Source organism: Schistosoma mansoni, chromosome 1, assembly GCF_000237925.1.
Source record: "Schistosoma mansoni strain Puerto Rico chromosome 1, complete genome".
NCBI lineage: Eukaryota > Metazoa > Platyhelminthes > Trematoda > Strigeidida > Schistosomatidae > Schistosoma > Schistosoma mansoni.
The window spans coordinates 56,701,829-56,773,917 of NC_031495.1; the positions used below are offsets into that span (position 1 = coordinate 56,701,829).

General features: G+C 33.8%; 4 protein-coding genes across 4 annotated transcripts; 1 reads left to right on the forward strand and 3 right to left on the reverse strand.

Annotated features, from left to right (window-relative positions):
* Positions 1–669: 669 nt before the first annotated feature.
* On the reverse strand, positions 670–22,368 carry Smp_181190 (hypothetical protein; the record flags this gene model as incomplete). Its single annotated transcript, XM_018794950.1, has 9 exons — positions 670–903; positions 2,237–2,296; positions 8,816–8,956; positions 11,061–11,263; positions 12,420–12,492; positions 13,629–13,706; positions 15,661–15,892; positions 17,472–17,661; positions 22,254–22,368. The coding sequence occupies 9 exons, from the start codon at positions 22,366–22,368 to the stop codon at positions 670–672; spliced, it is 1,326 nt and encodes a 441-aa protein (XP_018649311.1).
* On the reverse strand, positions 5,151–5,330 carry Smp_188170 (hypothetical protein; the record flags this gene model as incomplete). The annotated part of the gene is made up of 1 exon (XM_018794951.1): positions 5,151–5,330. The coding sequence occupies one exon, from the start codon at positions 5,328–5,330 to the stop codon at positions 5,151–5,153; it is 180 nt and encodes a 59-aa protein (XP_018649312.1).
* Positions 22,369–23,754: 1,386 nt separating the features above from the next.
* Smp_181180 (hypothetical protein) lies at positions 23,755–32,792 on the reverse strand (the record flags this gene model as incomplete). The annotated part of the gene is made up of 5 exons (XM_018794952.1): positions 23,755–24,084; positions 25,179–25,410; positions 27,044–27,174; positions 28,745–28,911; positions 32,789–32,792. The coding sequence occupies 5 exons, from the start codon at positions 32,790–32,792 to the stop codon at positions 23,755–23,757; spliced, it is 864 nt and encodes a 287-aa protein (XP_018649313.1).
* A 5,606-nt stretch (positions 32,793–38,398) lies between these two features.
* Smp_181170 (putative nuclear lim interactor-interacting factor (nli-interacting factor) (nli-if)) lies at positions 38,399–54,520 on the forward strand (the record flags this gene model as incomplete). The annotated part of the gene is made up of 4 exons (XM_018794953.1): positions 38,399–39,110; positions 44,451–44,600; positions 47,457–47,642; positions 53,531–54,520. The coding sequence occupies exons 1-4, from the start codon at positions 38,424–38,426 to the stop codon at positions 54,518–54,520; spliced, it is 2,013 nt and encodes a 670-aa protein (XP_018649314.1). The 5' UTR covers positions 38,399–38,423.
* Between the last annotated feature and the right edge of the window lie 17,569 nt (positions 54,521–72,089).

Below are 72,089 nucleotides of genomic sequence, written 5' to 3' on the forward strand. Positions count from 1 at the left end.
TCCATAGATTTCTGGAATAAATGGTTCATATAATGTAAGCTGAGATTGTGTTCTGGACTCAAACGGGTAGAGCTAGGCAGAAAGGACCAATAAAGAATCAAAGTTGACTCTAGACTGATCACGTTGGTTGACTTGTCATTGGTCGTATAAGTCGGTATTCTAACTGGCAATCTTATCACGTGATAATTGACAGTGCAAAAAGACATCACAATTCTGAAAACAGTCTTTGTAGTGTTGTGCAGATGTGGTCTACCAAGGATAGCTAGATTTACTGAATCCTTAGTCGTACGGAAATTTCAGGTTCCTGTGTTTCAGCAAAAATAGTCTGTACTTTCATTAAGCTTACCTTGGTAATGTTGATTCAGTTTTTAACATCAAGGACAGTGTGGTTGATATTTCATTTTGGTAACCTACTCAATTCACAGTTATATAGATTTTCTAATGACTGTTAAAGGAATTTAAGGTTTATATCTCTTACTTTAATCTTAGATGACAATGTTAAATTAATGCAAGCATTTTGAACATTGGAGACTTATTTAACAATATAAATTGTACTGTAATAATTTTACAAACGGTAGATCAGAACAAAAATTTTTTTTAAATATCAGTAAGAAGGATTGAAAACTAAAGTTCACAGAGGAAGTAAGTAGATATCACTTAATTTTCTAATTAAATATCATTCCAGCAAGTAAATAAGTCATCTAGAAGTTGAGACAATGTCGCATGTACAATTGAACAAGCTTTATTCTTCCATAATCTTGAATTCGGTGAAATAGTTTTGATAAATTCAGCTAATTCATTTGATTCTTGAGTATCTTCTGGTAAGATTTGTTGATCTATTAGTGAGAATTTATCGTCACTTTCTATTTGAACTTCATCCAATGGTTTGGTTTGTGTAAGATTCTGTAGAAAAAATATAGGATTTAAGAAGATAAATGGATATTTTAATTGAAGAGCATTGAAACAAACAAGTATCTATCAATAAAAAAATATTTGAAAATGACTGGAAATATTTAACATACGTTTTAAATACTTCGTGTTGTTTAAATGAGGGTTAAAAGTATCGGTGCATGATATCTTTTGAAAATACTTAGATTTGCAAAATAGATTGATAAGATAGTGAAGAATTAGCCTTGAGAGTTAGGTCTTAATGGATGACAAAGTCCTATCATTTAATCGTCTATTGGATAAATGACATTTTATCGTGCCTTTAAATACACCTAACACTTCATATGGACGTATCTCACTTTACTAGAGAAAAGAATTTTTTTTTTAATATCTAATTATTTAGAGGCTTACCAGGATAATTAGGTTTTGTGAACATTTATTGGTCGACCAGATTGTATCGTTACAAATCACTTATTGATTAGCAATCTATTCGATATTTTAAAAATATAAGCATGGGCATAATCATAACGCATCCACTACTATCCAGCAATCAGTCAGTCCGTCAGTCAAAATTAACATAGAATCTGTGACAATTGTGTATCATTCCAAACTGGCCCTACCACATGAGCATGACAGGATTAAATTAACAAGATGACGAGAGAGTTAAAATAACAGTATCATCAATGATTGTAAAAAAGACTACTGTTTGAGGATACCATTCGACAGGAAGGAGTGAATTAAAGAAATAAAATGTCAAAAATAATGTTCAGGTTTCAGATCTAGGAGAATATAGGGAGTGAATGGATCTAAAAATAGAATCTCCAACAACCTATTGTGGTTATTAGATTGACTCTGACTAGATAGTCTGCAATAACCAACACAGGACAGCTTAACAGTCTATGACTCCATGTACTGATGATAGGTCTTGGTTTAAATCCTCTGATTTTCTTCCAGACTTCTACTACTCCAGGCAACATTATAAAGTGACCTTTAAGAAAATCATTATTACTTGAGTCTTTCATTCGACTTCAAATAATATATACTAGAAGTTCAGCCCCTAAACTGCAGGTTCGATCAATGGCTAATCAAAGAGTACATTTACCACTTCTGTGTCACTAGGTTAACTAAGAAAAATATTTTTCAAAGAAAAATCTGTGTTAAAAATGAAGAAATTCTTTAAACCATTTCAATGTCATAATTAGTTGTCATTAGTTGATTTCGGACAGCCATTGGCAAAGAGTACCAACCAGTAAAAAATCTAGGTTTAAGGCTTCGTGTTGATTGCTCTCAATCAGTTAAAATGATAACGATAAACATTTCTTGTACTCGTAACTAAATAACCACTTACTCTTGTTACCGCAGATACAGCTGTTCTATCATTTGTTTGATTTACAATTTTACCACCTCTCTGTGCTAAATAGAAACAAAGAATAATTAAAAGGTGCATTAAATCATTTTGTTGTGCTTAAGAGAGTGGTTTAAAGTACTATTGTAAAAGAAATGAATTTGACTAACGTCATACGTAACTATCACAGATTTCATATCAGCTAATGAATGTAATGTAAAACACCTTTATCAAACATGAAACACAAATTCAAATTTATGTTACTGGATTAGGTAGTTTAAAAGAAAACATTCAATGTACTTGGGGGTCATTTTTGATTTTGACTAAACTCGTTATCAACTAATTTTTTCTGATTTTTTCTTTAATCTGTTTTGATTAATGACTGTTAATTTATGGTGTGAAAATTCTGCTTAGTGAGAAAACATTTTCAATTTGTAGTGGCTTTTCTTCGTTAATCAATTACCTTTGTAACCGTTATCATATAAATCTCAACGGTGTTTGAAATCAGAATGCAATAAGACGCGGCAACTACAGTGTATAAGCAAATAGCCCACGTTGCAAAGCTATAAGCAAATTGAAATCAGAGAGGCGAATGTGTGTGCGCGAGCAAATATAGATGCGAATTTATAATCAGATCGAATCAACGTAATATTTCATACCTATTTAAATACAATAATAGATGTTTGAAAGATAAATGTTTTCGAAGCATCTATCATTGTATAAATAATATTTTTCTACGAATTACTTAGTATTTTACCAGTATGAGTTCCTAAATATTTATTGCCCAGGTTTGACTTGGCAATTCCAAGGAAGTTGAACATTGGTTGGATTGTTATTAGTAAAAATAATATATTTGTAGTATTATATAGTTGAAATCATGAGTTAATTGAAGCTAGACCACCATGGAAAACCTGAAAGCACTAGACGGCCAACTCGTCCTATTATGGGACTAACTCCTCAGCAGTGTGCACCCACGATTCCGCCTCGCTAGATTAGAACCCAGGACCTATCAGTTTCGCATGCGAGCGCCTAAACACTAGACTACTGAGCCTGTATCCAACGATGTTAATTTCTAACTTCAACCAATCCACGAAATTGAACAACCATTCACCAATGTCTTCAGTGAGTTGATATCTCTCAACAGACATGGTTGAACTCCACTGGTCATTGCTTCTCAGTGGTTAAGCGCTCGCGCGAGAGACTGATAGGTCCGGGGTTGGAATCTCGTGAGGTGGGATCGTGGATGCGCACTGCTGAGGAGTCATACAATAAGACGAGTTGGCCGTCCAGTGCTTTCAGGTTTTCCATGGTGGTCTAGCTTCAATTGACTGATGAGTTCAACTATATAAAATTATTAAAATCTTCACAAAACCCCCTTCTGATATTTGTAATATATCAATGAATAGAAAACTAAATTTTTGATTATTATACCAGTTTGTTTATAATTTATTCAGTTATTCAGAAATAAATTAGTTAAATTTCATATAGTTATTATGACTTACATTTTATTGGACTATTAGTAAGTTCTGGAAGTCCATGGAGCCACCGGAGATTTGAACACAAATCAAAGAGCTTTGCAAAAGTTTGAGACAAAAGTGTGTAGCTAGAAATAGAGAAGTCAGATAATATAATGACTAGACAACGTTTACCCGAACTAAGTGGCATATTAGCTCAATGCATGTAAGAAAATTCTGGTCATATATTAACCTGTTATGATGTATATAGTGTTACGAGGTAAATAAGTATTTTGTTATTCTACACTAAAAAAACTGTATTTTAATTCCAAGCTCGGTAGAACCCTGTCAAAGCGGAGTGGAAAAATTAATCTATATGACTGCTTCTATGAAAAGCTGAATACGTATTCATAACGTCCTGTAGATGACTTACTTTTTAATAATCTGAAACCAAATATTATGTACAGCTCTTATTATGTTGATTATATTAATTACTAAAATGAATATTTCTTTTAACAAATCTCGGAAACATTGTAAGCTTAACAGAATCTATCGTTTGAGTACAGTGTAAGCTACCATTTTGTGAGAAATTAAAATACCTTGTTCGTTGAGAATCACAAGTGAAGAATATCTTCAACATTGAAAAACTCCCTGATTTCTAGGAGACTTGTTATTCAAAATAAATTGTTACAATTAACTTGATCATTAATAATGATTCATTGAAGACATTCTAAACTGCTGTTAATGGATAATTTGTAAGCGGTAGTAGGAATATTCAAGCTGTCCACAACAGTGAAGTTATTAATAGTTTTTAAGATTTACGGTTACGTCATTATTATTTCGATCAGAGCTGGTTTGTCGAAATTATAATCTATTCAGCTAATAGACCCAAATGTCTTATAAATACCTTAGCGACGAAATTGACGCTTGAATTCAGCTTTAATGTATTGAAAATACATCTATGTCCATTAAATTACGAATAAAATACTTCAATTGAAAAATAACACATCTATGAAAACCACTAGAAATTACGCTGACGTTACGGGATAAAAGTAAAACTTAATATCCTTTATCACCTGGTGTACACAGTGTACCAGTCAAAATTCGATGAAACTAATTGAGATGAGTTCGAACATGTAAAAGCTGAAAATTATGTTTGGCCTTCATCCATCTCATGTATAAAACCATTCAGTATATTCTTTTATTATTATTCATTTGGTGCACATAGATAAATATATGCTTATTAAGTGAAACAAATCAATATAAGTTCCTGAACGTACTGAGGATGAAATTCACTTCCTACCAATCACTTTTAAGAGAATTAACCTTCCTTCTGGAGTTGACAAATAATAATGACGTTAAATTCAGCCAAAATCCATGGTCAGAAAGTCATTTAAAAGCTTAACTAAAGATCACCATTTTAAGAGAGATTCATTTAAAAATATTCTAACAACTATTGTTTCTCAAAAATATAAAATTTTTGTAACGTACCCAATTCTATAACGTTCCACAGATGTATTTGTAAAACTTGTTTTTGAAGGAAATACCAGCTGATCAACGGATTGAAAAAATTTGTTAAATTCTTCTTCCCTTTTAGCTGCAGCATTTGCTTTGGTCATATCAGGTGCGTATTTGTAAATCATCTATAATCAAAATGTATATAGGATTTTAGAATAAATAAACATAGATACTGGAGAAGATTTGTAGCTCAGGTGGGTGATCTTGAAGGAGTTTTGTTCTCTGAGCTGGATGGTTCGGTCCTGGAGCTTTCATCGTCCTTCTGAACGACACCATCCACGACCAAACCATCCAGCTCAGAGAACAAAATTCCATCAAAAAACATAGATAATAGAAAATTTCATATTCGAAAAAAACTTAAATGTAAGTTTTATCGGATATTACATTGAAGTTGTACCAACTATAAGCTTACGCTTCAGTGAATGTTGGTTGATGTGTGAAGATATGAAAGAATATGGTTCTCATTCAATGAAAATCGATTAACTTCTGTTGTCGTACATCCTCAGTCTCATATGTGTTTAAAGTAGTGTGGAATAAGTCGATGGTGTAGAAGTGAAACCATAGTTTTAATAGCCTCAAGGTATTAAAATATTTGTTCATTATCATGTTTTGTTATTTCACTACATTTTATGTTTTTTAAGTTATCTTTCTTCGAATGTTTAAAGGGTACACTTCACTTGATAGACGATTTACTAACTTCCACATTAGAATAATGCGTCGATAGCAAACGGCATCAAAATTTTGTTATAATACTTTAATAATTTCGGACATTTCTGCATTAACTTTATTTTGTTAGTCTTTTGAAATTAGTTGACTTCAGGTATAACCTAACATATTAAAGTGTTGGTTTTTGTAAAGTTTGGTGGATAACTATGAAAGCAAATGGTTTATATATTAAGTTTAAAATTTCATTCCGTACCACAAGGAATCAACTAGAGTTCTGGAAAATGGCATATTTATTACTAATAAAACATCTCGTTGAACGTACTTTTATAATATAAATAGTTCTTGTCAAAGTACATTGGTTTCCGTTAAGATACACGAATCAAAGGTAGTTCAATATGAGAATGGGAAATCAACAGTAGATTTCAAGACGGTGGTACACATAGGAACCCAGAATCTCGACTATACAAATAGTACACAGGGCCATACTAAGCATTCTTTGAGGACAACAAGGCTAGCTTTTCAACCAGAATACTATTTATAATATGGAAGTTGCTGTGAATGCAAGTTAATTGTGGAATATACTGATGTTTCCTCAAATTCAGCTCGTTTTAGTAATTAAGCCTTTAGATTTATTTATTTATACTCTACATCTACGTTTATTTTCACTTTTTATCATTATTTTCAATTTATTTATCAACTCCCCATGGCTAATAGTTTCCTGTCTGTCGGTGGTATTTTTGGCAGTAACTAAGTTTCATAGGAATTTTATTTTGTAATAACTGAAATTGTACCAAAAAAACACAACAGGTTTCAGGTTAACATCAGAAAAATATACGGCGGATTTTTCAAATGTTCATTCGAATTCAGACTCACTTTTCTTAGTTCAGTTATTGAATATTTCCAATTATCAGTGTTGGATAGAATTGTTTCATAATCATTTCCAAGAAATTTAACTTCTCTCTCTTTTATCTCTTTATAAAATTGTTTCAATTTTTGAACCACATGATGTTTATAGTAAAACTGCACAAAATAAACAAATGTTGAACATGGATTATTCTATTTGGACATAACAATGAAATAGTGTTGTACTTGCTGCAAAACTTTTAGATCTGGTGTTCAACCCCTTTAGTGAACTCACGAGTGAGTAGTGTTTTAGTTCTCTAAAAACCAAAAATATTTGACTATCTAATACTACCTAATTTCATGTGGTTTTTTCACTAATATCGGCTAATCATGAAATATATCTTCAGAGATCGGTATTTTTATAAGGGTATAGGATGGAGCTGAAGAAGAAATTAGGAAAAGACAATGGAAGTGGATAGGACATACATTACAGAAATCACTAAACTGAATCACGAGGTAAGCGCTAACATGGAGTCTTTAAGGAAAATGTAAAAGAAGAAGACCAGGTAACATTGTGTCGGGAAGTGGAAGCAGACATCAAAAAGATCAATAGCAACGGGAAACAACTGGAATGAATTGCCCAGGACAGAGTTCGATCGAGAATGTTGGTGGTCGGTCCACGCTACTCCACGACGGGTAACAAACGTAAGTAAGTACATAGAAGAAAACTGAGCGTTTGATTGGTTTAACACTATCTTCTTTTATTCTATGATGACCGAAACCAGTTTTTGGTTTTTCATTTTAATGTTCTGAGCACTATACAAAGATATCTCTACTGGTGATATCTTAATTTAGCGAAAAACCACAAAATTCCCATTTTGGATTCTGATTAGGTCATTTCTACGCTGCACTTTTACCATTTATCCTGAGTTTAAATTCTGAGTAAGTCAACAAAGTAAGGCAGAGACTATACAATTTTAGATCATTATTTATTGAAGTATAAACATATGTTACAAATCAAACTGTCGATAGCTGACAAGCTGATATTCCGTACTGATCAATATCTGCATGTCAAAGTACTATGTTTGAAGCGATCACGAGTTCACCTAGTCTGCGAACGGAACAAAGACTTGTGACCAAAGACCAATAAGCCAGCTATTCTGATGAGTTCCAGCCCCGCTAACTAGAATGAGAAGACGAAGTCCGAACGGGAAATAAATATATTCCGCAAGTAGCCAGAAGCACAAATTAAACGTATATATACAACATAAAACTGTCCTTGAGAAGCGTTACAAAATAGCATACTAAAAGATACAACGGACCAATAGCGTTTAAGATTTTCCCAAGTAGGAAATACGACATGAAGGTAAAAAGAACGATTTTGGAGCGAAAACAAAGAAATTCAAATTTTCAAAATAAAATTACAAGTGAGTTCTGGGGATCTAACATTCCCAACATAAAGAATCTACTGTATCGCGTTGTACTGGTAACGCAAGTTTTCCTCCTATTCAGGCGTAAGTAATAGGATGGATCCAGTTATATTGTCAAATAACTCAATGAGAAGTAAGAGCTAGTTTATTTTGGTAAATTGACTTTGAATTTACTTCTCATGCTTCACTGTAACTACCTATAGAAGCTAGGTAGTGATTCTCTCCACGTCTCTGAACACGATGTATTTTAGTTCCGTAAAGACCAAGATAACTAACAACATCCTCACTAAATATCAAACTACTTAACTCAAGTTTTCCACCATATATATGTGAGTGAATTTAAAACGAACAACTTATATAGAAAGCAGCTTTATTAAGTGAAATGATGTGCCTAAAACCTCGTACCATTTCAAGCGAATCTAATGAAGATCAGTCAAGCACTGATTATATAAGAAAGTGTTTACGGTTTGATTTTATACTAAAATGAATAAAAAGTTGCGTTTTTAAAGCTGTCTCATCAGTTTTAATTTATAATAGAGTACATGATACAGGGCTAATATGGCCTTAGAGGAACAGAACATGGAAATTCTCAGAAAGTCAAAGCGAATGTAATAGTATTGTTTCTTGGTTTAACAAATATATGGATATTTGTCGAAATAAAGCAAGCTTACATTCGGATTAGTTAACGTGAATATTGCCTCTTCTGTATTCGGTTCAAGGATGGGACTTGGTGGACGTTCTTCAGGTTGAATATTCATGATTAAATTTTGTAGCATTTGATATACCATTCGATAGTTAGCTTCCTGCTCTAACTAAAGAAATAGAATTATTCAGTTATTTCTTCAATTTTGTTTAATTATTTCAAGAATAGAATTTTGTTGTTGAAGGCTACGATAATAACCTAGGCGATAACTTTAGTGCAGCTCTCAAATAAAATATTAATATTGATGTGGCATTCAATAATACTAACCGCTCATAATATGTACGCTTAAAAATCCTTCCTCCGTACTTTTATATTTATTTTTGGGAAATAAATAAATTACCAAGCTAGACCACCACTGAAAACATGGAAGCAATGCGGAATCGTGTGTGTGTACTGGTCATAGAGTCCAATTCATGTCGGATGTGAGACAGTTATCCACCTCAGGATGAAGGGTCGTGCAAAATCATGGATCGATTGAAATTAGACATTAACACTGTTGGATGCCGGTTCAGTAGTCAAGAGTTTGAGCGTTCGCGTTCGAAACCGAAGCTCCTGGGTTCTAGTCCAGCGTGTTGGATCATGGGTATGCGCTGCTAAGGAGTCCCATGCTAGGACAAAAATGCCATCCAGTGCTTTCAGGTTTTTAATGGTGGTCTAGCTTAGATAGACTCGTGATATCAGATGTGAAAATGCTGCAATCTCCCCAATTCCCCATACCGATAATAATAAATTAGTTCTAATGATTCGAGACTAAAATGATGAATCAAGCACACTTTAAGTGAACAAAGACTACAGGTAAAATAATTTTTTGAAATAGGGATTCATTTAAAATCATACTAACACTTGAAAAAAATGTAGGAGCATAAGTGGAGTAAGTCCCATTGTGTGGTGATTAATTTAACCTAACATAGTCAGGTAAAATGATAGCTTTATTATGAAAATTTTTTGAAGAGATCATCATGGCTCTATATCAATACGTATAAGTATAATTTACAACAACGAAATAATACTCATCGAGTAGTTCCGTTACGTAATAATTATAAGATGACCCAATAGGGGAAATTAGAAAATTGTTTAAATATTTTGAGGGTAGGGTTTAATCGAAATTCAACTAAAAGCTCACTCCTATACCGATGGCCAAGGTAGCGAGAGTGGCTATATAAACTTCTTTTGGGTACAAAGATTTGGATTTTAATAGCTTCAGCAATGTGCAAAAGACGAACTCGTGAACCATGCGGTAAATTTGATGGAATATGGTGTATAATCTTAAAAACTTTACTCAAGTCAATTTGATGACCTGTGTCTAACAAGTGAACAAGAATATAATTCATAATAACTCTTGCCTATCCTTTGTTCGATCAAGACGGATGGTGATCTGATAAGCAATAAAATCTAGTTTCAGGTAGCGGAATATTAGTGAATAAAGACGATACATCTTATGATATCATGAAGTTATTTTTGACCCATAGATTTTCTATATTACCAACAAATTCAAAGGAATCCGTGACATTATGCTTAACGATTTCCTTGTTCAATAGTTTGAAAATTTTCACTAACCATAATGCTATCGTATGACAGGCTGAATTATTTATATCTAAAACGGGTAAAAGGGGCAAGCCACTTTTATGTACTTTTTGGCTTTGGTCTCATTGTTCCTGTAAGTCTCAACATTTCGAACACGTCCGAATTAAAAACTCGCTGTTTAATCTGTTTCAATGAGTCTATTAGTTGCTTTACAATCCTCTTTCTTCCAATTACTCAACACTGTTTTGTAATCATCGTGTCAATTTATAATTATTAAGTAACGGAACTACTCGATGAGTATTATTTCGTTGTTGTAAATTATACTTAAATATATTAGTATAGAGCCGTGATGAATAACTAATTTGATGGAAATTTCTTTTCTCAATTAGTTCTCTTTACCAAATGTCAAAATGGGAATTTTTACTTCAATTTGGTTTGTAATTTTTCTTCTATCTACATATACGTGTATATTGATTAACGAACCGAAAATGTTATATGCTGGTAGTGGTTTATATCTGGTTTTATCAAATGTTTTCAATGGTATTCTCACCAGTGCTGGTTTAAAACAGTACTTTCGTATCTATAAGTTTGTAAGTCTATGATTAGTTTCATTTCAACATATCTTGTCTCATTTTCACCACAAACCATGAAGTATGTAATGATGAACAAATGAAATCAGTAGCTCTTACTTGAATAAAGATATCTTTTGCCAGAAAAGAACAAAATTGATGATATTCTGGCCATACAGAAATAGCATGGAAATGTACGCAGATTGGCAACATTCCTTGAAAGACTGGAGTTGTATCAAAACGCCAAACCTCTTTATAAATTCCTTCATGATGAGATTTTAGAGTGATTGGCAAGTGAACAATGTCACCTGGTTGTATTATTCCTATGAATTTAGTAAATAAAAAAACTTAAGGTGAAAATTGAAATTTTAGATACGCATGGATTAGAAAAACCACTTAGCTGAAGTGGAAACATATAACTACTGATGAATAATATTTCATTAGGTTGTAATTCTGATAATGACGAAAGATAAGATGACTAACAATTAGAATAAAGCTTGTACAGTGAATGGGAACGTAAGTGTTCTGTTATGGTAAGGGGGTTGAAACTCATTTTTGAATGCTTGAAATCCAGATATCTCTTTTTATTCAACTTCTTAAAACAGAAGAAGCTCTTACCAACCACGAAATGTAACCCGATCTGGGTGTACAAAAGAAGCACTTCTAATCCTTATTTCTACCATGGCCTTAAACTGTTAGTGGTATTATTATTTTATTTTTATTTCATCGATTTCTCATTTGAAAATATTCCTCTTTCCTTAATTATTTCTCATATTCTTCGTACAGGATGCACATATGCCAATATGAGACCGATCAATTACAGTCCTAAACATCAATTGGCAGATTCAAACAACCGTCTACACCGCATAATCTAGCACTAGAATCATTCTATAAATCATCATATTGTTTCATTCTCTTCACGTAAGATTTAAAATATCATATATATATATATATATATATATATATATATATGCTATTATATAGCCCTATAATAAATTCATTGAAACGACATCCCCTCGCTTAACGTCGTGATCTTATAAAAACCTGATCAACCAATAAACTCAATATCAGTATACAACGCTAGTTCATAAACCAGCTGGTTCCAGGTGACTGTACACAGTAGACAACTAGTAAGTGAACATTTAAAAGGTTCCCTATTTCCTGCCATAGTCATTGAAAGATGATTAAGAAACACTGTAAAAGTACTGATTCAGTTATAAAACTGAAAGTTTATTGAACAGATGTATTTTTGCGAAATGGATTATCGAAAGATGAATAATCTCGTTATAAAATAGTCTCGGTGTTTCATGAACGATAACCGTTAAGAATTGAACAAAATATTTGTTCTATTGAAAGTCAAACGAAGAAGCTTGTAAATGTGAGATTTTCTATTAATTTATGATTGTATCTCAGAAGTATTTCTATCCAAGATATTAATAAAATTTTTATCTATTTTTTTTTACAAAGATAACTACTTACCTGGTTTAGAGTCAAAATAAAACACGTTATTATCTTTGTCATCCAATTCAAAATGATTTTTCCGGGGAATACGCTGAAATTAATGTGATAGAGTAATCTTAACTGAGCTAAATTCAAATTTTAATGCGTTTTAATGTACATGAATAGCGAATGATATTAATTTAATGTTATTAATTTAATTTTCCATTTATCTATATTGATAAACTTAAATTCGACCTGTAGGCTAATTGTTGATGAATCATAAATCCTATATCATTATTATTTCACATAATTTTATGGTTGGATTCATGAGTCAATTAAAGCTAGAGCACCATGGAAAACCTAGAAGCACTAGACGGCCAACTCATCCTATTGTGCGACACTTCAGCAGTGCACATCCACGATCCCGCCTCGCTAGATTCGAACCCAGGACCTGTTAGTCCCGCACGTGAGTACCTAACCTTTAGACCACTGAGCCGGCATTTAATGATGTTAATTTCTAACTTCAACCGATCCAAGAAATTGAGCAACCGTCCACCATTGTCTTCAGTTGAACTCCACTGGTCACTGCTTCTCAGTAGAACTCCAGGAAATACCTCTTAAAGCCAGTCACTAGTGAGCATGTGATTATTATCAAAAGGGGTTTTGTGGAGATTTTAGAAGCTTTGTAGTTGAATTCATGAGTCAATTGAGGCTAGACCACCATGGAAAACTATAAATTGGACTATTCTTCTATGGTTTCGGTTCAAACTTGGCTTATTATGATGTTGTGTACTTGGTTATTATGTATTTTTGTAGAGTACAAGAGTGAAAATCGATTCATTATTCAAAAGATTTTCGATATATTGTCTACAGTGTTCGAAATTAATTCAGCAATGAACAAATTTATTGTCTGTGTATTCATTTTTGAACGAGACTCAGTATGTGGGAGATTCATATGTTGAAACCCACGGAGGTAAAATATTATGTGAGCCTGGTTAAAAGTTAATTAATAAGATAATTAATCACAAGTAAACGAATCAAAAGAATTCTATTTGTACTGAAGACCGTTTACCACTAATTTCGAAACATAAACGGAGTTATTTTTTCCAGTTATTAGTGGTAACGAATAAGAAATTCCATTAAAAAGCTAAAGTATAATATGTTGAAATACTTTTTCATACTGTTCACAGCAAATCATCTATAATAATAATGCTAATTATCATACAATCAATGAATATCTGGACTTACAGTCCATTCATATGATATAAGAACGTTTCCATTATTAAACAATTCAATGTATTCTGTTTGCAATATCGGAGATTCATTCTAAAATGACAATTAATATATCAATAATAAAAGCAAATTCCATAATTTTCAATAATATTACCATATTAATGTGTTCCGTCGTGATAAAAATCGAAATCATGAAGTTTTGAAGGTTACGCAACATGTATTATAGCTTAACATACAGGTTACATTTTATAAAATTCTGTATTAGTTTAAGTATGTGATACAATTTTAGCATAATGGGATATTTGTAGCTCAGGTAGATACTATTTTTAAATGTTGTGGTTACTATGTTTTTATCAATTATTCTGATCTTTCTCATAATATACAATATTAGTCACCCACCTGAAGATAATTGTCTAAAGAGGACTAATTAAAAATATTATAATTTTCCAGCTTAATAGTTATGTAATACTATACAAAAAAAGTAGTTGATGATCTATCCCATAAACAGAATGAAGAACTTCATTGATATTTACATGCATCTATCAGATATATCAAAATCAAACCAAATTCATTTAGTATTGTTAATATTATAAAATAATTTATTGAAAAGAAGCATTTAACCTATGAAAAATAAATAACTTGGTATACATTCAATAACTTGAAAGGTTTTAAATTGATAGTTTGGAGACTTAGTATTGAAAACGTATGAAAATGATTAAAATTTGGAGTTATTACTACAAATGAGGCATTAAGTAGTCATTGAATAACGTAGATAAACATTAAACGTTTTATTATTCGTTAGATAACGTTAATAAAGTTGATGTATATTAACTTTATACTACTGTAGTGTGGTCTACTTACATCCACATAAGTAGTATATGGTGATGGTGAGACATAGAATGTATTTTGGCAGAAGATCGATAAGGAAAGAACAGGAATGAAGCGCAATCGGTACGAAAATGTACGAACAATGAAATCAGAGAAGACGGACTGATATTTGCAGAAGAAACAGTCAAGATTGAGACAATTGATTGAAAGTTTGCAAATTAACTTTATACTGTATGGTTATCAGAATTTAGTGAGATAGTCTGTAATTTGTGCTGAAATACATACGGTTGTCCCCAACTGGTGTTTTGTTCACTACACTACTTGAATGGATTACAGTTAGTTTGTACTTACGTTATATGCAACAAATAATATGAGCACTAGGATGAAAACGATTCAAGGTTAGTAATTTATTCATAATACAGATATTTTTGCAATATTTCAGTTTTATTTACTATATATTAGTTGGTAAAATCTTTAAAAAAGAATACTCAGATAAACATTACATTGACTGGGATGTATGAAGTCCAAAAAATGTCTATGTCATTTAAGTTCGAGCTAAAAAAATAGTGACAAGCACTTTGTATGAATTTTCACCGTGGAAATTATAAATAGTATACTTCTAGTCCGGAACTACAATCTCTTTACTTTTACTTCTGATGAAAGAAAAATATTGTATGATACTGTTATATCCCGAAGAGAATTATGAATGATAACTTTTGAGAACTATTTATGGACCAATATGATACATATATTTTTATTGTATAATTGTTAAATAACTGAACTATTCATATTCGTGTTGCTCTTATCATAAGCTTTATTTTGATCTATCAATTATTATTATACGATTCACCATTCTTGAGTTATATCCAGTCTATTAATTACTGTCTCCGACATATGGCTAAATCTTCTACAAATGTTATTTTCTATTTTATCGTACAATGTGGTCTCTAGTTGGTTTGTATATAAACTCAGTATGTCTGAAATACATGATTCATATTGCAAAGTCTGTTATTGGTGTTCTGGACTTAAGAGACAAGGCTAGGTGGGAATCAAGGGTCGATAAATATTCTAGACTGCTCGTACGGATTTTATATGTCGTTAGTCCGATCAATAATTCACTGTACTCTAACTGGCAGCATCGTCACGTCATATATTAATAGGTCCACAAACCCACAAGCTATAACAGATATTGAAAAGTATACAAAATTAATAAACTTACTTCAAAATTTAAATGAATATCTATACCCAATCGTGGTGATGAATTTGAAGAAATCGTTTGCCAGTTTAAATGATAACCATTCAAATATAAAGATGGTTCATTGACATAAGATTCATTAATTTTCGAATTCGATTGTAGATTTGTAGGCTTCTCAGATTCTAATAACTGTGAAACTTCTGATGTAGTATTTTCATTTAGTTTTTTACTATTGTTTTGAACATCAGGAGATTCACTTTATGATTATTATTTATTTGAATTAAAGTTATTAAAAAAGAAAGGAATTATAAGTTCAGTTGTATATCACTAATTAAATAAAATACTGAATATAATATAATATAACATCCAGCTGACGAGTCCCGAACAGGGAGAAACGCGCGTCCTGGATCCCAGTGCTAGCCACCATCCATCTTTACTGAATATAATAATTGAACAAATTATAGCATGATAATAAAATAATGATATTTTGTTTTATAGATTGATATCTTAATGAATAGAAACTTGGATTATTAACGTTTCATGATTCAATGTAAGATATTTCTTCAGAGTAAAATAAAAAAATAAGCTAACTTATGTTAATTAAATTCGATGATTTATTTATTTACTTCAAAGAAGTGATTTACATTAAGCCAAGAAACATTAGAAACATAACCTTTTTTGTTTTTACTCATTAGACTATCATAAGAATTTTATAGTTGAATTCATGAGTCAATTAAAGCTAGATCACCATAGAAAACCTGGAAGCACTGGATGACCGTTTCGTCCAATTATGGGACTCCTCAGTAGTGTGCATCCACGATCCCGCTTCGCGAGATTCGAACTCAGGACCTATCAGTCTCGCGTGCGAGCTCTTAACCTCTAGACCACTGGGCCGGCATCCAACGGTGTCTAACTTCAACCGATCATAAAAATACCGCTTTTTAATATGAACGTTCTACTCAGTCATTAATTTATTTGTAACTGACAAGTCCACTCTTAGTATTGAAACTTACAGCATAGTTGTAATATAAAATTAAATCCTCCTTTTTAAAACTGAATTTTGTTGTATATAAATGAATTTAAGGTAAACCTTCTAATTCATTTCGTCATACAGATATCTTACACAAATACGAGATTACAAGATTTTCTAACTAGATGTATTTTCAAGAATATAAGCATCTTTTCAAGAAATCAATATGTAATATCTACGGATTCTAAATATTTGAAATTCAAGAGGATGAGCATATTGAAAGCATAGAAGATTATAGTAAGATGTTGATAGGATCTAGGGATTTAAAATTTCTTTTTATAATAGTTTTAGAATATGAAGATTGGTTCTTTACAGTTCTTATGATTTTTACGAATATTCAGTTGATGTATCAGTTAGTTACTCAAATGAGGTTAATGTAAAGAATTCAAATCTTTGTACAGACTCATTTCATTGGTTTCACTGGATTGGTTTTTCTAAAAAATTTAAAATCTAAAATGTGAATTATAATAGGATGTATCCGTGTGAAATCCACTTTAATACAATATTTGTTCATAAAACTCAATTAACATCCAAATAATCAACAATAATTAGATACCAATAATCAGCTCATTTAAATTATATAATATATCAATCTATTCTTTATTCTCATTAAAAATTTATAAAGAAGAAATCTAAGCCACTTAATGTCAACTTAGTAACTGAAAGAATAAGCACATGTCACGAGACCTGTAGGTCCTGGATCTGACTATAGATATAAAGTTATGGATGCACTCTGCAACGGAATCTCATACAAGGACAAGACTGTTTACCCACAACAACAATATTATAACGTACAACTACTTACTTTGTTTGATTTTTTAAAACTTTCTGACCAGTTATCGCTAACTCATCCATTATTGGTTCATGTGGCACCATTTGATTTAATAAGTCAGATAATTCTTGAGTTCTGTCCATCAAATAAGTGTTTTGGCATTTGATTCCAGTTATACATTCTTTTGAAGCATCATTGTTATTGCATTCCGATGAGATAATGCCTATTTATAAGACAAGTAAGTATATTATGAATTAAGTTAGTAAAGTGTGGTTGGAAGACAAATTTAAAAGTCAGAACTCGACACGTGAGTTACATTCATTTGATTTATATATTTTGATAGAGAGCAGACTAAATCTATAAACGATACCCAGTAGCTTATTAAATCTGTAACACATTATGCATTCAGTTATATTTGGATTCATTTAAACACTTTGAATTGATGAGGAAAATTTGCAGCTTAGGTGGATGATTTTTGTGGAGCTCAGTATTCCGACATAGATGGTTTAATTGCGAAGAACTCAATACCAACATCTTTACATTTTGTTCACAAAATTTAATTTAACTTCCTAAACTTCTAATAACTTCCATTATTGCATTATATTATTGATAAAAAAGATAACTGAATAGAAAACCGGTGAAATACAAATGACCAACCTTTTTCTATCTCAATAACTTTAGGGCATTTGATAAACTCAATTGGTTTATATATACCTTTTTCTTTCATTGTCATTGTTGTACTAGGAAATAATTGGGAAGAAGAAACAATATAAAAAAAAGCAGACACTATAACTTTTTGATAAAAATCCGTCTATTATATATAGTAAATGGAAGCAAATATTAAAATTATAAGGAAAGTATACTAACGGCGTTATAAAATTGTTTATCTGTCCATCTTTCTCTCTCAGTGGTTAAAATTTGTTTGGAGAAGACTCTTAATTTATGTTACGTGTTGGTTTGCAACTGTCAAGAAAGTATACCTCTAACCTTGAGAAAGCTAATACTGCCTAGGGGATTCGAACTCACGTTGTCCAACTTCACACTCTGAGACTTTACTACTGAGTTTTTGAGAAGCAGTTGGCCTTCTGTAAGATTGAGATGTACACAAGTGATTGATCATGGAATGGTGATCGCTATCATAGTTTTCTTGTCCTTTAGATGCTTATTGAGATCTATCGATCACGTTATTCGGTGAACAATATTCTAAGTAACTCGTTATCTTGTACCCTGTGTTGAGATACCTGGTAGTTAAAGGTAGTCTACAGGAAGTTCATCTTGGACTGGAACTTCTTAGAAATGGACTGCCATTCCCATCTTTAAGGACAAGTGATTTCTGCGAATACTTGACCATGGATTGTTAAATATGCACAATGTAGAATGGATCAATCATTAGTTATTTGTTCCATAAATGTGTAGCTATTAGAATTTCTCTCATTTACTCATATCCTTTTTGAGGATTTAGGAAGTTTCCTTCATATTGTTTTTCATTTCCTTTGTTCCTTTAGCTTCAGAATTCGAGTATTGTATATTACAGCTGTTGTTGCTAGTCTTTCAACTCAAAACATAAGATACTATAGGAATTCCTGTTATTTAATATACATTGAGTATTTTGATAGGTTTCTATACGTATACACTTGGTGATAAATCAGTGACCAGCTACAAATAAATACAGTGGGCATTGAAAAACACGTTTTGTATGAAATCTAATGATAACACTAAGGCATACAGAGCATCATCAATGAACAAGGAGGATCTGATGCAGAAGTAAAGGCAAGGACTAACAAAGTAAGGACAGTATTCCTACAGTTGAAGAACATGTGGAACTCGAAACATTTGTCAGTCAACACCAAGGTTGGAACCTTCAATACGAACATCAGGACAGTTCTACTCTATGCAGCTGAAACCTGAAGAACTACCACATTCATCGTCAAAAGAGTACAGGTATTCATAAATAATTATCTACACAAGATATTCTATGTTCATTGACTGGATACCATTAGTAACAGTCTACTGTGGGAGAGAACGAGCTCACTTCCAACTGAGGAGGAAATTAGTAGAGGGCACTAGAGCTGAATAGGAAATACATTATGGAAACCATCAAATTTCATCACGAGGCAAACCACAACTCATAATCCTGAAGGGGAACGGAGAAGAGGAAGACCAAAGAATGCACTGCGTCGGGAATTAGAAGCAGTCATCAAAAGGATGAATAGCAACTAGGAAGAACTGTAAAGCATTGTCCAGAACAGAGTCGGATGGAGAATGCTGTTGTCCAGCCTATGCTCCTCCACGAGGGCTAATGGGCCTAAGTAGGTAAGTATTACAGAGTAAATTACTTACCCCTTAGTTGGAAGTTACTACAGAGTGTTTGAAATGCAGATTCTCTCATCATTAAAACACCTATTTTCATAGATAAGATGACTTGATATTTCACTGAAATTATCTGATTTCAAGGAAGTAATGGGTGATTTTTTCACATAATTTTACGAATTTCAAGAAAATTAAACAACAAGTCTTATTTTCTTATTGTTGTAAACAAACCTAAACACTTCACTTCTACCCGAAGTTTGTGCTGATGATGTCGTTCAGAAGGACGATGAAAGCTCCACTTCCAAACCATCCAGCTCAGAGAGCAAAACTCCATCAAAAACAAACCTAAACAGTAATTAAAGTTATAATTTTAAGTTGAAGAACATAAACAATATATCCAGATATCAAATCTGCTGATAAATATATTGCACAAACATTTATACTCATACCACAAATCGCTAGATTCAGCATTTCTAATATATTCTGGTTGATTCCAAAATTCGCTCATATATCTTCCTAATTAAAGATAGAAAGAAGAATTGGGATTATATTTAACAAAGGAATCCTATTGTAAATATGATGGAAATTTGTCAATATTCATTTAAGTGATCGTAAGCGTAACTCGTATGAATCAAATCCTTTTATGTGAAGAAATTATTAGAAAAACTATAGACAATGGAATGCGAAAACGTATTCTGATCAAGCGTATAAGTGCTGGGACATTAGATATTATTATAACACTGATATAACGTTTAGTTTCCCAGGACGAATGATAGAGTTTTCATAACGATATAATTGTCATGTTATAGTAACAGACAAGTAGACAGTTTGAAAAGGCATAAAATAACAATTAAGTCAAAAACTAGACAAAACACACTGGAGCAGTGAATTAGTGCTATGCAAGGATGAAACGTTGGACGTATGGCTTTCTCACGGAGAAGTCGAACTTGAATTGACGAATTTCCAACGCCTCAGCTGTGCAATAATTTTGGGGTTCGACGTTTCTCGGATTTATTTCTTTTTACTGTATAGGTCATCTAAAACGATGATTTCTATGGAGCACGGTCTTCAGAATTGAAAAGAAAAATTTTTTGTTTGAATTTTTTAAATTTTTATTGAGTGACACAATTGGTCACTTTAATTATACACAATTGTCTATCCTCATTAATTAACCTGTCACACCTTACTATTATCGGACGTATTCTTCAATAAGTTATAAACAACCACGTATAAGTTATTAAAGTAGTCAGTTAACTACTCTAATGGTTAGCAATCAATAATGATGTTTAACAGTTAAATTGTTTCAATGATTGGGTTGACGAAATTTCTATTTATTCTTCGTACTATCTAACCACTGATCAAAAACGTTCTACATAAATTCTATCACAATCCTCAATATTCTACATCAGATTTTTTGACAGTTGAGACATTAATGCGATTAGTTTATAAATATAACACATTCCTATGTAACAAAAAAGAAAAATATAATGGGAGAGAATATTTCAAAAAGTATGTATGGTCATCTTGTTACACTTCCCGACTGCAAATAAGAAAATTTACCAAAACAAAGTAATAATATAAGATGATTAGGATGTATTATATACCTAAACAGAAAACCCAGAACAGTAACAGTTAAGCATTCGACGATGTAAAGAAAATGTATGATGAACATGGTATAGGTTCAAGTTTAATATAAATCACTTTAAGTAACACATCCAGCAAATATATTCTGTGCAAGTCCAAAACTTCATCTATCAACTTAATATCTTTCTCGAGAGTCCTTTCCAGCGACTCACTCAGTTGTCCCACCAGACATAAAAAGATACTTAGGAGACATATTCGTTTAATGAAAAACACTACAGACTTATTGCATCACTAATTTTGAATTTGTATCTTATAGTTTTAGATATGAACAGAGAGGATTCCTTATGCAGGCTATTCGTTTATTCAAATATCATAATGACAACATAGACTAAATGAGTTAATAAACTCTTCTTAAACATTTCAGTTTGATATTTTTCTTTTGACTGTCTTCAAAAAATTTTCATCGAAACATTGCTATGTGTCAGTCCAACTTTTATCATGATGATGTCTTGAGACACAAGAGCTGCAGAAGAAGTAACAGTAACAAAAACGCTCTGATTATGTCATTTATCATCATCAACAACGTACAGCATGATACAGGTATTTGTTGACTCAAGTTTCAGATCATGAGTAGGTAAAGGTAAGCACTACCATTTTTATATTTTAAAATAGCTTTTTGTCATGAACTGATGCTAGTTGGAGAATAAGTGAAAACCAGCAAACATTGAACAAATACTCTAACCTAACTTGATATTCAGGTATGCATACCCATGACTCCATATGAAAGTGGATTTTTAATTTTGAAGTTCTGCGGTGAACATGATTTTTTAAACTATTATAATATTTTCAACTTCATTTATTATGAAAGTTACAGCGGTTACCATCTTATGTTTATTTTGAATGGTTAATAGTTTAACTCACTTCCTTTTCCATTATTGACCAGTGGAATTAGACGATCTATTTTCTCTCTAGTTAGTTGTATTTCATAAAAATTTTCTCCAGAATTCATTATTAAATCATTAGATTTTCTTTTCATTAAATCTATGAAAAAATAAAAAATAAGCCCAATTGAATAATTGTAAGCAAAGATGGATAGTGGCTAGCAGTGGAATCGAGGACGCGCGTTTCGTCCTATTTGGGACTCGTCAGCTGGATGTGCCTGCATCTCAGAGTTGATGTTCACCCTGGGACTCGAATCCAGTACCTTTTTGCTTCAAACGCCATCGCGTTATCCACTCAGCTACTGAGTCCTGATAGCCAATAATCCATTTTTGCTTGTGGATTATATGAAGGTTATTTAACTATAATTTTAACGGGCTATAGCCCGCTAAGATAATAAACGAAGGAATATTATGAATTTACTATTAAAACCTCAACTAACAGTTTCAAAATTACTATTCTACTTATTTCCTCATTACTGGAACTGCTTCTCAATTGGTGTTTTAATCGTGAATTGGTTATTACATAATTATATACTACAGAAATATATTGTGGTTATTGCTTGATCATCAATGTAGATTATTTAGAGAAAACTTGGAGAAAAACCTCTTTAGTATCCAGTATTGAGAAAGTATCAAAATACTTGTTAAAAACATAGTTATATATTCCTTCTCTTTGTGAATAACTTACACAAAGAAAATGACTGAATCACTGTGTCTCTCATAATTCATTCAATTTAAGTGAAAATACACTACAAATCTCTAAGACTATATAAATGAAAGGAACTCAAAGTTCAGTGTAGAAAACTAGCTTGGGAAATGATTATCTACGATCCTGAAATCTTCAATTTCGTCAACAAAAATATCACTAGGAAAATTTTAATGAATGAGGATTAGGATCCTCTCCTATTTGAAAGGATCCTGAAATATTATTTAATACAATGTAACCAACCGTGATTACGATAATACGGAGTTCAGTGACTTGAAAATGAACTAATCAATCAACTAAGTGAATCATCTAAGCCATTAAGGAACTTAATAACAGTTATTTGTCTCGGTAAGAAGAAATATTTTCATGCGATTTAATTCATTTAACTATATTAATATAGGAAGCTTGTGGGAACTGTTGAATTTCGTAGTTTACATTGCTAACTTAATTAAGTCAGACGACCACTAAAAGTCAAAAAGTACCAAGTAACACAATAGCGACTAATTTTGAGAGTTCATTGCCGGAGTTTGAGTGAGAAACGGTGGATACGCGCTGCTAACTAGTCTCTCACTACGATGAAGCAGCTGTTAAGTGCTTGTCGGTTTTCTATAATTATTTAAAAAGGCTACGTAAACTACAATATTTCATTTGATAGTATGGTTAATAAACGATAAGGTAAACGTTTTGGGGGTTTTGATCACTATATTGTACATAGATTTTATAAACGTATCAATAACTAATACAAATGCATATATGATATTATGTACATTATCAACTACTGAGTTAAATAAATGGTTTCTGTACTAGATAGTTTTTGCTGCATTAATTTCTGTTGTCCAATTTTTAATTTCCAATTCTCCAACGATGCAGTATCACCATTTGAATGTAAATTATTTGTCTCTGAGTTAAATAATTTCTTGTTACTTTTCTCATTTGATGGATAATTTGATATTGTACTATGGTTAACTGTTAAATGGGAACCGTTGGAGGGGTGTGATCCAGGACTTGTTTGCTCTGGAATACATGATAATGCAACAGGTAAGTTGAGATTTTGCATTTCCACCATGGTAGTTTGAAGCTGTAATTGGATTTCTCTTGGAACCATCTATAAGCAATAATTATATCTATTATTTATTTGCTCAATGACAGTTTCAGAATGTAATGTTACTTAACAAATGGATATTCCAATGATATGGAGAAAATACTGAACTATCGAATGTATGAAAATAAATGTAGTTTCTATCACAAAATAACATTATCTAGAGAACCCTTGAAAATTATGGCTCACTGGATATAGTTTTCCTCATATTTTTATGACTCTTAGCAATGCACATTTACGACTCAATACGCCATCTAATCGGTAATTTTTTGGTCTAGAAGTAAGTGTGATACTTTCTGGACATTGCGTCTAAACCTAATGATCAAGATCTACAAATTTAGTTGATTGTTATCAGATCTCGGTTCTTGTCAAAAATCAATAATTATTTACTGACTATTTACTGACTCCCATTTTGGTCGTCTCTTCCTACGGAAACTTCAGAAAGTAAATATCATTTCTAGTCATAATTGAGAATAAAATTGTTGTTTAATTTGGTGTTTTTTTATAGATATATTTATTTTGAAGATGATTTTCATTAAAATGTAGAATTAATAAGAGTTTGCTAGCTCAATGTTGAATGGAGTAGTTATGCACATTGACTACAAATCTCAAACAATGGTCCTTAAGCTGACGTCATTTTTCCTCAGAAACTATCTTAAAAACTGTATAAGTTCCATCAAAACAACTGGGTCAAATTAATTATCAAAAAGATAAATCTTACAACAGCATCCCATCTACAAATCTCTACAGTGCATTTATCAAAGAACAGAAAGATCACTCAGACAAGTTGAACGAGAAACCACGTTATCCACTATTCTAGGGAAGATGAACGGTAAAGGTAATTTCTACCACTACAAATGATTTTTAGTTATTTCACAATGTGAATAACTCGGGCGATGAATCTGACTGAAGCGGCATGTTATGCAACCTAAAATATCTGGAGACCTGTGAGTTTTATCATGCTTACAGGAGCACCTGGCAGATGAATATCTACAAACACAAATTGATATCGGAAAGGATAATATCCCAGCATATCCAAGTAAAAATTTGAAGACGGTGATATGATTTTAAAACTCTTACTTCAAAACACAAGTTCTTACATTCCAACTGATATCCCCACGGGTTAAGGCAGTTTGATAAAATATAACAGGATCACCCAGAATACTATGTTTTAAAAACGTTCCTTCCGGACTAAAACGTGGACCCAGACCAGCTGAATGCCAATTAATATTTGATGGTCTTCTGAAAGAAAGTCTTTTGTTGTTATATGATATTGAAGTGATTTGTTCTGCAAGCTGAGAATCTTCCGAAGCTTTTCTCAAAACTGCAACACTTGCAGATGTATTGTGGAAAAAATAGGTGATAAAATGAAAAGTTAGCTAGAAACCAATATCGATAGAACAAATGCATGTGCAGTCTTCATTATAACATTATTGGTAAAGTTCATTTACTTACTAAATTATATTCATTCACCCGCTCGCTTTGATGTATACTGATCATATCTTTTGAACTGAACTTTTGAAATTATTTTTCTGAACAAACTTCGTCCGAACTTTTGATTTTCCGATGTCGTCAATGAATATTGAAATATAGGTTACTTAGTCTTGAATTCCACCGACGTCCGATCACCACTTTGTAGTAGAGAGTTTATAAGCTTGTCATTTAATTCGTATACGTTTCGACTAAGTAGCCGTTACTTCGATAAACACTTACGAAATGAGGTAATCAAAAGTTGGAACGAAGTTTGTTAAGAAAAATAATTTCAAACGTTCATTTCAAACTATATGATCAGTACACAGAAAAGCGAATAAGTCAGTTGATATAATTTAAAAACCAAGTATGTTTTAGTATGCTAATGTCATTGAGAGTTTAGGCAATAAATGTTTAACAGGATAAGAGAAGTAGATGTATAGTTTGACCAATACATATATTCATATATACTCATTTACAAAAGTCTTAAAATATTCGTAGAAACATAAGCAAAGTAATAATAATACTGTTAGTCAATCGGGTGAGCGCAGGGGTTTAAATTATTTGAACATTGAAAACGTGTTTGTAGGCAAGGTTAGTAAACGGTCGAAAGTAACTTACAAAGCAAGGAAAGGGTTGCTAAGACCATGGTAAACTAAAGGACGGGATATATTGCAGCTGTACATAAAAACCAAGGTTAAAAGGATGGTTTCCCAAAATCCTACTTTACACGAGTTTTTATCCAGCTCCCCTTAAAACCAGTTTTTCCGACTTTATGAAAAATTGTAAATTGTTTCTGGTGCAAACAAACGACAAGAATTGATCAAATCTTCAACGACAGAGTTATGGACTGATTTTCTTCCACCTTTCAATTACAACAGAATAGGTAGTTTGTGGGGATTGTAAGGCCTTCATAGTTTCATTCACTAAATGATCTTGGCTAGATCACAATCGAAAACTTGGAAACACTCAATAGTACTAAAGTCCCATATTGGGATGCACTGACCGTCCAGCGCTTGGAGACTGTCTTCTAGGTGGTCTAGCTAAAGTCCCTTCGTGATTTAATTTATGAAAATAATAGAATAATTAAATGACTTGATTGATACAACGACTGAATAAACTAGCTATAATGTTTGGTGAGAATACGTAGTTGCGTTAATTGGAGTGTACAGTGTAAGAGCTTCCGTTTCATTATCTATTTCTGGTACTTAGTTAATCTGGTAACAGGTGTTGTATGTCACTCGTTAACTAGTGACCCACGTTTCTTTTGGTTATTTACTCTATTTCACTATACAATTATTTTTTACAGTTATAAAGTGCGTCACAAGTAAATTATAATCTTTTAAACTTGTTTAAACCTAATAAAAGGTTTTTCACAACATTGAATCAAAACTAATGAACGATTCAGTTCAAGATTTTCTCATGAACTTGGAGGATCGCCAAAATTCTCCCAACATAAACTGAAAGAGTGAAACACAGAATGATATTTGCTTACTTGCGCATAGGTTTAGGTCTGTCTTTCTCCGGGATAGTTTTCCTAACCACAACATGTTTCAGTTTTTGTATTGAATTTAATCCATCAGAGAGGTCTTGTGATAAATGTTTAGTTTCAAATTGTTTCAGCCTCTAGAATGACAATAGTAAAATCGTAATGGCAACAAGAACGTGCACATATATAAAATACACATTGAATCACTGTCATCACTATTTAAAATTTATCTATGATTATTGAGCATTTATTGGGTGTAAATCTCATCTACTCAATACAAGCAGGGATTTACCAAACCTAGTGATGAAAAATACTGTGGTTAACAGAAAGAGTGAAATTTCAAAAGAGATTTCTGGGTACAACTCAATAAGATGTGTAATCTTTGCAGAAATATTCGATGTGTTTGCTTTTCAGTGGTTCATCTTAATCCATGCTGACAAGTGACTTAATCAGTGATGAAGTAACATCCGAATAAAATCATTGTGATAGGAAGCATCTCTCTATACATCTGTAATCTGTCAGCCCTAAATCTATATATTTCAATTCATCTATTAATTAACATATTTAAACATCAACAACAACCCGATTCACCTTGATTTTTTTTATTACCTCCTGAATCAGTTATCACCATTCTAATTAAACTGTTAGAATTATTTTATCATTACCCGATATCTTACCATATGATCAGCACTGATTTTATTGTTATTGTGAAACATGTAATATTGGTATAACTGCCTAGTACAGGTGATTTGATTTTTAGTTTATATAATGGACAAATGTTAACTAGGTAACCATTGTCAACTGTGGAGCGCTAGACTACTATTTGTTCTAGTACAGGACTCACTTAAAAGAGATCAAACCCAGGACCTTTAGGTATTATGAGGGGAAATCAATTTTTAGACTGTTGAGTGGGCATTTGTTGTTTCTAGTTTCTAATTGCGGCCGTTTTGTGATATTAGTATAAATCCATGGTTAAAAACCTAATCGAAGAAAAGTTACCTTCGTTTTACTCTTCATTCTTGGAATGTCTGAACGGGAATTTTCGCTTTGTTAGGGAGAAATTTCTATTTAGTATTGATTTCCTGGACTAGAGGCAGAAGTTATAACAACTTTTCTGCTTAGATATCTTTAACTCCAAATAAATATGTTTTAACATTATAGTAATAATAGATGCTATCAACTGATTCGTTCTTATCCACCATGTCATCATGATCAATCAATTGTAATTAAATCAGGTAACCAGGTGACTTTATTTCGTGCTTCTCAAAGAAGTGTTTTTAGAAGCGTACCAAGTCTGACCTTGATTTATCCATCTTATATAATTACATCCACAGGGGTAGTAAATACACATGTTTTTTGAGACCAGTTGACCTCTATTTCGTATACGCATTTTCACAGTACAAGAAGGAATATCTTCAACGGTGATATTTGAACACTAAGATAAGAAAAATATTTATTGCCTGGAACGATTCAATTTTGCCCAAAATGTTTGGTGTCGATTCCTTTAGGGACTATGAATCTCAACATCATGATGAAATAAGGATTCATTGCTAGCTGTTTGTAATTAGTATGTCTGTGTTAATAATCACTTCAAAACAGATAACTATTTATAAGTTTCGCTCGGCCGTGATACAAAGTTTAGTTAGTAAAATAAATATAGATTTAAATATGCCTATTCTTTGCTGGTTTTCTCTAAAAGTGGCTTACTTCTTGTATGAGTTCTTCAGTAATTCTAAGTTGTTCAATTGAGTTATCATATATTATGTGGGGTCTGTTTGATACATTAGCTTGCTCATTTGCCAGGGAATCAAGATCTAATTGTAGTTTATCACTGGAAACATCACTTTTGATTTTAACACCTTTAGAGCGATTAGCTACAAATCATCAAAAGAAACTAACATTTGAAAACACTTCTGAACACAACTTTAGACAGAGATAAACAGTTGACAGTATTACGAAATATAGGACTTATCCAAAAACTTGTTTCTAAATTTACTGTAGTATTGATGGCTGGACGAGTAGACTGAGAAATATGGATAGCCAGCCAGTCTTTCAAAGGTCGATTGCCTTACCACATTTAAAATTACTACAAAGATTTTGCCATATGGCTTACTTCTAAATGAACTCAAGCACTTCATTTTATGGTATGCGCACAAGAAAATGAACAAAACGATTAAATTGTAGATCACACAAGCAAAATCTTCTCATTACTTGAAGCCTAACATCAAATTAACTGAATAGTTCTTTATTCAAGAATCCATAGACTTAGAATATCAGTGAAGCATTCGGCGTATTATTTTAAGTATTGATACGTGTAAACAATAGTAGATGTGAGTCAGGCCAGTAAGTTACATAATCCTTAGATTGAAAAGCACTGGACCCCTTTCACAAGTAAGGTAATGAGTTCTATTTGTATATACTTTCAATGCCGAGGTCAGTTCAAAGTATTAATTAATAAGTAAATGATCGAAGATCAAATGAACATGACATCCAACAGAACTGCAGATCCACGTGAAAGAACGAAGAATACTAGGGAGAACCACTGATTGTCAGAATTATTTGAGGAAACTTAACTTTCACCCTGGAAGCGCAGCCCTCCAATTGATGGGTATAAAGGTTATTTATATGTTGACATGAAACGCTCAAAGCCGCAAGTGCCAGAATAAAATCTATTATCTAAAATACACTTGTTATTTCAGATAAGTCCTAATTCTAGTTTATATCAGTTACTAATAGAATGAGATTTTACAAAATATCTTATCTGAGCTATAAAACTCAAAAAACAAGTATGAAGCCTTCATATAATAAAACTCGGAGTTTAGTATAAGACAAGTAACTAAACAGAATGGACTTTCGAGTCAGGTTTATGTAGTGGCAAATGGGCACACATTTTCAGCGTTTTTGTTTTTATTTTTGAACTTTCCCTTTATTTACAGTTAGGGATTAATATAAAAGAACAGTTGCTGACACATAATGATTGAATAGATAAATTGTAAACGGTTTATTCCATTGTAACAGTTGGATATTAAAGTCCCAAAAATAGTCTGATTGTGAAAGCCGAAGCCGCAATAATTCAACCTGATTTTTTGTTTTCATACATGGAGCCTTAGACCGCTAAAGTGACACGATGTAGTAGGAAGTTAACTAAACTAGAGCAGCTACATATCTAACGTTTGATTAAACAGGAAGAACTTCATTTTTGTAACTTATATGTTGTGAGTTACTTTTACCCGTTCAAAAAAGTGGGAATATTTGGATATGAGATAAGTAATATTCGCAAACCACTCAGTTTATCGAGCACTATATGTCCCTTAAAGTTATACAGATGTTTACTCCATCATGTGAGAAAATATGAAGTAGTAATCACTAAATGAAATTCAAAAACTAATATATTCGCCCGACATAAATAGCCTCAGAAGCAGTGCAACATAATAGATTACGTACCATAGAAGTCTGACAGGAAGACTTGATAAAGGCATTAAGATCTTCAGATACAAAAAATCCAACAAAACTGGACGAACTATATTTATAGTTACCGAGAAAACATGAAGTATACGTAGCTGGCAACGGTAAGAACAATATTCAGAATTCAACTCAATCAATCTACTTCACAACTGAACTTACTGTCTTTTATATCGATACCCTCAATTTACCATTAAATCTCCAATGTCTTCAGACGGTGGAAACATCAAAATATATAGACAAGCAGTAGAATATGGCCTAAAAATCTTGTTCTGTGAAACGTTACTTAGTCAAGCTAGGAAAGTTGAGCGGCTTTATTAATTTACAATAATTTACAGTTGATTTACGGTACCGGAAACTGCAGCACCTAAAATAACACTACTCCTAGTCCGAATATGGTCCATTCCGATATAATGAGGGAAGCACCTTCGATCTTGGCAACACCGCTTAGCGTGATGTTCCCACATTCGCTAAGCCTAGGCACATTACCGGGAATTTGGAAGCTGGTTCACATCACAGCAATTTTAAAAGAACGTCGACGCACTGAACCATCAAGCTACCGACCAGTAGCACTTCTCTCAATACCCTCAAAAATTATGGAGTCTCTGATATGAGACGGTATACGCGACTATATATTAACCATAAACTTCCTTTTATTTCAACATCACGGTTTCAGAAAAGGTCACTTTTATATAACCAACGTGCTGACTGCGGTGGATAGATAGACAACCATCCTTGGTCGCAAGGGGAAGGTTGAAGTCACATACCTTGACTTCTCAAAAGATTTTGATAGGGCCAACTACATATGTCTTATCAATAATGTCAAACGACTAGGTATCAAATCACCTATGACTGATTGACTCACTTCATATCTAAAAAACGACATTTTAAGGTCAGAGTTAACTTCATTTTCTCTCAGGCCACGGGATGTCCTAGTGGGGTTCAGTACTAGGACCTCTTCTTTTCTTGATTTACATAAACGATTTTCTACAATAGGTATCATCTGACTTATTAATTTTTGCTGATGATGTGAAAATCTGGAGAGAAGTTCGTAACCAAGAGGATATACTAGAACTTCAGGAGGATCTGATTCGACTTCAAAGTGTGGCAGATAAAAACGGACTCATTTTGACACTTCAAAGCGTAAAGTAGTCCATCTGAGACATGTTACAGACTATAGTTGCAACTTAGTCAACTCCTCTCTAGAAGCATCCCAAGATGAAAAAGATCTAGGGGCATTGGTACCCTATGATTTAAAGTCCTACGCTAACTGCGACAAAAATGTGTGTCCGAGCAAACCTTGCACTGGTAACACTGAAGTGCATCTTCGGCCAGTTTGACGGAAGAACTTTCAACGCAGTCCTCAACATTTTTATTCGTCCCCATTCAGAGTACGGAAATATAGTATTTCCTCCCTCACTCCAAAAGTATAAGGACACTCAGGAACATATCCAACGGCGAGCCACAAAATCAGTTCGGGGAATCAAATTCAAGTCTTATGAAGAATGCCCCTAATCACTGAATCATCACCCATTAGAGTACAGGTGTCTTAGACGTTACTTTCTAATGGCCTACAGCATTATAAATACTTCTGCACATCCCCTTAAACACCTACTTAAGCTTAGTCCCAACACAAACCTTATGGGTAACAGCCAGGGACTGGAGAAACAACACAGCAGAACGGACTGTAGACACAACTTCTACTCCTTAAGAGTAGTTAAATGCTGTAATTCTCTGTTCGCTGAACTAGTCCAAGTAACTTCCCAGGAGGCTTTTCAGAGAAAGCTTCACATATTCTTAAGGACTTAGGATAGTATCGTACTATGATTTGCCTTTTCTTTATTTTCCCCCGTTTATCGATAATATACCTAGGTTCCTGCATAGAGGTGTCGATGATCCACTACTACTAGGCACGGAGGCGCGCTGCGCGAAAACTTCTATTCCGTCCAAAACCACTTGAAGTTAAAACTTGTGCTGTGATCAGTGCCACCTTTTACTAGACCGATAACCCATGACAGTGAACGAAATCAAACAAACTTTGTAAATCCATATAAACAGTTAATGGAGTGTATTTAACTGTAAAACGTCTAACACTGATTTTAAACCAATAACATAACAAACGTTTTTAGAAACAAATTTGTCGGAAAATATGCTGAATTAAAAGACCAGAGTACAAAAGATTTAAAAACTACATATATGTTAACTGTAATATGCATATATATAGAAAAAAACTTTATGACGAATATCTAAGAAGTTTGTGGTGTATATACACATTGAAAATGTGAATACCCATCTTGAAGTCCATTTGTACCCTGTATGGAGCAACGTTGTAGAAAATATCACAAGCAAATGGAGGAAAAACAACTAACATGACCCTTATTCCGGTCTGCGATAAACTAAGTTGATGTGATAACGCTGAGTATAATTCCACCCACTAACCTTTACTCATGAGTTTCAGATTCTTGTCAAAATGTTATTATGGTTACAATGTTGTTTTGCCTATTTTAAACAAATGTACTGAAAACGAAGCCCTATGAATCCCGTTAGCTTACTGTAATATATAGACAGCAGTTTTTGTGATCATCAAATTAAAGACCACATTTTTTATTTGTAACACTTTACAGGAAACCATATTTATTTTCAATATTCATTGCTTATCTGCCAATTTCGAACAGTTATTATTGAATAAACTAACTAATATAAATGCCCTGGTTGGTTTTCAAATGAATTTTATCTCAATTGTCTCTTCTTCTTTATTGACCAAGGCCTGTGATTGGCGATTATAATAGTGTTATGATATCCTTCTAAAGTGTTTTTTCACTACGTGAGAATAATGGCCTGGATTAGTATTCAGTGACACTAGTGGGATAATATTTACCCTCACGCAGTCAATACCACCGATGAACATGAACATTTTTCAGTCGAGTGTACTTCATATTCAATGGTTATGCCGAAAAGAGCTGTCAACTAACATTCATTGCATAACGGTTGTTTCATTTTGTTGTTAAGTATATCATTTTGTTGTGGGTTTGTTTGGCTATCTTTTCCAATGCATATAGAATCTCATCGATACTTCTTTCACTAAAATGTTGAGGATTACATTGTAGCTGTAAATAATTCCCCAAAATCAATAGCCTTCTAAGTGTTCGACATTGGATACTGGCCACATCGTTTTAAGTGGACTTGTTTAACTGAAGGCTTTCGGTCATGCATCCGTACCAGATCACGTTTCGACTCAGCGTGGGAAACAGCTCCTACGTTCACTAGCCAGCTTAGACCAAACGCTTCTCGATATATTGATAACGTATCAAATATATACCTCTTCTCGTCTGACTTCTGATTTCCATTGGTCGGGGAAGAGCTTCGCATATAGAAGGTGCTACTGGTAACAGGTTGTAAAATCAGAATACTAGTCGTATCTTCAGTGGTGAGCCCGACGTGATCTGGTACACTAAGCCAATAAACTGTGAGTCTGTTCCTTTTTGGAATATTATTATTCATTGTTATTCTTTATTTGATTTTTATATATTGTGACATACCTTTTTTCTCAAGTTTTTCCGGATATATTTTAATTAAATATTTTACGTTCCATATATTACTATGACGGAACAGTCACCTAAAGTGTTTAAGTTAAGGACTACCCCCCCCCGTCATCGATTCAATTAACTCCCTTCTGGCCTGATAATATCGAGTCCTGGTTCTGCTACGCAGAAGCCGACTTTAACGGCCACGGCATTACAGACTCACGCTCACGATTCCTTGCTGTAGTTAAGGCGTTACCACGCGAATTCAACAGGTATGTAACACCTAGTATGTTTACTAGTGATCTTTCGGAACCTTAAGAAACGTTAAAACGATTTATTCTGAAACGCGGAGATCTAATCGATCGACACTGGTTAGATCAGCTACTTAACAATATCGACCTGCAACATGATTCCGCGACGGACATGTTGTTAAGGATGAGCGAAGTCATAGGTCAACGAACGTTCGACGATGGCCTATTTAAACGGCTCTTCTTATCGAAACTCCCGAAACAGGTTCAGGCAGCTCTCGTCTCGTTTCAAAACAACGCCGTAGACGAACTAGCCACATCTGCCGATCGAATATTAGAAATAACGAAATCGACTAGCGGTGAGGTTTTTTCCGTCAAGGAAAAACCTCAACCGACCCCGACTGACATAGCCGAACTATGTCTAGGAGCATTGGTACCCTATGATTTAAAGTCCTACGCTAACTGCGACAAAAATGTGTGTCCGAGCAAACCTTGCACTGGTAACACTGAAGTGCATCTTCGGCCAGTTTGACGGAAGAACTTTCAACGCAGTCCTCAACATTTTTATTCGTCCCCATTCAGAGTACGGAAATATAGTATTTCCTCCCTCACTCCTAAAGTATAAGGACACTCAGGAACATATCCAACGGCGAGCCACAAAATCAGTTCGGGGAATCAAATTCAAGTCTTATGAAGAATGCCCCTAATCACTGAATCATCACCCATTAGAGTACAGGTGTCTTAGACGTTACTTTCTAATGGCCTACAGCATTATAAATACTTCTGCACATCCCCTTAAACACCTACTTAAGCTTAGTCCCAACACAAACCTTATGGGTAACAGCCAGGGACTGGAGAAACAACACAGCAGAACGGACTGTAGACACAACTTCTACTCCTTAAGAGTAGTTAAATGCTGTAATTCTCTGTTCGCTGAACTAGTCCAAGTAACTTCCCAGGAGGCTTTTCAGAGAAAGCTTCACATATTCTTAAGGACTTAGGATAGTATCGTACTATGATTTGCCTTTTCTTTATTTTCCCCCGTTTATCGATAATATACCTAGGTTCCTGCATAGAGGTGTCGATGATCCACTACTACTAGGCACGGAGGCGCGCTGCGCGAAAACTTCTATTCCGTCCAAAACCACTTGAAGTTAAAACTTGTGCTGTGATCAGTGCCACCTTTTACTAGACCGATAACCCATGACAGTGAACGAAATCAAACAAACTTTGTAAATCCATATAAACAGTTAATGGAGTGTATTTAACTGTAAAACGTCTAACACTGATTTTAAACCAATAACATAACAAACGTTTTTAGAAACAAATTTGTCGGAAAATATGCTGAATTAAAAGACCAGGGTACAAAAGATTTAAAAACTACATATATGTTAACTGTAATATGCATATATATAGAAAAAAACTTTATGACGAATATCTAAGAAGTTTGTGGTGTATATACACATTGAAAATGTGAATACCCATCTTGAAGTCCATTTGTACCCTGTATGGAGCAACGTTGTAGAAAATATCACAAGCAAATGGAGGAAAAACAACTAACATGACCCTTATTCCGGTCTGCGATAAACTAAGTTGATGTGATAACGCTGAGTATAATTCCACCCACTAACCTTTACTCATGAGTTTCAGATTCTTGTCAAAATGTTATTATGGTTACAATGTTGTTTTGCCTATTTTAAACAAATGTACTGAAAACGAAGCCCTATGAATCCCGTTAGCTTACTGTAATATATAGACAGCAGTTTTTGTGATCATCAAATTAAAGACCACATTTTTTATTTGTAACACTTTACAGGAAACCATATTTATTTTCAATATTCATTGCTTATCTGCCAATTTCGAACAGTTATTATTGAATAAACTAACTAATATAAATGCCCTGGTTGGTTTTCAAATGAATTTTATCTCAATTGTCTCTTCTTCTTTATTGACCAAGGCCTGTGATTGGCGATTATAATAGTGTTATGATATCCTTCTAAAGTGTTTTTTCACTACGTGAGAATAATGGCCTGGATTAGTATTCAGTGACACTAGTGGGATAATATTTACCCTCACGCAGTCAATACCACCGATGAACATGAACATTTTTCAGTCGAGTGTACTTCATATTCAATGGTTATGCCGAAAAGAGCTGTCAACTAACATTCATTGCATAACGGTTGTTTCATTTTGTTGTTAAGTATATCATTTTGTTGTGGGTTTGTTTGGCTATCTTTTCCAATGCATATAGAATCTCATCGATACTTCTTTCACTAAAATGTTGAGGATTACATTGTAGCTGTAAATAATTCCCCAAAATCAATAGCCTTCTAAGTGTTCGACATTGGATACTGGCCACATCGTTTTAAGTGGACTTGTTTAACTGAAGGCTTTCGGTCATGCATCCGTACCAGATCACGTTTCGACTCAGCGTGGGAAACAGCTCCTACGTTCACTAGCCAGCTTAGACCAAACGCTTCTCGATATATTGATAACGTATCAAATATATACCTCTTCTCGTCTGACTTCTGATTTCCATTGGTCGGGGAAGAGCTTCGCATATAGAAGGTGCTACTGGTAACAGGTTGTAAAATCAGAATACTAGTCCTATCTTCATAGGCAAGAATATCACCGAGATTCAAGAACAGAGGAACAAATGGGTAGAATACTTCGAGGAACTCTTCAATAGAACAGCTACTTTGAATCCACCGTACATCGAAGCAGCACACACAGACCGTACTCTCAATGTCACTCCACCAACGACCGAAGAAATTAGGATGGCCACCACACAAATCAAGAGTGGGAAAGCACCAGATCTTTACTGTATACCAGTTGTAGCACTGAAGTCACACATAGAAATAACTGCAAGTATGCCTCACACTCTATTCAGGATGATTTGAGAGGAAGAACAAGTGCCACTGACAGACTGGAAAGAACGATACCTTATCAAGATTCGAAAGAAATTAGATTTTATCAAGTGTGGGAACTAAAAATGAAATACAATATTATTGGTACTAGAAGCAGTTTTCGACAATGTTTTTGAACCAGATGAAAGATTCAGTAGACATCCAGTTACGAGATGAACGGACTGGATTTCGTGAGGACCATTTGTTCACAAACTAAATCGTGGCACTACTGATCATTGTTGAAAAATCATTCGAATGGTACTTTTCACCATACATCAGTTTCGTTGATTGTGAGGCGTTTGACAGTGTGGATAAAAGAACCTTATGGAATCTTCTTCGAAACTGTCGAATGAGTACCTGAGAAGATCGTCAACATCATACGGAATTTATACGACGGACTACACTGTAAAATGTTGCAAGGAGGACAGCTGACAGATGCATTCCAAGTGAAGACTAGTATCATACAAGGCTGTTTACTTGAGTCCTTTCTCTTCCTTCTGGTGTCTGATTGAATTATGAAGACCTCCACACCTGACTGAAAGCCCGGAACACAATGGACAGGTTGGATGAGACTAGACGAATATGACTTAACGGATGTCCCAACCTTTCTCTGACGCAATTATACAACTAAATATATAACTGTTTTTATTCCCTCTAACTACTTGCCTTTTTGACCGAATAGACCTGGTAGGGTTTACTGAACATAATATCTCTTCTCTTCTAGATATTCGGCCTAGTCATTTCTCATTCAGACTTCTCTACTCCCCATCAAATATATGGTTCTCAAAACTTATGGTATTCATAGTTGTTTTTGATGTATCATACTTGAGGAGCCCTGATATAAGCGGAACATAATGAACAGTCAATTCTCTGTTTCTCCTAGATAAACTCTTCAGTGTCATCCGTAGTTTGAATACTTTATTACATGCTCAATAAGCAATCTCACAAGCACATATTTTGAAGTAGTTGTTTACAGTAAACTTGACCATACATACTCAAAAGTAATTGACTTTATAGTGAATACTATGCGAGACACATTAACTCAACTCACGTGGAATAACTGTATGAGGAGGCCAGAAAGAATAACTGACAGACGTTCTTGGTTACTGTTACGAAAGCTATAATTCAGGTTAAAAATAACGAATGGATTTATTCATTTTCTAAAGTTATATACTAAACTCACTGAAAGTTGCATTTAATAGCATCGCATTTGGTTCAAAAACTCATCAGTGACAGCTCCGTCGAGATGCTTGTTCAGAATGATAGTATAAAGCAAAACAAAAGTAAAGAAGGTGATCCCCAACCGAAACAGGCGTCTGTCGAGAAGCAACAGCATCCAAAAAAGAAGTCTGCCAGGAGTTCCAAACATTCTCATGCATCCCGAGGTAGTGATCGTCCTCGCCAAAAATCACTGAATACAATGTTTTGTGGGTGTCTGGTTTCCGGATCAGAATGTGGTAATACAATAGAGCATCGTCCACTTGATAACAACCGACGACTTCTTCCTACCAGTGCTATCCAGTCAATGGAATCTCTTAGCATTTCAGAAAATGCGGGTCCACAGTGTTTTCAGTCATCTCAAGTATCTAATGACTCAGGTTTAATTAAACTGCAACCAGTTGTTAACCTACCATCTTGTGCTCTTATAACAGATGCTTTGCTTTCACAAACCAAACGGGCAAGTACAGTTAAAATAAGTGCACCTTCTAATGGCTTAAAGCGCTCAGGTTGGCACAGTTTTAGATTTAGTCGTAAAAAGGAGTCAAATTTGTCCAAGACAAAACAACGTGATTCCACGATAAGGACACCCGTTGCCAGGCCCTTAAAAGGCGATATTTCCTACCCTGAAGAACAGAAATCAGAAACAGTTCAGTCCCTTGTGTTCTCACCTTTACCAAATCAAGCAGTACTGGATACAGTAGATTCTGGAGAGGTGAGTTATCTGGTTTGTTTTATTCTGCCTAGTTAACAAGTCGACTCTACTAATTAATATTGAGTAATTATTGTTCACCAATCTACTTAGCTTGTCATCTATCTTCACCATATGAAACAAACAAAGACGCGTCTATTTCTAGTCAACTGTGAGTTACCACAAAATATTCTATCTGGAGTTCAAGCAATCCTGAAGTCGGATGACGTTTCTCAAATTAAATCCAGTGATTCAGATATTATTGTCTGAACACTGAATAATAAAAATGTCCTTTTTCCACCCATTCCTTTTGTTTACACCTTGATTCCTCAACTAGTGGTTTATGGCATTGAATGTTTTGTCATTGTGATTAACATTTGGAAACTAGTTTTCTACTGTATAGCCCTGTAATCTTGAGTTTTTCGGTATGTTTGTGTGATGTCAACCCCCGAGTAGTTAAGGTTGTGGCTTTATTATTCAGTTCATTGTAATACATCGTTGTTCGTCCTGTGACAAGTTAGAGATGGGTCCTGCGGAGTACTTATCAAACACCATTTTCTTCGGAATTATCCAGTCACTAGTTATATTTCACACTATAAGGTGATCGAGTTTGGGGAACTAACCCGCCGTCCAACATAAGGAGCTAACTCAAATTACGGGTGTATAAAATGGAATTCAGTTCACTAAGTTTCGTATACTCGACAAGTAGTAGCATCCCTAGAAAGAAATGTTAGTGCTACTGGGCTCTGTTAACTGAAGCAGACAGACAGCTTGCAAATAAGTGATTGGAGCTCAAAAACTGGTCACCAATGAGGTAGAATCTGTTACTTGTATGTATCAACCTAATTTGCTACTCTTCACACCAGTACAGCATAACTTATGTATTGAGGAAAGCAGAGAAATAAAACAATAACTAGTCGTAGTGAAAAAATGAAGGTGAGGAGAATGTCTTAAGTAATAGAATTTAGGGATTGAATGAAGATAAATTACTAATGGCACGTTTAAGTTTACAAGAAAGTTTGAAAATGTATTCATAGACAACATTAGCGTATATGCTAGACTATACATTCATTCTGTGCACACATTAAAACCAGGTTCTACAGCCTTTATTTATCTGGATGCAATAATAAGATAGCTCGTATATGAATTAATGTACAGTGAGAATCACATATGTTAAACCTTTTATGGAAAAACCATTTAGTGTGGTGCAACATAATAAGTTTCTGTATTTACTATTATATATCACAAAAAATGTACCAACAGGTTCTACATTTACACTCAATAATTTCCTGTTTTATGGCGATCTTATTTCTCACCATAAATGTAAGTTTACTTATTATAACACTTGTGAAGTAAGCTATTGCGCGTTAACATTTGCATTTTGTTAACTAAATTACATGTACACCTAGTTCTGAATCTTAAACTTTTCTTACTTTTGTTTTCCTTCAGCAAAAGGCTGCGTTGCTTGGACCGAAAAGTGAAACAGACAAAAACAAAAAGTGTTTTGTAATTGACTTGGATGAAACTTTGGTGCATAGTTCATTCAAAGTAAATTCATTTTCCATATATATATATATATATATATATATATATATATATATATATATAAGTTAATTAAGGGCTAATTTATGACAGTAAGTTCACTATTGAGGATTATATGACATGAATCAGGTTGTGGGCAATATAATGAACTCTTGCTAATGTAACTCTAACCCATTGAGGGCTCATGTGCTTGGTTTGAAGTTCTGTTGTAGGTGTGGAGTCCATTGATGCTATTCTACTGTCCAAACAAAAGTAGATAATGCGGGATTTTAACCTAGAAACAAATGACTGAAAATCTAATGGCTCAACCACTAGTCATTGGCGATATCTAATGAAACTACATTGTGATGTGGAGGTCGAGAAAATGCTAGCCAACTTGTAAGAATTCGACCATTCTTGGCTGATTTTTGTTATGTATATCTAATGTGGTTCAAGTTATGATCAGTAATGTTACCTTTGTTTGCCAAAAATCTTTTTGCCAGATAGCAACAAAGTTGTGGTCTGGATTTGTAGTGTAATCACACAAATGCGACTCACTGATAATTGGAATACTTTTTTGTTATATCCCCCGGTGAATTACGAATGGTAACTTTTAGGTCTATTTATGGATCAATGTAATATGCCTATTTCCTATTGTACAATTATTACGTAACTGAACTATTCATATTCGTATTTCTCTTATCATTAGCTTTATTTTGACCTTGACTTATTATCATACGATTCTTGAGTTATAATCAGTTTATTGATTACTTTGGTTTGTATAAAAATCCAGTGTGTTTGTAAATAATGATTCATACCACTGAGGCTATTATTGGTGTTTTGGACTTAACTGGCTGGGCTAGGCAGATCACAGGACCGGTTAGCACTGTAGACTGCTCGTACGGGTTTCGTGTCACTGTTCCAATCGATAATTCGCTGCTCCCTAATTGGCGGTCTCATCAAGTCACACACTAACTAGTCATCCACTCGGCTACAAGACATAACATTTTTTTTTCAAAATCGGTCTGCGGTAATAACACAAATAATCTAATGTGTGACCCGAGGCTACTGTTTTTCCCCACAAGGTTTTACAATTTTAATCGGCTTTACGAATGTAAACCAACACATGTAAACCAAAATTTGTAACAGTTACAGGAAGAGTGCCAAAGTGTTTTCAGACAATGTTAACAGTACGAAGCAGTAAGGCGTCCCTTGTTTAAAGATGGTCACCAATGAAGTTATGTAAATCACTATCTCCAAACACCGGTTTTAGATGTTCCACGTTTGCTAATAGAGTAGGCTCAAGTCAATCATTAAAATCCATGCATTGTATGAGTGTGTTTGGAATTTGGAATTCTTTCCTTATGCTTATCCTAGTTATTATGGGGCTTTAACGTAAGGTGTACCTAGTGGTTTGACCAGTTATTTAGTAATTAGACCAAAGGTTCATACATACCTTAGTTGTGCTATATTAGACAGTCGCAAGGTATTCTGGATGTGAAGCAATGGAACAAAACATCTGTCACTTATCCTCTCGTTGATCCTAGTGGTTCTTCAGTAGCGCCATTCTGTGGAACAAGCTATATAACTGGGTTCATGTATGTTGTTTTACAACCTACTTAAGCGATCTATCTGTATTTGACAGAACCACTGGGTCATGAAAGTTAAGAGATAGCAGGAAGTTTTGTAGACCGTTCTATATTTTGCTTGTTTTTGATACAAATGAGCGTGGTATATTAGAACTGGACGACGTAAACTAACTGATATTGTTGTAAAAAAGAGATAATTTTAGTGACAACAAAATCCTGAAAAATAAAAACGAGATGCAAGCGGTGAAAATAGATTTTCTTATTGAAAACAAGGAAAAATAGCAGAATCATCCTTGAGTTTTGGAATTCTGAAGACCGCACCAAGCGGGATCTAATTTATCGACTGATACACATTTAACACAAAGCTACATTTCGTGGTACCATTTATTAGATTGACCTCTTATCCACCTCGTCAACCTAGCTCTGGCTTCAGCAAACAGTATGTGGCATGGAAACTGATTACAATGATCTTACCGATGCTCACACATACGTAGCTGAACTTTAATATCACCAGCGAATCCATCCATTATTTAGGCGACAGTGATGGTTAAAGGTTGAAACTATCGAGGTTTTTTAGCTTGGAAAAACTAAGCTTAAATCAGACCTGGTTATGATAAAACGTTATACACCAGAATTTTTGCAGTCAAGCAAACGACACCAATGGTAGTTTAAATTGGGATATATTACTGTGGGTTTTTGTGTATGATTTTTAATTTCATATTCTACACTGCTATTAGCACTCATACAGTAACATAAATTTGCGATTACCTACATGCGTTTATTCGCTTCATGAGGTTCGGGAGTTAGAGGACTATTAGAACACTCACTCACGGCTAAGAATCGATCAAAATGGCGTAGGTGTATACACTCCTTATCTTCCCTTAAACCTTGAGATTAAAATTGCTTCATAACTTTTTTCCTTCCTATACTATATCCTCATATACAACCTATCTTTCATATAATACCACCACTGAATTAACTACTTATATGAATCCGGTGTTCATCTTGTTGTGCTAACGAGGTATGGCAACTTGTACCGATGCATGTATGTGCCTGGTCCTGCGTTGTAGCTGACTGACTGACACTCACGTCCTGAAAGAAACCCAACTCGGTTTACGCTTTTTATACTGCCTGGGGAAGCTCTGGAAGTGTTGAAAGCTTTCATGTACCTGTGCAGTATCATCGATAAACAGGGATCTGACGCAGATGTAAAGACAATGATTAGCAAAGCAAGGGCTGCATTCCTACAGTTGAAGAACCTATGAAATTTAAGACAACTGTCAACCAATATCAATGCCAGAAGCTTCAATACGAACGTAAGAGCAGTTCTACTGTACAGGGCTGAAACTTGGAGAACTACCACATTCATCATCAAAAGAGTACAGGTATTCCTAAACAACTGTCTACGTAAGATACTGAGTGTCCGTTGGTCGGATACCACCAACAACAACTTACTGTGGGAGAGAACGAACTTGCTTCCAACTGAAAAGGAAATTAGGAGAGAACACTAGAGCTGAATAGGAAATACATTGTGGAAACCATCAAATTGCATTACGAGGTAAGCCTCAACCTGGAATCTTGAAGGGGAACGGAAAAGAGGAAGACAGAAGAACACACTGAGTCGGGAATTAGAAGCAGTTATCAAAAGGATGAATAGCAACTGGAAACAACTGGAAGGTATTACCCAGGACAGTTGGATGGATAATGTTGATAGGTGGCTTATGCTCCTCCACGAGTGGTAACGGGTGTAAGGGTAGTATAGAGATAGCCACTTGGGTCTAGTATCCCAATGGTTTCTTCATACATTAGGCAAGTCATTTTTAAAATGTGGTGATACTTAACTGAAGTTTGACGAAACACTTCATTCTCCGCATCATTTTTAACAATGTGGTTGATCCTCAGAACAAACTGTCACTTCTTTTTGCGTCTGTCAACGAATTCATCAATCTTTAGCCCGTTTCGAGCACTAGGTTTCGTGGTCTTAATAGAGTTTTTGGCCTAGGGAATTTGTGCGCATGATTGCACTCAAAGTCTTCTGGAATCAACAGATGCGCATCAAGAAGTTTTAGGGATTCTTATAAAGATCGGTTTTATGGACGTAACGTTTTGCCAAACAGCAATCAACACAGTATATTCAATACCTAAAGTTGTATTAATCTTATCAAGTAGTGCTTATTTTTCCTAATAATGGTTACATATTTTAAGTTAGTCTGATTTCATAGGACTTACTGTTCATTGGTTTTTTGCTACTTAGGTAATAGAACATGCTGATTTTAAAGTAGGAGTTGAAATAGATGGAGTCACACACCGTGTGTATGTTTTAAAGCGACCACATGTTGACCTCTTCTTGTCGACCATGGCCGATCTGTATGAATGCGTACTGTTTACTGCTAGTTTAGCTAAGGTGAGTTTTCTATTGAAAAAATTGTCCAGCTGTTTATTTGTTCACGCATTAATATTTTGGTCTCCATATTCGTTTTCCTTTCACCTTATTTACCAATTATAATAATGATTTTCTATTCAAGTTAGGTCAACAAACGTGAAGGAAGAAAATCAACTATTACCCTGGATAATCAATCGAATGGAACGTCAATAGGTACTGAGTGTTCCCACTATTCTATCCAATCAAACGTATTAGTGAACCAAACTGTGTAACTTCGTTTGTGGACGAAGCTACTTGGTTCTATGAGGGGGATATTTGTAATCAAACGTGAAAACTTAAAAAAACTAAGTAGTTATTTTGTAGTTCTACTAAGAAGCTATGACCTGTGTATTTGAACAACCTGGTAGTAAACTGTTTATCCACTGTTGGGATTGGATCATGATCATAGAGCATCGTAAAGCAACTCAAGTTGGAAACTGTGTAGCACTGGTTTACGACAGCCTAGTGGTATTGTACTGTATGAGAACTAAACGTTTTGTATTCATTTTGATGTATGAACATACTTATGAATCGCTATCAAGTCTCTAATTAAAGAATACTTGTTCACTGTCTCCCAGTTTTCACTGGTTTTCAATCTAGTATCGACCTGTGGTAAAATATCTGTTAGTGGATTTTATCCACTGACCCCACTAAGGACGAGAAACCATAGTTGGAGAGATAGATACGAAAATGTCTTCATACAGTAGAATGATGACCGGACAATCTAGTTATAATTAGTTGAAGTGATCTACAGAACTGATTCCTTCTGATCCCCTTCGGGACATTTATTTTTCTAGTATTTTTGGGATAAGCATGTCATTTTATTACATACGAAAAAGTTTCTAGTGGGTAGCTGTCTTGTTTTCCGATATCTATTCAATTGTGTGCTTATGTTAATAATCTAGTTTTGTTAGTGTTTATAAGTCGACCACATAATGTCACTGTATATTATCGATTCATCAGCATTAGATCCATTAGTCTGACAATACCTAAACGTTTTCCACGGCAAATTTTGAGATCTTAACTCATAACACTCAGCGTGTGTGGGTTAGGGTCAAGTATATCAGCCCGTAATCGGCTACCGAATTCTATCAATCTCGGATCTATTGATTGACTTCTTACGATATCTACGGGTTTAAAGTGAAATTACTTCAAAAATATGCATAAACTAATTGAATATTTTATTATTTATTTAAAATACATAAGTGTTGGTACAGCTGGGGACCAAAATAAACATTTTCCACACGAATAAGAAAATGAAATTGTGGAAGAATATAGGAAGGAGAAGGAAGTATAATCGAGAGAAATTAATAAATGAAAATAAGTGAACGAGAATCGGTTACAGTAGGACACACGGTAAAGTTAAAAAACTACATGTAGGAAGAGTTCTTCTGTTTAAAAGGGTTATCGTTTATGAGCAGTGTCAAATTAAACTACAACCGGACTGACACATGTTAGTCCTATACAGCTTTATCTCATACCACAGCTCCATTTCATAAACTGACTACCTCTGCTTTTTCCAACCATTCCCAGCGTCGGAAAATATTATATTTCGCGTATGCCATTGAAATGATATTCGTAACACAAGCCGGAGTCACTGAAGCTGGTGTTTCAAGATGGTGACAGTGACTAAGTTATGGCTGCTGCACCCGAACCTCAGCATTACTAAAATTGTTTCGCTACTTGATGTTATCTATCACTTGGAAACATCTATGGTCGAATACAGAGAATCGCTAAAAATCCGCAATTCAAAGAGACCATTTTTCATAAGCATATAGCAAAACTCCTGTAGCTAATGTGTTGCAAAACCAACCTTTCGGACCTAGACTGACTTCGTGACGGCCACAAAGATGACCCGGATTGGCATAAGCTACCATCACTTCCATTATACATAGGTTTATTTCATTAGTCACGCCACCACCACTACTCGCAGACTTTTCGACTACTTCTAAATGGTCACTACAAAGAGTGAGTGTGTGCAAACGCCACAGGCAGTTTTATAAAAGTACCTTGGATTCAAAAGGTGCAAGTACATGTGATTCTTGGGAGGGGGATCGAAATTAGACTTACCCCTCGACAGTTTCTGCTCGCACTTTAATACACGATGCTGGAACATTAATTCCCAAACTTTTCCAAATAACTCAGTCATTCCCCTGGCCAGAAATTCGCCATCCTCCTTAAAAAGGAGTCAGGGGTAAGTCGTCTGATCTTGGTGGCTTGTGATGCTTCAGGAGTTGGAGTTCTTTAAGATCCGCCTCGTCAGGTAGATCAGTCGATACGGGCCACAACCAATATTACTAAAGAATCCTCCATATACCGTAGCACGACCGAGGGTGGGGAGAGTCCGGTTTCACTTTCAAAATCCTCTCATGTGGACACTCTTCTATAGATACTGCCAGGGAAGCGCGTTTTTCTCTAGGAAGGTGAAAGGACTGAAAGCAAACGTCTTACTTTTAAACCTAGGGGAGTTGGAGAACTCTGACTCCAAACCAATAGTACTTATGGGCTCTGGGATCTTAAGGGGAAGAATGATGTATAAGCCTATGCTTGGTCTCCAAGCACCGTGGGATTCAATCTCCTGGTGTTCTGCTCCTACCATGTGGAGTAAACCCTTTAGTCAAAGGTTTGGGGAGTGTTTCCCTAGGATGATGACCTCCCCTTGCATGTGCACTGTAACAGTACCCGAGTTACACACAAATATGACAATAAATGCTAATAGATAATGTAATACTCAAATTTACCAGTAAATTCTGTTATATAAATATTTGTTGGTTTATGTGTACATGTGATAAATTTTATCACTGTTTCTCTCTTGTTATAAAAATATGATTCATTTAGTATGCTGATCCAGTCGCAGACTTCATTGATAAATGGCATGCTTTCCGATACCGGTTATTTAGAGAATCTTGTGTATATCATCGAGGTAATTATGTAAAGGATCTTAGTCACTTAGGCAGACCAATCAACCAAGTTGTTATTTTGGATAATTCACCAGCATCCTATATGTTTCATGCAAGTCATGCAGTAAGCTAAAAAAAATTTATTAATACTATTATTATATGTCGGTTTTATTCCTTGTTGATGTTTAACGAAATTCTAATACCGGTGCTTTAGGTCAGATAGTTGCGTTTAGTAGTGCTCTGTTTCTTGAACTAAATGGCCCAAAATGACCATACAGGATTCTCAGTTAAGCCATCTAGCTCAAAGAAAACAACACCAGAGATGGCAATAGTAAGTGTTTTGGTCCATGTGCTACTTACAGTATAATTTTAGACAGTCTTTATACGATGAATATTACTTACGAACTATATTAGGTTAGCGTTAATATTTTACGCACACGCATTTAAACATTTCCATTATATTTGGTAAGGGGTATTGTTATCACTCTTTAAACGTTTTATAACTATACCTATGAAAGTAATTACCTAATTCTAACTTGTCTAAAATTGGTGTCTATAGTTCAGCAGCTATATACTGTGAAATAAAATACATTGCCTGATAGTTTTTTTTTATTATGTGACTATTAAACTCTTGCTACACGGAGTACAGTTCGAACAACTAATTTCCTGCTCATTAATAGGTTTCTTAAATAGAATTATAGAAATAATTGGAGTATTTGACGTTTTGATCTTGTTAGACGGAAAGGCTGACGAAGTAGAGAGTCTTTCAGGCATTATAAACAAAAGCGTGCAACATTCAAAATGCTAAACATTCTGCTTTACTCTAGAGATAGCTTTGGTTGTTGATTATTTGTAGTATATGATAAGTTGTATCAACATCAGGATTTGACTGATTGAAGAGATTTTCATACAAATGTAAATAAGTTCCTATGATTTTCTGTTCCTAATGCAGCTGTTGTCGTTGAATGTTTGTCTATAGAAAGTTATATCGCTTATTTTTTCTCTCAGTCGCTTTGAGTTTTGACTTTTATATGGACAGATGATCGTAGTGTTTTGTCGAAGGTAGTTTCAAACTTTTCTTACGTTTGTTAAGGTAACGTGAATTTGCGTTGTGTTGACCAGTCGGATAAATAATCACTTGGTTTGAGCTGTGTACTACACTACATATTTCATGATCAGTATCCTCAAAACGCTTGAAATCAGTGATTAGAAGCTCTTAACATTATAAACAAATTAATTTATTTTTTATATCCCAACGAGTAGAAAAATTAGATTTTCTGACGTTTCGTGACTCAGTGTAAGCCATTCTTAACATTATATGAATAAGAACCTGTCATAGACTATGCTTTGACGTTTTATATCTTTCCGACATAAGTTATCATTTTGTCTGTTTCTTTCTGTAACTGTGCTGAAGCTCTCTTTTAGATTAACTGACCAGTTGTACGATTTATCTGCTCAAGTAAGTAAGTTCTTCGGGGAACTAACGCGTATTGATGATAGTATTATTTAGACAGAGGCACTGAGCAATTTAGAATTAGCCAATTGTATTAATGATTTATTTGAAGATTGTTTAGTTTCCTCGCTAGACGTAAACAAAAGTAGCTATGCATCTCTTTTCAAACTTTAACATTCATATTTAGTCTATAGTTTCCGAGCTCTTTTTAAGTGTTCTGTAATTATGGGTTCTAGAATGCTTAAAACTTAAGAATCTATTCTGATATTTCCGAGGATGGTTACGCGAACAGTTAAGGGACTTGTTTTGAATAGTTACTCCTCGTTCATGTACTCTATTTTAAACTTTAATTAGTACTTACTAACTTACGCCTGTTACCCCTCGTCGAGGAGCATAGGCCGCTCACCAGCATTCTCCATCCAACTCTGTCCTGAGCCTTCCTTTCCAGTTCTTTCCAGTTGCTATTCAGCCTTTTCATATCGGCTTCTATTTCCCGGCGTAGTGAGTTCTTTGGCCTTCCTCTTTTCCGCTTCCCTTCCGGATTCCAAGTTAGGGATTGAGTCGTGATGCACATTGGTGATTTCCTTAATGTATGTCCGATCCACTTCCAACGTCTTTTCCTAATTTCCTCTTCAGTTGGAAGCTGGTTTGTCCCCTCCCATAAAACGCTGTTGCTGATAGTATCCGGCCAATGAATGTTGAGTATTTTGCGTAAACAATTGTTTATAAATACTTGTACCTTCCTGACGATGGCCGTAGTAGTTCTCCACGTTTCAGCTCCATACAGTAGAACAGACTGTCTTGACGTTCGTATTAAAGATTCTGACCTTGAAATTGGTTGAGAGTTGTTTTGAGTTCCATATGTTCTTCAATTGTTAAAATGCTGCCCTTGCTTTGCCAATCCTCACGTTTACATCTGCATCCGATCCTCCTTGTTTATCAACGATGCTCCCCAGGTACTTGAATGTTTCCACCTCTTCCAGGGTTTCGCCGTCAAGTGTGATTGGGTTGGTGTTCTCCGTGTTGCATTTGAGAATTTTGCTTTTTCCTTTGTGAATGTGGAGGCCTATCGATGCGGAGGCTGCTGCTACATTTGCGGTCTTCATCTGCATTTGTTCGTGTGTATGAGAGAGGAGGGCTAGGTCATCTGCGAAGTCCAAATCATCTAATTGATTCTGAGAAGTCCATTGTATTCCGTATTTCCCTTCAGATGTCGAATTCTTCATAATCCAGTCAATCACTAGAAGGAAGAGGAATGGGGAGAGTAGAGTAGTTCTAGCTTATAGTCCAAAAATGTTAATAACAAACCTGTTTAGTTAAGGTACCTTTTGTTACCTCGGGCTTTCCATACTCTTGTTGGTTTTTTAGTACTCATACTAGCGTCTTATGGGTTTCAAAATCGTCCGCTACCAACGGGAAGGTTATTATTTACTAGTTAGATCGTTATTTACAATGTTCCACTTTTCTTCCCAGATATTCTGATAATAAATCATAGACCTATTTCTTCTTGTTGAGAGAGTTCAACCAACCCTTTGTGGTTCTTTGCGAAGTAGGCAGTATCACAGCCCTCACACAAATCAAATGAGGTTTGTGAGGCGCATATTTATCTGGTGCTTCCTTGTACCAATATTTATGTGTTTAAATAAATAAATAAACCCTTTGTCGTGATTGTAAAACTTCATTAATTACTGTCTAGCCCGTTCGCCTTTACTTTATAAGTCTAGTAGATGATATATTAGTGTTAACAGTAAACATTTGTCCATCATAAATATATATGGGTGAGATTGTCTTCATTTATTTTTATACGTTTTCCCTGTTATTTATCTCAACAAATGAATCCTAGTTATGCGGAAAGTTTCGAGAGATTTTATGTGCTTAATGTTCCACCCATCCTTAAACGTATGATAAACATATATATTTCCTGAAACAGTTACGAATTCGCAGTTATTTAACTAGCGCTGTCAGTTCATATATAGTATTGATTTACTTATAAATGTACACGTTGAATATTTCCTCCTTATTTTGCCTTGAGTAAGCAGTTGTAACGTTTGATGCCATAGGCTTTGTATATATTTGACATTTCTGCAAGTTTACTGTGTTCTCTTACATAGGCGTGCATTTATTTGTGTTTGGATTGTTTATCGCTTGTTTCAGAGGAGGGTTTAACACATACACAGCACTAGAAAATATATTCATGTCCAAAAATATATGGGCTGCTAACGTTTTAAGAGGTTTTATCGTATTGTGAAAGCTATATACAGAGTCGTTTTAAGTCCGACTAACTAATGATGGGAAAATATTAAGTTGCATTTCATCGTGCTTGTGGCTGGTTACACTTTGGTTGCTCACTATTCAGCTACAGCCTGAGTGCGACATAAAATCTATAGCTTTGACACTCCTTTGATTGCAATACAGTAGCGAAACTTTTAAATTATTTTGACAGGAAACAAACCCTCTAGAATATTTTGTTATCAAAGATATAAAACCAAGATTAGCTCAAACTGGTTCCGTTTTGATCTTCAAGTTGCTTTTTATAAAATGAACAGAAACTATTTAGTATAAGTACTTATACTACTACTAATAATAGTAACAATGATAATAGTAATGGCTCTATTCAGTATCATATGTTTAGTATAATATGGAATTCTCAGCATACAATATGTCAACAAGTTCCCCTAACTTTTCTTATACTCCACAAAGATACGTATATACATATAAACAAAAATAAGTAGACTTATATAAAATAGACTGTTTCGTTTCTTAACAAGGATCTCCAGCTCCTACACGCTCCAAATAAATTTTTCTCCCACTCCCATATTATTGATATTAAATAGGTTACCGCACCTAAAAATTTAGATGTGCGTCTATTAATTTACCTTCGTCTGTTTGAAAATCTGTGTTGGATGTGGTTGGCGTTTCATATGTAAACATTTCGAGTTCATACCCACTTGATTCTATAAAAATAACAAAATATGTCACAGTTTTATTGTCAAACGTATGGCTAATCATCAAAACCAGAGTAGTTCAATAATAAACTTTTATAATATCTTCAAAATTCTCTTCAAACCCCTCAAAGTTTATTTATTTAAACACATACATATTGGTACAAAAGGGCACCAGATACATATGCGCCACACAAAATAATGAGAATGGGAAGAGAAAGGGGGAAGATGCGTATACATAAGGAAGAAAAAAGGGTGAGAAAAAAGGAAAAAGAAGAGAAGTGTAATGATGGGGGAACTGAAATGTACAACCAGAAGGACTCTCTCAGTTAAGAAAGTTATAATCACTCTTTATGAAGAAAGTAAAAGAAGGTTACAGCAGGCACGCCACTGGCTTCTATTGTGAGCCATATCTGACAACTTCTCTAGCCACCGTGTTGCGTCATCTCTCGGACCCCAGCCAGGGAGTCGTGAAGGACCAACAGAAGCTAGCCCTTTGCAACTTTCATACTACGACACCATGTCATACACTGACCACCTCTCCGCTTTTTCCAACCAGTCCGAGAGTCGGCAAATAATGCACGACGTGGAATTCTCTGGGACGACATTCGTAGAGCATGTCGAAGTCACCGAAGTCGATGTTTCAAGATGGTGACATCAATTGAATTATCGTCTCTGCGCCCGAACACACGATGCCGAACCTCTGCATTACTAACATGGTGTTGCCACTGGATGTCAGCAATCCTTCGGAGACAACGATGATCGAACACAGAGAGACGTCTAACATCCTCAACTCGGAGAGGCCAGGTTTCACAAGCATAGAGCAAAACTGCTCTCACCGACGCGTTGTAGATCCGACCTTTTACAGCCAGACTAACATCACGAAGGCGCCAAAGATGGCCCAGATTGGCATAAGCCGCTCTGGTTTTCATTATACGTGCATCAATCTCATCACTCACGCCACCACCAGCACTTATATAGCTACCTAGATACACGAACTTCTCAACTACTTCGATCTCCTCATCATCCAGGGTGAGTACAGGATTAGAATCCTGCCAGTCTTGTAGGAGTACTTTGCACTTGGAGGGTGCAAAGCACATTCCGTACCTGCGGACACTGATTGCCAACTGATTAAGTGCGGATTGCACAAATAAATGAAATGATGACTTGTACCCCTCAAAGAGTTCATATCCTAAACTTCTCCAAACTACAAAGGCCATGAAATTCGTATTCGAAAAATGTCTAGTTAGTTGTTTAGCATACAATTGAACGAAACTAAGATGTACAAAAGTGACGTAAGTTATTCAAAATGAAGGGAACTTAGAGAGTGCATGAATCTTCAGCACTGTGGTCGAACTTGCTCCATTTCATCTATCATGTTCATTTCCGTTGCACTGATGAGGGTCAGTGTTTCATTTTTTTTCAGATATATTTAGTGTGTATCACCATGAACCTGAAATCCTTAGAATAATCTAGTTATTTCTCTTTACGAAATATCTCATAAATTCACATTTTGCTCAGTTTTATATGATGAAGTTTACTTTTCTGTTATTTCTTTGTTTGTGTTGTTATTTCTCAGTAAGTTTTTCAAAAGCTATCTTTTTCATCATCATACAGGTTCAGATCTCATCATGGTTTGATGATACAAACGATCGTGTTCTACTTGATTTGATTCCTTATTTCGAAAAACTTGCAACACAACCTAATGTGGTTGATTTCTTAAAAAACAATATTCCTCCTACACCTTATGCCGCTATCGGTACAATTGGCCTACCTCTAGGACTTTTTACAAACACAACATTCCCGGCTACTACTTCTACTGGCAGTGGTAGCGGTGGCAAATCCCCTGACGCCAGTTCAATAATCTCGAATATAAGACGTCCAAATGTTTCTTCTCCAATGCCTGTATCAATTGGAGATAATCACCTACAAGTTTCGAAAGAATCATCTACAACTATGACTGTGTCAATATCTGTTGAAAATAAAACACGGTACTTAACTAGTACGGATGCTGTTGCTGTAGTTACTAAATTAGATCCTACAGAAGCTAGTGGTCCTTCACTGAATCCTATGGCGAAAAATAATGAAAAGTCAAGTTTTCCAGCTCCTTTATCCCTAACACCTTATGTCCCTGTCACTTCATCATCTCCAAGTGTTTTAACAACAAAAACAATAACTAACAATCCTGTCCAAACAGTTGTATCTGTTTCAAATGCGTTCACCTCGGATGAAATTACACAACCTCAAACCTCTACATCTCCAGGAATTTCATCGTTGCCCTCGACTAATAAATTGGCTCACATTCCATCTACAAAATACTCAGTTCAGAGTTTATCCGTGGGACATAAAAGTTTACTAGGTACATACCAAAAGAAACAAACTCCTTCAAATAAGCTATTTGGTACTGTTTCAAATTGTTTCAAACCTACCCCTCATATCCAATCAATTGAAAATCATCATTCATCATCACCAAATAAATTAATTACACCTATTCCATTGCCAAATATCGCATCTTCTACCTCTTCTAATTCATCAACAGTAAATGTGACACATTCATCTACTAGTGATTTTACTCCAAAAATCAGTTATTCTATTAAGAATCAATAATATAAGTATTATTACCACTGTAATTTGTTTTATTCTTCGTTAATCATTGTGCCAAAATATGAATATCAATGTTGTTATTAACATAGTACATCAGAATAACTCAATTGATAATTTCATATTTTGAAAATTATTATTTTCACTATAATCAGGCAATTTATTTAAAAAAAAGATATGGACAAGTAAATTAACTAATGTTGCCAACTACTTATTCTTTCTGCTCAATCAAAAAGAAAAAAAAGTATGAATAGTATTTCTTCAAATGTATTTAGTTCTACCTAAGAATATTTTAATTCCTTTACTGTTTATATATATATATATATATATGAGGATTTACACACCCATATTGTACATATATGTATGTGTGCAATGTTTTATGTATGTATTCATGTATACATGAAGCAAAAATCAGTAACTATGTTATCTTTTCTCTTACTTACACTTCCATTTTTTTCGATTTCTTTATTGAAGAGAAAACAACAGCTTCCACATCAATCTATTTGTAGTATAATGTAGTGATTATGTATAGTGATTTTTTGTTGTTGTTGCTTTTATTCCCTTTAGTTTCGTGTTTTATCCGATAGTTCATTTACATTATTGTTTTCACCAGTAAAATAATTATTTGAATAATTGTTCAAATCCATCTTTCGAGTAATTGATATATATATATATATATATATATATATATATATATATATATGACAATTGTGCAATACTACTAATGAAGATATATCTTCTTCTTATTTTTTTTTCTGTTTTCGTACTTTTTAAACATTTTTGTTTCATATATTATGTAATCAGTCTTTATTTGTATGATCTGCCTTTGTTTAATTTTTTTTGTTTTACTCTATTTCATTTTATTCTCATTCACAAATAACACCATTGATTTTAGCAGATAAGTTTTATTTCATTTCGCTCAAGGTGCAATATATACATATGTATACACATGTATATATGCTTGGGGCGTTAATTACTCTCCATACCATTTCTTGAAACCTTTTTTTTGTTACTTTGAATGATCGAAGTATCTCCCACTTATTTCTTCATTCTTTTATAATTCATTAAATTTTACTATCCCGGTCTGTATGTAATTGATTACTGCCGCCATCTATTTCATTTACATTGATCCGGAATTTATGGTCAAGCCATTTTAAACTTGTAAGTTTTGTGCTATTTTATTTATTAGTTACAATAGAGAGAATAATCAACCTAATCAGATGTATACATTTGCACACATATTTTTATTTATATATATATTTATATTTTTTGTGATTATTACTATCTTCCTTTTATTCATTTACATCCAATTTACGCTTATATATATATACTGTATATGTGAAATTGTTCATTTACGGCTTCGATTTCAGATTTTCATCTTTGTCTTTAACGCAGATTGAGTAACGCACAATACTCTTGTAGCATATACATAAATTTAAGTGTTTCTTTTTTCGTCAAAGATTCGACCAGTCAGAAAGAGGATGTACATGTCTACATCTGTATGTATTGGTGCCTTTTAATTGTATTCGAACGGAAAGAAAATAATAAATGAACAATAAATTGTGTTCCTGTATAATTTATTATTTTCCTGTCGTTGAAATAGTTCCGAGTTTCAGTGCTGCTCAATTTTCGGGTCAGTCAGCTACAACGTAGGACCAGGCACATACATGCATCGGTCCAAGTTCCCATACCTCATCAGCACAACAAAATGAACACCGAACTCGTAGAAGTAGTTAATTTAGTGGTGGTAATATATAAAAGAAAGGTTGTATATGAGGATATAATACAGGGAGAAAGAAAGATACCAAACAATTTTAATCTCAAGGTTTAAGGGAAGATAAGGAGTGTATACACCTACGCCATTGTGATCGATTCTGAGCCATGTCACGCAGTCTCCAACCATTGGTTACGATAGTTACACAGACCCCAACCAAGTAGTGTGCATCTACCAACATGACTCAGATTAGAAGTTAGTGACCTCAAGGTGTGATGCCACGTTTTGGTTTGGCCGCCTCTAACTCTCTTCCAACCATCTCCAACACTAATCAGCATTGCGCGCCGTGATAATCATCATTCAGGCATACTTACTATGTGGCCCAACCATCTCAATCGGTGAAGATTCACAACCTCATCAACTGACTTACCATCATTCCCTAATACCCTGTCTAACCTCACTACTACTTACCCAGTAGATGCTGGCGATATTTCTAAGACATCTGTGATCAAATACTAGCAAGTATCTTCTACACTCAATGACCGCGTTTCTCAGCCGGGACGTAGAACAGAGAGAACTGCTGCGCAGTATACTCGTTTTTTAATCGATAGACGGATATCTCGTCTTCGCCAGTAGGTCTAAGATGAAGTTGAACAAAAATGGAGATAGTGGACAGCCTTGCTGGGCACAACTTGAGTTTGTAAAATCATATAACAGTTCGCCATAAGCTCTCACTCGACTGGTAGTGTTCGAGTGAAGAGCCTGCACATGATTTATATGCTTCTGAGATACACCTTTCAATGACAGACTCTAACACACAACCTCTCATTCTACAGAGTCGAATGCTGCTTTTAAGTCAAGAAAAACTATCATTTTCGGACGCCGATAAGCATGTCTGTGTTCTAAAACCTGACGAATATTAGTGAACCTCATCGTTAAAACTAGACCTCCATCCTTAAGGACTTTGGAGTTAATACATCTGGACCGGCTATAGCCATTTGAACTTCAGCTAGAGTCGGGGGACCTACTTCAATGTTCCATTCAGGCTGCCTGGTAATGATGGGTAGTCGTAGAATAGCTGAAGGCCAGCCTAGATGTTCTCTAGAGTGTTCCGCCCATCATTCTAAACCTCTGGACTGGGAGCAGATAAAAGTCTCGTCCTTTTCCGAGATTGTCTCGCTTACACTTGACTTCTTAATTCCGGTTTGTTTTATTGGTCTGAAGAGTTGTCTTGTGTTGCCTACAGCCTCTGCCTTTCCCATCTCTTTTGTTTTCGTTACCCACCACTGCTCACGATCTTTCCTTAGACTTTTGGTTAACCTAGATCTGATTTGTTTCCGCTCTTCGTCGTGTTCAGAGCCTGATGGGATGAGTTTACGAGAATCCATCAGCGTAATAGACTTATTAGAAATCTATTAGTTTCTTGTAACCCTCTGGTTTAAATTACTAATAGGTGTTACCGCTGTTTCTGTGGCTGTTCGTATATCTTTTCATGGAGCATCTGGGTCAGTCTCGTTTACAGAACTGCCTAGATGTGGACTCAGTTGTTCCTGGAACTTACTTTAGCCTTTCTGGTCCCTCAGTTCATTTATAATGGGTCTCCGTTGTGTGGCTTTTCTGCGTCCAGTGAGGCTCAAGCAAATGCGTGTTCGTATTACAGGATGGTCAGAGTCAAACCTGTATTCCAGAGCGAGCGACAGTCTTCTATCGAGTCTCTCCAAAGATGACTAATGGCAATATGTTCTATTTGAGTCCATCGTTGGTTTGGTGCAGTGGGTACCCGCCGTGTTTGACGATGTCTCTCCTTATTCTTAAAATTAGTATTTACTAAAAACAAATGATTGTCTGAGCATAGTTGCAACAGACGATCACTATTATCTGTTCGCTGAGCCGGTATACTAAAATACCCAATTAAGTATCTTTCTGTTTGATTTAGGCCATCTATTTGGGCGTTAAATTCACCTGCAAGGAGAACTATGTCTGAACGTTTAGCTTTATGAATTTCAGAGGGCTTTCTGTAAAATTCATTGTTCACTTCATTCGGGCTGCAGTCAATGGGAGCGTAGGCAGAAACGACGAAAAGGCAACGACGTGTGTCCGTGTCCCACCCCTGGGTTCTTACACAGCCACTTAATCGAACAACACCTTACTGCCGTTACACCTCTGTACAGTCAGCAGTACGACTTCGCCTTCGAACCTTGGGTTTTCTGCTTTTAGTCTTACCACTCTTCAACCGACCTGTCTGGCATGGTAAGACCTTGAGGAACGATTTTTCCAGACAGCATAGCGCGATTGGTTCATTACGATAGGCAAACCCGATCACCACGTCAAGGTAGCAACATTGGTCGGGCAATTATGGGGTACAGACTCTTTCACTGAGTTTTAAACCATGCCGTTTTATTAAGAGTTAATGATAATCTTCGCTTGCAAATATCGAGGTAACTGGAGAGGGCTGAGACCATACAACAGGTAAAGTCAAGTGCACCAACTATTGAGCCCCTCCCCTCTAGTAATCTTCCTGATTTGTTGGTGTTTTTGTCTTTCAACTGTTGAATAACTGTCTCCTATATTTTGGGTGTTGATTTGAAATGTTTATTTCACTTTTCGTTTCAATATTTTCTTTCCCTAAACTAGCCTGTCCAATCAAGTGAACATGTTTAATTATCTCCTATTAGTATCTTATTTTCAATTAAAGTAAGCTACATTAGATTTGTTACATCTAGTTATTTTCTTTTGAGAGAGAATACTAGTGAACTTTAGTTATGGTTATATGTTTTTGTCGACTTAAGGACTTTAAATAAATTATCGAAAAGTGTTGTTGTTTCATATGCTTCTCACTTTTATTTTCTCACTTCGATTGAAACTTCATATAAGAAATGATCTTGATGGTGGTTATATATCCTGTACTTATCATGAACTTATTTGATTATCAATACTTTGAAATTCATCTGATTTAAGATTTCTTAGTCACCATGGTCACTATGATTCGATATGGAGGATTTAATAGTGTGAAATCCAGTCTCTGTTTATAGTTATCGTTTGTACGTTATGTTTTTTTTGTTGTTAGATGGTGCAACACAATAATTAATTCAATTGATCTTGTAAGTTGCATTTGACTTCTACATTTTGATGTTGCTAGTAGTTTACATATTATATTCCGTTATAATTCATCAGTTTGTTGAATATTTTCATCATGTATAATTTATCATCCATTGAAAATTGTACTATTAACGAAGTATGCAAAGCTGAATTGGTCATATTCAATTCAATTATATTGGAAGTGTATATTAGTATACATTGATATAAATATATGCAAAAGTCAAAGGGAACGAATATTTATTACGATAAACATACAAATCCATATTTTCATGTTCACTGTTAAATATTTCGTTGTACATGAAATAAAGCATCTACAATATTCTGACCGTAAGGCATAAATTTTACAAGTAATATGTATGTTTTAAAATAAAATAGAAAAATGTTCATATATATTAGTTGATAAATGATATACAAATGTAATTGCCCAAATAAAATGATAGCGTTAATCACTATGCTATGGCCGTTAAAAAGTAATCTCAAACTGAAGCTTGGTAAAAAGACAGACAGGCTGCATGGTAAGGATGGGTAGTTATAGAATAGCTGAAGGCCAGCCTAGATGTTCTCTAGAGTGTTCCGCCCATCATTCTAAACCTCTGGACTGAGAGCAGATAAAAGTCTCGTCCTTTTCCGAGATTGTCTCGCTTACACTTGACTTCTTAATTCCAGTTTCTTTTATTAATCTGAAAAGTTGTCTGGTGTTGTCTACAGCCTTTATCTTTTCCATCTCTTTTGTTTTCGTTACCCACCACTGCTCACGATCTTTCCTTAGACTTTTGGTTAACCTAGATCTGATTTGTTTCCGCTCTTCATCGTGTTCAGAGCCTGATGGGATGAGTTTACGAGAATCCATCCGTGCAATAGACAGAAGAAATCCATTGGCTTTCTGTAACCTTTTTGGTTTGAATCACTCATAGGTATTGCTGCTGTTTCCACAGTCGTTCATATATCTTTCCAAGGATCATCTTGGTCCGTTTCGTTTACATTTCACTAAATACGGTACTCATGCACGAACAAAAATTTTCAAAGCTGTCATTAGACCATCAAAAGCGATTCGTGCATTGAATATGGAATTTACATCACGAAAACAAAAAATCCTTAACGTTCAAATGGTTGAAATACTTTGACTTGTATACTACAAACCATGACTATTAGCTAACAAGTTCTATGGCAGCTTTAACATGAGCAGAAAACCATCGACGTCACATTTCTGAATAATACTGTGTACATTTGGTAATCTTATTTCGGTCAAGATTCAAACTGATTCAACTTTCAGGTTGATTCCAATTATCTGTTAATCGAAACTATTCGGAAATAAATTTCTACATAATAAACCAATGATTTGCTATTTTTCAGTTTAAGAATAATCTAAATTGATAATAAAGCAATATAACCTATTGCCAGTTCCTAAAAAAACGCTGATGGATACTTGGCCTTCAAACACGCCTACACAAGGGAATGAAATATATATATATATATATATATATATATATATATATAGTCAAATATAAATTCTTTCAGTGAACAATATTCATGTTCAGTATTTCCAGAAATGCGGACATTTTTGCAATCAGTTCAAGTCAATCAGTGTAAACTTTCACGTAATACCTAAGACACAAGAAAGGTTAGATAATCTTAAAATTCTACATTTTATACGATTGACAGCTTAGAACTGGTGATGACAGTCGGATTTTTATGATAACTGTGAAACGATAATGGTGAATTTCAATAAATTCATAATGAAAATTTCTGTGTAGTATAATAGCTTGGTTTGATTATTTTGTATTTATGATTTCATCTTAATCAGATATTTACCAAGAATATATATGTAAAAGGTGTAAGCCTTTAAATTGAGTAAGATTGATGAAATTCTATTTTTAGTAAGAATTGAAGAAGCCCAACACAGCTTACTATACATTGATCAAGTGTTGTGGCAGTTTCGGTACATTAGTAATTCATTCACATCCTATAGGCTAAATGCCTCTGATTGTGATAATAAGTAGTCTCGGTTAAAATCTTGATTATTTTTTCCTTCAAAATTCCAGACACACCTTACTAGAGATACTAACTGATTGCATTCAACCGCTTAACATCAAAACTCAGTACTAGCGATCTCGAATCACTTGTACCAACAGCAACATTATAAATAGATCTCTAAAAAAGATTAGCACTTTGGAGATTAAAAGCATGTAATTCATGTAAGGAAACAAACAGTTTATAAAGATGTATATCACAGCGAAGATAATTGAATAGAATGTGAACAGACTAACCTATAAAAAGAAAATAGTTATCAGTATCATAACAACTTTCCAGTCAAACCAGTCCTTAATTACTCTCTTATGTTAGAAAGCGAATAGTTTTGTTTTAATATTCAAGTTTTCTATTCTAAACGATTCATTCAAATATTCTTTTATGCTAGATCACTGCATATCAGTAATACATACTAAATACTTAATTATACCTTCTTTTGCATGATAAAAATAGAATATATATATCTTTCAACTAAAAATAAGATTGATGTATGTACTTAAATAGTCATGTGTTGAACTAATTAATTTTTGGAATAAAATATTTTGTTTAAATAAATAGTTTTTTTCTTTTGATTATTAAAATCATTACGGATTGACTTTTAACAAAACCAAAGACTAAATTTGATATTTTTTTTTAAAATGGTAAAACATGATAAAGATGTTGTATATTTTTACTTTTATTTTTGTATCCAAGGAGAAAATATTCATATTTTTTTTTACAATTTTCATGTGATGAAAAAGAAAAAAACGTTAAAAAAAAGAAAATTATTCATTCATCATATTAATGATACATGTAAAAAGAAAAAAAAGAAGAAAAAAAGAAGAAGAAGAATGGAACTAATAAAAGAATTTTTCAAGTACGTATTTATATGTGTAAATGTATGTATCTACCTATTTATGTTTTATGATGCTTATGGGTTTATGATACGAATATTAATAAAGTTACACATTGTATATATATATATAAGTAACTATTCATTGTACAGTTAAAATTGATGGTTACGATTTCGTTTAAATATTGGTTAAAATATAAAAAAAAATATGTTTATATTACAAATGATTAATCAATTAAACTTGATCGGTTTTACATTATTACCAAGATATTTATTATATAACAATTTGAATGATATTGATTTCATTGGTTCAAATAATGGATCCCTTGATTTTATTAATAATGACATTGAATAATGTTAATGTTATGAAGTAATAAACATTAAAGTATACATGATGATTGATTGATATCAATAGTCTATTGAACATATATTGGCAAGAAAAACACTATAATGTGTTTTATCATCACAATTTGTTTAACTTATATTTGTAGCCTTTAAGTTCCTTTTGTTGAGAACAAACAAACTAGTCATAACAATTTGAATCTGTATTCTATTATATTTAAGCTTCTTTTGATTTTGTTTGTAGAACGAACTATCTACTTTTGTTTTATTGTTTTACTTAAGTGAATTACATACCTACCTACTTGCTTACTTACTTACTTACGCCTGTTACTTCCAATGGAGCATAGGTCGCCGACCAGTATTCGTCAACCCACTCTGTCCTTGGCCTTCCTTTCTAATTCTATCCAATTTTTGTTCATTCTTCTCATGTCTGTCTCCATTTCTCGGTGTAATGTGTTTTTCGGTCTTCCTCTTTTCCTTTGGCCTTCAGGATTCCATGTGAGCGCTTGCCTTGTGATGCAGTTGGGCGATTTCCTCAATGTGTATCCTATCCATTTCCAGCGCTTCTTCCTGATTTCTTCCTCCAATGAAATCTGGTTTGTTCTCTGCCACAGTAGCTTGTTGCTGATACTTAAGTAAATAGTTTATATAAAACAAGTTATCATTTATGTACAACTATAGTATGGATGGACTAGATTTTTGAATGTATAATACATAAACTATGCTACTTACGGTGGCTCGATTCCACTTAAAATTTAAACTAAGATATATGGTGTAAGTGTTTTTATTTGAATACTGAAACGAAATGTTTGAATTAGGAGAAATAATGAGTTTCATTATTAGACTATATAAATTGTTGTACATTATATGCACAACAACACATGTGGGTTGACTGCTGGAAGTGATTAGTTGTGTTTATTCGCAATGATCTCAGATTCAAACTCTTAAGAAGAGTTTAGATTGTAACTCCATTATATATATATATATATATATATATATATATATATATAGGTGGCTATCAGGACTCAGTAGCTAAATGGATGACGCGATGGCGTTTGAAGCGAAAGGTACTGGGTTCGACTCCCAGAGTGAACATCAACTCCGTGATAAAGATACATCCATCTGACGAGTCCCAAATAGGAAGAAACGCGCGTCCTGGATTCTACTACTAGCCACTATCCATCTTTGCTAATATATATATATATATATATATATATATCAAATTATTGAATTCAACGATAATACTTAAAACGTCTAATATAACTGAAAATTTAGTTTAACTAAAAAGGTTTTATCCAACGGTTACCAAAATCTAAAGTTTGATATTTTCCTCCTTTATCAAAAAGCAACCAAACTACAATAACAGACTTCATTATTTTTAGTGATAGGTTAGTACAAATATCTCAAAGGCCTGGAATTTACTAGCAAATCGGAAAGCATCATCAGAAAATGCTTCGAAACGATGCGAGCGGGCCAAATATCCGTAAAGCGAAGTGATTTTTCCTCATTTTACTATCCCATATTGAATTATTTCACTTTGTAGTTGTAATTTGGCTGTTTTATTAGGTTTTTTCGTTACTGGTTGAAAACATTTTGTTGTTTGATTAATGACCTCTTTTTGTTTACTTCTGCTAATTTAATCTACTTTATTATATTTATTGATTAATTTTAATCTAAGTGTTTCACCACCGAAACAATCTACTATATTTAACATTCTCTCTGTTTCATAATTTTAATCCTATTTAAATTCATAACTATTTTAAATACAAAGCACTTAGTGTTGAGGAGTTCTACACCATTTTCAAGTGAACCAGTTTCATTTTTGTTTTGACGTTTACAATGTATTTACGTGTTCTTATTCACAAGTCGTTAATAGAATATAACTTACACTTTTCAGTAGGCGAAATTTAGTCAAACTGAAACACAGTATAACGGTCCATATATAAAATCACTGCTGACTGTGACCTTGCGTTTCTTACATTACAATTCAGAAGGGCTTTAAAAAGACGAAATCAATACCTTGTAGATAAGTACTGTTTTGGACTGATAAGCATCTTTGAATGACTCTGACACTAACCTTATCCACTTAGATATGCTTTAGATGATAATTGTCCACAATGATCTTGAACACCTGGAGAACCATGGAAAACTTGCTAGCACTGAACAGATACCCACGTTTTCCTACCTGATTCAAGCTAAAAAAATTTAACAGCCGTTGAACGAGTTATTGAATTAATACGGTTCACAAAGTCGATTAAATGATGAAATAGGCTGGTTCATATGGATTATTTTGGATGACATTAGTAACAGTTATAAGAGCGTTAAGTGCGTATAATGTGAATGGATTAATTTTGACATAACTGAAGCGTACGTAATGGTAATGATTAGATCTAAGTTAGCGAGTAGACATTGACAGGGTTTCTAGAACTAGAATAAAATAGCTGTTCAGTCCTTAACTGTTTTCTATTTTTTTTTCCGGTTATTGTCAACTCTCTGAGTGAAATATTAAAATTTAAGGAATCCCATCAACTGTTCAGCTATCTATTCAACTTTCCTTATGTACTTCCTTTCATTCAATCACATATCGATAGGACAATGAATTACCATCAGTATGAAAGTTAAATCTTCAACACATCATCTAACCATTTAATTCAATCCCGATTAATATGGCAATAATATGTTCGAATCCTACTAGACAATCAATCCAATCATGATTTAAATTCAGTAAAGAATAGAAACATTTTCAGGTTGAGGCTATGATGGTAAAGGTTAACATCAATTGAGAAAAATTAAGAAAAGGTAACTGTTGAATAGTGTATCCCAATAGCCACGGTTTCTCACTAGAACTCCAGGAACTTTACCAGATATCGATAAAATCTTTTAACAAGCAAACTCAAGTAGCAATCAACTTCAATCAAAGACAGTTACTATACTACATGTAACCAAACTAAATGATTCAATGCCACATTTTCGATTGCGCTAATTTTGTTAATGTTATTTACGTCACAAACTGACATTTGACAGACAATTGCCATGTGGAAAATTCAAAGATTAGTCACTTGATGAATAAGTTTGTAAAGGATGTATTTATTTAGAAAGTGAGGTGCTTAGTATTGACAAAACAGATATTTTTGCAATCGAGAAACCTTAAACGAGATGGTGTGAAAATGTAATTATTGTAAAACATCTACTCATTTTTATCTTTATTCTACCGTAAATATAATTAGTAGAAATCGGTATGTTTTATTCACAGTGAATCCATAACTAAATCATCGCATCATTAACTAACTGAATAATGGGCACCATTGTATCTTATGAAGAGCTGAAAAACAACATGAGTTTTATTTACAATAATCTTTCATATAAATGCAGTTTGTAACAAATACGATCTCATTTGAGATAATGTAAAGAGATTAAAAATCTTAAAAGGTTACAAGGTACAGCAAATCATCACAAACATCTAATACGGATTATATCTATTGAGATAGACTGTTGATTATGACGGTCTAGCTACTCACTTAGTTATAAGGGATATAAAACTATGAAGATCATCTTAAATATTTTTCACATTTGGTAATAAACAATGGTGTTTCACCTAAGCGTAAAATAAGAAAAACATTTTTATCGACTTAATTTGAAATCAGTCTTAGTTTTCATACGGCATCTGTAATATTGATTAAACAAGTAAAAAATTTATTGCTTTATCAAAAATCAGGTTCATTAAATTATTCACTTAATTCTGTACAATTGAAAATATAACGATTTGTCTTGATACCCTTCAATAGTCATATGAAATCTGTTCAAGATTGTTTTTAGTCATAATGTATCTGTTGAAAAGATCAACTGTCATCAATCAATCAAAGTTTCTACTAACATAACGCTTTAGTATATTAAATAAGTATACATTTAAGTAGTAAATGTCAAATGAAATATTTAACTTACAAAATGGAAGTGTTTTTATTATTGATCTGAGTACACTTTTTAAGCAGAATTACGTATCATATTTGCCGATGCATTAATTATCAAATGCATCAATGTTGAACTGATAAGAGAAAAACTATATATGCAAATGTAATTGTATTAATATTCAAGTTTCTATGATAAACTGATCAGGTTACTTGTTTAAATGATATATTTCATAGAGGTGAAGATTAGCATTTGTCTAACGTTTTACTTATCCATTTTATGCATTCAGCCGAGATGAATAGTCACTGAGTCATTTAAATTTATTTTCAATAGCTATCTTACATTTAATTAATTCAGATGGTTTCGTGAAGATTTTGTATTAGTAGGGAGTAATTCATGTCATAACTACTACAATCTAAGGAACGAATGAAAGCATAGAATCATAGGTTAGGTGGTTATTTCTACATTTCTACACTTCGACAATGCCTGTTCACAAAAAAGTAGCTTAGGTCTTCGAAGTTACTTCTGAGCAAATAGCTACTGCGTTCATATTTGCATTTGTTGCCAATTTGTGTTACACCATGATTGACATTCGATTTCATCACTGAATTAACTAAATGACGTTCATTTTGGTAATCTCCACGGTTAATGATTTCTCATAAGAACTTTAAGACATTATTAACATTATCAGTTCCTAATAAACATATGTCATAAAGTTGTGATTATTGAAACTGTTTGTTTAGTCATTTTGAAGTATAAAATAACTCAATTTTTTTGATGAATCTTGATTACTTTGTCTTTCATATTCGCTTTTAGTAACAATCTTAAACTTATGTGGTGTAATCACAAAAGATAAATTTGAATTAAAACTGACTGTTTGGGTTGTCACGTGAAAGTCTGGATGGTGTCTGGTTCTCCTGAAAACCGATGCAAAATTACGCTAACCCATAAGGGTATATTATATAACTGTAAGTATTTCTTTTGAATTATTAATTTCAAACTGTCATTATGTTACCTAATTTGAGTTTATTGACAGAAAAGAAATTTTCATTCACGTATTTATAATTTGTTTTTATTCTGTCCTAGCTATTACGTCATCTTGTACTAAAATCCTAATTAGTTCTTCGTTAGTAACTATCAACACTGATATAAGATTAAGCTGTGATAGTGTGACTTGAACAACATCTGTAATCTGATATTTCTACATCTAATTCAATTGGTTTTAATGGAAATTGTAATTACAAAATATCAACAAATTTAAAATAAGGAAGATAAATGGCATTAAATTAATTTACGTTATCAGTTTAAGAGGTTTATGGAAATTGTTGAATGTTTTTAATATTAGAAACCGATCTAAATAAGACAAACCATTGAACATCAGCAGGAACTATATAGCTATCCCACTCTGGTATGGTAATACTCAGTAGTACTCATCTAGTACTCTACTAGGGCTCGAACCAAGGACTTGCAGGCTTTTTCGTAAGCATCTAAACTTTAAATCACTCAGTTGGTCTCCAGAGGTTTCTTGTTTAACTTCTAAGAATTCATGAAACTATGATTTCATTCTCAGTTAAGTTGTGGATGCTGACTGCTAAGAAGTTTCATACATTGACAAAATGATTGTCCATTTCTTCCTGGTTTTCAGTGATTATCTGATTTACATTGTGTAACAATTTAAAAATCTACGCTAACTAACTTTGTTGATATACTATCACTTTACCATTATTTTCTTTAGTGCTACACAACATTTTAAACATTTTACTATTTTTATATGTAAAAACAAATGATGTTTATTTTAAATCTTTTATTAAGTTCATATATCTAAATAACAACAAGTAAATGTACAATTTTTTGATTGGTTACATTAAATTAAATATGTTAATTTTTGTTTTATTTAATCAATAAATGTAATTCACTGTAAAGAAGAAAAAATAATCAAACAACAAACAAACAAACAAACCTAGAAAAATTGTAAAATCAATAGATTATTAAAATGAAATGATTTAGTGATAATCTATCGGATTTTATTATTATAGTTTGTGAAGATTATTACAATGTGGAAATGATTTATGTCACGAATTGATGTTAGTTTTTTCAAAGAAAATCACCTTTAGATAAGAGATATTAATTTTAATTTTGTTCATATCTCTGAATTAATGAAACAATGTGGTAATAAAAAAAAAACGATAACAATAATTTATATTTTATGTAGTTGAAAGCGTGAGTCAATTGAAGCTAGACCACAATGGAAAACCTGGAAGCACTGGACGGCTGTTTCGTTCTATTATGGGACTCCTAAGCAGTGCGCATCCACGATCCCACCTTGCCAGATTCGAATCTAGGACCTGCAAAGCCTAACAATCGCATAATTTGTGACTAAAATAATTATAATCTAACTCGATTGAAAATAAACTTAAAAGTTGTTAAAGCTAGTTTATTTCTATTAGGAAAATGTGGTTCAATACAAGTGAGTATTTTGAAAACTAGGATGAAAATTATGTTCTGTTCAGTGATTTATGATTCTTACTGAATTGATTGGTTGACAATCTACTATGGTCCAAAATAACTCCCAAATATATATATGGAGATATTATCTACATCTTACTGATTGTACATTAATAACTGGTCACAAAATATTTCATAAAGAACTTCATTTTTCTGTATTAATAATGAAGTTAAACGCGATATTAAGCAATAGTATATGTATTATTTAGATCATATTATTTATTTTATTAAGCAGGTGATGATATTTCCTCTGCACATGAAAGTCATGTATTCTATATTGAACTGGTTCAAAAGTACATACTCCAAAGAAATTCTAAAATGTGGTGTATAACCAGTTGTACAGTTCATCCTGATTAAAAAGAATTTTTTTCTCACCTAAATTATTTCCTTAGTCCAATAAGTAATATTATTAAGGGTATAAACAATCTATATGAGTTGATATGTGTTTCATTATGGTGGTTTATACATTTCTATAATGAAGGTTATATTTTCATATTTTAAAAAGTTAAATATTGCTTTTAATCACAATATGTGACTATGATTGAAATATGTTTGTTCAAGTGTATACAAATAACTTCAGATGATTATGTGCAGGAACTTCCAAATACACTACTTTAATTCATTTGATGCTGTTTACTTGTATCTTCCTATTTTTATTTAGGACTGCAATTGATCAGTCTTATGTTGGCATACGTGCATCCTGTGAGGACTGCTTCGATATTGCCTTAAGTCACGAGATTTATAAGCAAAGATGGATAGTGGCTAGCAGTGGAATCTAGGACGCGCGTTTCGTCCTATTTGGGATTCGTCAGCTGGATGTACTTGTATCTCAGAGTTGATGTTCACTTTGGAACTCGAACCCTGTACCGTGAAAACTTGCCATCATTTCAGTCTCTTCTTATAGGGATGGTATTGATATTATTCTTGAATTCCATAGAGTTTTTAATTCCATGACTGTTATAGCCTGTGAAACGCCAATTGTTATAACCTGTGTGCCCGAGTGCCCTATTTTATATATGACGTGAAGATGCCGCCAAATGTCATATCATGTATCCACCTATTAAAGAGCACCGATTTATTGATCGGACCAGTGACACACGAAACCCGCGCTAGAAGTCTAGAGTACTTATCGGTTCTACTCTCTGCCTAGCCCAGCTAGTTAAATCCAGAACATCAATAACAGCATCTGCAGTATGAATCGTTTAATTCAAGCATGCTGGGTTTATATACCAATCAAATAGACTACATTGTACCATAAAATAGAAAACAACATTTGTACAAGTCTTAACCCAAAGCGGCTGTGAATGCGGGAGGCAGTAATCAATAGACTGAGGATAACCCAAGAATGGTAAATCGTATAGTAATATTTCATAGATCAAAACAAAGCCTATAACAAGAGGAACACGAATATGATTAGTTTAGTTACTTAACAATTATACAATAGGAAATAGACATAACATATTGGTCCATAAATAGTCCTCAAACTTACCATTCATAATTCTCTTTGGGATATAACAATGATTAATCAGTTTGTCATACGGTTTAAGCAACTTAGCTAAGTATTTCGCTAGATTGTATGTCGGTGAATTTGCAAAATCAACCACTGGTCTTAGTGAAGTATTATTTTTGTGAATTCTTGGAAGTCCATAGAATCTACAAGGTTTACACATTTTGGATATAATATAAGCCTTAATGACGATCCTAGTTTAATTTTTATCAACTGTAAGATTTTACTGGTTTTAGCCTAAAGTTTATTAAGCGTTGTCCTACTTTTTATTTCTTTTCTTACTTCATGTATAATGAGTAAAAACGTTAGTTCATATGAATTTAGTATTGATAAATTCAAATGTGAAGCCACTTAAAAACTGGCAACCAATTCAACAAGTAACGCAAATCAGTGAACATTTTATTTTAATCTGATTACATAAAACTATCTAGATAAGCTAGTGAATTTTCAAATAAACATTCAGGCTATCATGGTTTTCAAATCAAGACTGCAGAACAGATAATTTTATCATTATTATCTACTATTGTACAATGTTATCAAAGTTTCATGACATGTTAAAGAGTAATTTCATTTGTGTTTATGCGTATAACTAACAAAATTCAATGTTTCTATGCATATCAACACCTTAACAATAAACGTCATAATTACTTTCCGACTAAATAAATCTATCATTGCATTAAAACTAATCGCATACATCAGTAACTGTCCTGTCAACTAAATAAGAAAGTTTAGCTTTTACATCATGTGCTTAACATCTGTCTCTTAGATTGTATGATCTAATAAAGATGGTGACACAAACAAGCGAGATCAGATTAATGATTTTCTAGATAATAATTTTGTATTTTTTTCAGTCCCGTAGTCCGATTATTTGACTTATCATGATACGGTGTCATCTAAAACCATTAGATATTATTAGGTTAGTTTCGAACAATTCAGTCTCACATTACTTGTTTTCAGTTGTTTAAAGAATGAGATTTTTAAGCAAAAAATGGAATGAGTCTAAATGTTGACAAGTTCAATGAAAGTTAATATGATAGATTTACTTATGGTCAAAATATGACATGCAACTCAAAAATCATTATCAAAGATTAGAGGAGAAATGATCAACATTTTTCCCAAATTAATGACACTTAAATGAAGATTGCATAAGTCAGAAGAGGATGAAAATAAGTGAATAAACAAATTCAATGTTGACAACTATCTTAGCATTTCGAGTGAGTTAAACTGATCACATGTTATCCTAAAAAAAATATAAACATGTAGTGAACGAATAATTGATAGAGAAAACCAATCAATTGTTTTATCGAAAATCACTAAATGCCTTTGTAAAATATGCGAATCATACATTAAATACATCATTTACCCATCTTCCTTGAGTTGTTCTTAGCATACTCCATCATTTTGCTAATGCTGTTGTTAGTCCTATTATTCTCCGTTTTCTTTCCTTTTCTCTTAGTCTCAATGTTCAGCTGATAAGTATTCCACTTCCCATCCCTGCTACATACTACTTATATCTGTCGGTATAAGAGGCGCACATGGCATACATATATATTCACAAAATTTGTCCATTTTCCAGTTTATTGTAAATATCCATTAGTTCTTTTAGTTATCATGAAATCCGTCTGTTCATAGCTTTTTAGAC